Source organism: Salvia splendens, chromosome 13 (assembly GCF_004379255.2).
Source record: "Salvia splendens isolate huo1 chromosome 13, SspV2, whole genome shotgun sequence".
Classification (NCBI taxonomy): domain Eukaryota; kingdom Viridiplantae; phylum Streptophyta; class Magnoliopsida; order Lamiales; family Lamiaceae; genus Salvia; species Salvia splendens.
In genome coordinates, this window is record NC_056044.1 from 24,788,997 (window position 1) to 24,861,085 (window position 72,089).

The 72,089-nt window shown below is 37.9% G+C and overlaps 2 protein-coding genes and 1 long non-coding RNA gene across 5 annotated transcripts in view; 2 read left to right on the forward strand and 1 right to left on the reverse strand.

Moving 5' to 3' along the window:
- Positions 1 to 16,350: 16,350 nt before the first annotated feature.
- Positions 16,351 to 20,494, forward strand: LOC121762651. Of its 2 annotated transcripts, XR_006042265.1 has the most exons (3): positions 16,351 to 17,108; positions 19,738 to 20,045; positions 20,124 to 20,494. It is a non-coding gene; the product is annotated as an uncharacterized LOC121762651 (long non-coding RNA). The 2 variants fall into 2 exon arrangements; XR_006042264.1 differs by having other exon boundaries at positions 19,738 to 20,494.
- Positions 20,495 to 55,915: 35,421 nt separating this feature from the next.
- Positions 55,916 to 58,653, forward strand: LOC121762618 (serine/threonine-protein kinase PCRK1-like). 2 transcript variants are annotated; one of them, XM_042158572.1, is made up of 5 exons: positions 55,916 to 56,127; positions 56,593 to 56,955; positions 57,493 to 57,750; positions 57,823 to 57,945; positions 58,023 to 58,653. In XM_042158572.1, exons 2-5 carry the CDS (start codon positions 56,626 to 56,628, stop codon positions 58,521 to 58,523), a joined length of 1,212 nt encoding a protein of 403 aa, XP_042014506.1. In that variant the 5' UTR covers positions 55,916 to 56,127; positions 56,593 to 56,625; the 3' UTR covers positions 58,524 to 58,653. The 2 variants fall into 2 exon arrangements, with proteins under 2 accessions (XP_042014506.1, XP_042014505.1); XM_042158571.1 differs by having other exon boundaries at positions 55,917 to 56,127; positions 56,620 to 56,955.
- Positions 58,654 to 64,923: 6,270 nt separating this feature from the next.
- The window catches only part of LOC121762612 (actin-related protein 4-like), a 9,108-nt gene continuing 1,942 nt past the window's right edge, over positions 64,924 to 72,089 (reverse strand). Inside the window, exons 7-20 of the mRNA XM_042158562.1 lie at positions 72,062 to 72,089; positions 70,830 to 70,884; positions 69,185 to 69,262; positions 69,019 to 69,072; positions 68,560 to 68,613; positions 68,427 to 68,487; positions 68,234 to 68,285; positions 67,889 to 67,955; positions 67,388 to 67,450; positions 67,252 to 67,314; positions 66,558 to 66,620; positions 66,144 to 66,208; positions 65,307 to 65,375; positions 64,924 to 65,208 (exon numbers count right to left, since the gene is read on the reverse strand). The exon at positions 72,062 to 72,089 is cut by the window's right edge and continues 22 nt beyond it. Coding sequence (XP_042014496.1) covers positions 65,163 to 65,208; positions 65,307 to 65,375; positions 66,144 to 66,208; positions 66,558 to 66,620; positions 67,252 to 67,314; positions 67,388 to 67,450; positions 67,889 to 67,955; positions 68,234 to 68,285; positions 68,427 to 68,487; positions 68,560 to 68,613; positions 69,019 to 69,072; positions 69,185 to 69,262; positions 70,830 to 70,884; positions 72,062 to 72,089 — 818 coding nt within the window. The 3' untranslated portion in view covers positions 64,924 to 65,162. The remainder of the gene's footprint in view (positions 65,209 to 65,306; positions 65,376 to 66,143; positions 66,209 to 66,557; positions 66,621 to 67,251; positions 67,315 to 67,387; positions 67,451 to 67,888; positions 67,956 to 68,233; positions 68,286 to 68,426; positions 68,488 to 68,559; positions 68,614 to 69,018; positions 69,073 to 69,184; positions 69,263 to 70,829; positions 70,885 to 72,061) is intronic.

Sequence of the window (72,089 nt, forward strand, 5' to 3'; positions counted from 1 at the left end):
CGAGATTCAAGGGATTGTTGGATGCATGCCCGAATCACCGAATGATAGAGGCAGAGACCTACTCTCTGTTTTACGAAGGGGCAACTCCTGAGTCAAAGGACTTAATGAACTCCTCGAGTGGGGGGAATTTTACAAGGAAGAGGGGAAGTGAGGCAAGAGAAATCCTGGGGAAGTTGATCGACGCTAAGAAGGCGTACGATAACCCTAGAAATGCAGTGAGGAGAGGATCGGTGCATGTTGTGAGAGAGCAAGAAGATGATAAGGTAGAAGCAAGGGTTGACAGGCTCGAGAAAGCTCTATTGAACGCAATTAAAAAAACAAATCCACCAGTTTCACAAGGGAAGGAGAAATCTCCTGGTCCAGGAGATAATCAAATTCAGCAATATTACGGGACCCAGGAAGGAGATTATCAGGCCCAGGTCAATGCAATGGGAAGTTGGAATCCCGATGGGAGCTGGAATCCAGGGAGACAGAGAGATGCGCCCTGGAGAAACCATCCAAATTTCAGATGGACTGACAATGAGCAGAATCAGCCAGCACCACAACAAAGTCAGCAGTTTGCACCTCAGCCCGAAAGACAAGGTAACTGGTCAGGAAGGAATCAAGAGGGGCAGGGCAGCTGGATCAATCGGAACCAAGGAGACCACTCGAGCTGGGGAAACAGAAATCAGAACAATCAAGGGAACTCTTATGTACCACCACACCAAAGGAATTTTCAGAACAATTACCAGGGTCAAGGAAATCAATACAACAACTCTTCAGGAGGTCAAGGAAACGCTCGTCAGAATTAGATGAGTGGACCGATTCTGAATATAGGGCCAGGACCCAGTCAGCCACCAAAGCCACAAAAGAGTATCGATGATATGGTGCACGATCTCGTCAGTTCTCAGCAACATATGCAAAACAACCTGCAATAAAACAATGACGTAGTGCACAAGCTTCAAGATGCTCAACAGGAGCAAAAGGCGGCCATGGATATGCTGGCCAAGCAATTATCGCAGATAGCCAATTCTTTGAGTGATATGAAGGGAAATGAAGGAAAGATTCCCGCCTCAGTAAGGCCACCAGATAGAGCGAATATAAGTCAGATTACCTTGAGATCCGGGAAGGGATATGAAGGGCCAGTGGTAAGAACGAAGGAAGTGACAGGTTCCAAGGAAGATAAGAAGTACGAGGATACAATTCCTAGATCCAGGAACTTGGAGGGAGAAAATTCCTTGGTCAAGGATGACCTTGAAACAGGAGATTTGGAGAAACCCCTGCCTAAGTCAACTGAACCATTTTTCCTCGATCCAGAGCCGGAGTTGGAGAACGAGGCAGTAAGGGAGGAAACTGGAGAATTCTCAGCTGAAAGCTCTATCGGAGCAGGGAAGTGACTGAAGCCTTTCCCAAGCCGGGGGGAAGCTAAGAAGAAGAAGGAAGAGCCGGTGGATTTCATGGATATTTTTGGGAAATTGGAGATTAATCTACCATTCTTACAGGCTTTGAAATTGCCGGTGTTTAGCAAGTTCATCAAGGAATTTATAGCTAGGAAGGCTAGACCTAGTGGTAAAATTTTGATCGGCGAGAACATCTCTGCAGTGATTCAAAAGCGGAGGATGCCTTCGAAATGCAATGATCCAGGTATGTTTAGTAGGGGTAGGCATGGTGGACACCAAAGTTGTGATCCAATTGGCAGACAGGTCATGCATTTGTCCTGAAGGAGTGCTTGAGAACGTGATAGTAAAGGTACATGACTTCTTGTACCCAACAGATTTCCATGTGATTAGAATGAGTGATAATGAATCTGCAGAGTCTGGTGGAGTACTTTTAGGGAGACCTTTCCTGCGTACCGCTAAGACTATCATTGATGTTTTTGATGGTACCATCTGCCTTGATTATAATGGGGAGAAATATACATTCAGCATAGATGAGGCAATGAAAAAACCTCTTGACGTTGAAAATTTGCATGCTATAGATGTTATTAACCCCTTAGTCCAAGAATATCTTGAGACAGAGTTAATGCAGGAACAGATCGAGAATTCCGAAATAAGTCATGACATTGATAGAGAAGTAGCTAGTTGGTGTCAAGCAATGAACACGAGTGAGTTATCAGATGATGAGCTAGCTGAAGCGATTCTAGAATTCTGTACGAACTCGGAGCTAGCCAGATCAAGGAAGGCACCTTATGTGGCGAGCGTGGACAGTTCTACTGAGTCTAAGCAGGGAATAACAACTGAGTCGACAGAGAAAAATCCCTTGCCCCAGGAAAAAGATGTTCCCAAGAAAGAGTTGAAAACGCTTCCACCTGGGCTCAAGTATGCGTAACTGGAGGAGAATGAAAATTTCCCGGTGATTATTAACAGCAGCTTGACCGAGGGACAAGAAGAGGAATTGCTGAATGTAATCAGGAGAAACAAGAAGGCTATTGGGTGGACACTCTCTAACTTGGTTGGGATCAGTCCAGATCTGTGCATGCATCACATTCGCCTAGAAGAAGGAGCAAAAGCCTGTAGGGACCCACAACGCAAGTTGAATCCGAACATGAGGGAAGAAGTGCTGAAGGAAGTATTGAAGTTGCTATCCCTAGGAATCATATATTCCATACCAGACAGTGAATGGGTTAGTCCAGTACATATGGTACCAAAGAAGTCAGGAATACATGTGGTTAAGAACGATAAAAATGAGTTGGTCTCTACTCGACTTGTTACTGGGTGGAGGATGTGTATTGACTACCGGAAGCTGAACGAGGCTACCAAGAAGGATCACTTCCCATTACCTTTCATTGACCAGATGTTGGAAAGGTTAGCGGGCAAGCAATATTTTTGTTTCCTGGATGGATATAGTGGGTATTTTCAAATCTATGTGGATCCCGAGGATCAGGAGAAGACAAGTTTCACGTGTCCCTTTGGAACGTATGCTTACAGAAGGATGCCGTTTGGCCTGTGCAATGCGCCAGGTACTTTTCAGCGATGTATGATGAGTATCTTCTCGGATCTCCTGGAAGATTGCATCGAGATTTTTATGGACGACTTCACTGTGTACGGAAATTCATTTGACTCGTGTTTGGCAAGTTTGGATATAGTGCTGAGGAGGTGCCAGGAGAAGCATTTGGTTTTGAATTTCGAGAAATGCCACTTTATGGTCCCTGAGGGAATTGTCCTAGGACATGTGGTGTCAGAAATAGGCATACAAGTAGATCAAGCAAAAATTGATGTTATCTCAAAAACTGCCTTACCCGACAAATCAGAAAGAGGTGAGAGGATTCCTAGGCCACGCAGGATTCTATAGGAGGTTTATAAAGGACTTTGCAAGGATCGCTCAACCACTCACTCACTTATTGCATAACGATGTGGAGTTTGTTTTCGATGAGGAGTGCAAAAAAGCTTTTCAGTTGTTGAAGGATAGGTTAGTTTCTGCTCCCATTATTAGAGCGCCCGACTGGAATCTACCTTTTGAAATCATGTGTGACGCAAGCGACTATGCCGTGGGAGCGGTGCTAGGTTAAAGAGTTGATGGGAAAAGCTACGTGATTTTTTATGCATCCAAGACGCTAAATCAAGCCCAGAAGAACTATGACACCACCGAAAAAGAAATGCTGGCGGTCGTATATTCATTTGAGAAATTTCGCCCGTACTTGCTGGGGTCGAAGGTGATCGTTTTCACCGACCATGCGGCCATTAAGTACATGCTGGGTGTTACTTTTACAAGAATTAATCCGATGGGTGCTACTTTTACAAGAATTTGATTGGAAGGTTAAGGATAAGAAAGGAACTGAGAACAAGGTGGCTGACCACCTTAGTCGTATTTTTCAAGGGGAGACCGAGGAAGCAATACCAGATGCATTCCCCTAGGAACATTTGTATTATTTAGGGGAATTTCCTAGACCTATCAATTGGGAAAAAATCATGGCGTTAACAGGTCCATGAGATTCTGAGAAAGGTAAATGTCATCTAAACAATGAGCCATGGTTCGCAGACCTGGCAAATTACTTGGTCACTGGAGAGGTGCCTAGTTCGCAGGAAATCTCCCGGGCCCAGAGAATGAAGCTCAAAAGCGAAGCCAAGTATTATTTCTGGGACGATCCGTATTTGTGGAGAATGAGAGCTGACCAAGTAATCCGAAGGTGTATCCCGGAGTGGGAACAGAGGGATGTACTAAATCATTGCCATGCCCTAGCTTGTGGAGGTCACTTTGGACCTAGGAAGACCGCAAGGAAGGAGTTAGATAGCGGTTTTTACTGGCCTACATTACATAAAGATGGTTTCGAGTTTTATCAGAACTGTGAGAGGTGTCAACAGACCGGGGGAATCTCCAGGAGGGACGAAATGCCACAAGTTCCAGTGATTGTGTGTGAGATCTTCGATGTCTGGGGAATGGACTTCATAGGTCCATTTCCGTCTTCATACGGGAACGCATACATACTTGTGGCAGTTGATTATGTTTCAAAGTGGATAGAGGCCAAGGCGACCACATCTTGTGAAGCCAAAGAGGTAGCGAAATTCCTTAGGGCTAACATTTTTAACAGGTACAGAGTGCCCAGAGCTATAATATCTAACAATGGGACGCATTTCCGTAACCGAACTATTGAAGCTCTAATGAGAAAGTACGAAGTTCACCATCGCCTTTCCACACCATACCACCCTCAATCAAATGGGCAAGCAGAGATCTCCAACAGGGAGATAAAGGCGATACTGGAGAAGACGGTTAATCCGTCTAGGAAGGACTGGAGTAAGAGGCTTGGAGATGCACTATGGGCTTACAGGACAGCGTACAAGACGCTTATTGGGATGTCACCTTATAGGCTTGTGTTCGGAAAAATGTGTCACTTGCCCGTGGGATTAGAACACCGAGCATATTGGGTGGTCAAGGAGATTAACATGAGACCCGAGTCCTGTGAGGAAGAGAGAAAATTGCAGCTGCAGGAGTTGGAGGAGTTAAGGCTGGAGTCATATAAATCGGCAATGTGGTACAAAGAGAAAACAAGATTCTGGCATGACAAGAACCTACGGGTCAAAGAATTGAGAGTAGGTCAAAAAGTTCTCCTATTCCAATCCCGCCTAAAGTTGATGCCTGGTAAGCTGAAGTCCAAATGGACTGGACCATACACTATTGTGAGTCTTCGTGCAAATGGAGCAGTAGAGATCCAGGGAAGTACTTCAAACTCGACTCATTTTCTTGTCAACGGTCATCGTGTGAAGATATTTAGGGATAACTCGGAGATGTGTGTAGTGGACGAAATGCCACTACGCGCACTCCCTGATATCGTCTAATCGGTCTGGGAAGTGAGTGTTCTTAGAGATTTCCTAGGTCCAGTATCCAAGAAGTTTTACCATGACCTGACCTAGGGAATCTTGAGAACACTTGAACACAATTTGTAAATATTTAATTGTTTTCTTTAATTCAAGGAAAAAATCCAAACAAATTAAAAAAAACAATCTTCCAAAAATATTTTCGGAAAACCAGACTCCTTAGGCATGATTTTGATACTGTCATACCCAAGACCCGGGGAGTCTGGCGTTTCATTTTTTTTAGTTTGATGTTTTTTTAAGTGTGACTTTGCAGGAAGTATCTACTAGGGCAGGGAATTGAGGAGTAAATATTGGAGGGAGTTGGCATCCGGTTCGGATTTCAAAAGCCACTTTTATGGGGAGGCGTACGGTCGCTAGCGTCATGCCTGCAAAACCGTCCTCTTCCATACCTATCAGCTAATAACCATGTGATGCTTTTTATTTTTCATTACTCACTCTCTCTCTGCATTCGAAATTCCCCAAATTTTTCTCTAGGTTTTCGTTCTCTAACCCTAATCAAAGAAAATTTCATCCGAGTTTCTGTGAAAATTTTGCAGAATTCTTCATAGACAACAAACAGAGTACCGGAAGCACTTCAAGATCCGCCGATTCTAACGCGGCGGCGTTCATGGCTGACTTACTACAAAAACTTGGGGGGCCAGAAAAAGCGATGGAGGCGTTTGCCATGTTCGCATCTGCGATGGGGGGAACCGTACCGGCTGTTTCAACATCTGCCGTACCATCACCACCGGAAACTTCAGGGGTTTCAACACCCCAACCAGAGTCCGTTGCAGAACCCACCACTGCCGTCCCGAAGACAATCGCCGCAGAAAAACACGAAGAAGAAGCAGATCTGGCGGCAGGGCTGGAACTATTGGCTGAAAGTGAACCCAGGTTAGATTCTGTCGTTGAGGGGGAACCCCCTGTTTTAAATGATGAAATAGTTGGAATCTCTGAGGGGGTGAACCATGTGCTTGCCACTGTGGATTTTGTTGAGAGAGAAACCCTACCTGAATCTGTGGGTGTGGATCTTTCTGCTGTTGCTGATAGTCGTATTGAGGGGGAAACCCCTGTTTTGGAGAAGTTTGGAGAGGGGAAAACCCCTGGTGTTTGTGAGACAGTTTTGAAGGGCAATGAAGCCCAAGAAAGTGTTAGTGAGGGGGTGACCCCTGTAAAAGCAGTGGGTGCTAAAACCCACGACGAGGAAGGTTCGATTGGGGTAGAAACCCTTATTTACATTGCGGGGGCAACCCCATTGTTGATTGAGGAGGGAGAAGCCCTCGTTTCTGGAGATGTACAGGAACCCGTCAGCGACGGGATGAATTTGATGGTGGATCTGACTGATGTCCCTGACGGGACCGATTCACCGGTTGACGCAAGGGACGCAAGGAGGCAAGCTCGTCAGAGTTTACGTGATGACATCGAGGAACACGTCCCGCAGACAGAAGAAGGATCGCTGGGTCTAGAGACCGCAGCCCCTAAGCAGGTAATCTCTCATAGACCTAGCGATGGGGAGAGCGACGAGGAGGAGCGCCGCCACGCGGTTGAGAGGAAGAGGAAAGGAAAACAGATTGCTCCTTCCTCGACCAAGAAAGCAAAAGGGAAGTCCGTTGAACCCTCTCTCCCTCCGCCTGCTAAGGTACCGTACGCTGCTGAGTCCGGAAGCCCTGATGGGTCCAGCGACTCTGAAAAAGAACAACAAGAAGAGCTCAACTTCGAGCCGACGGAAATCTGGATCACCAAGGAGCTGCTGGACAAGATGAGAAAGTTCACAGACCCAAAACGCACAGCAATATATAAGGAAAAGAGTGCCGTGGGGAAGTATGCTAAATCTGGGAAAATGTACGATTCGGCCGAGCTTAAGGAGATCTCGAGCAATGATGAATTCCGAGCGTATATCGACGCAATCGGTTTTGACTGGTTGCTTAAGCACAGCACCTCCGAAGTTCCAATAGATTTTGCACGGGAATTCTTTTCGACCTTCCGTTTTAAGTCCACCACTGACTTGGATGCCGAGTCCATCAACTTCTGCCTCTTCAATGAAGAGCATGTGATGACCATCCGTGAATGGACTCTATGGATGGGTCTGCTGACGCGAACAGAGGACGACGAAGGTTTATGGAACGAGAGAATGGTTGGTCCGCCGAAGTTCACGCCAGGTTTCAAGACACAGAGTGCATGGGAGTTTGTGACTCATCCAAGGGTGGGTCAGTTCAAGACCAGCTTTTCGAAAGCCCACCATATCGAGAACAAGGTCCTGAGGTTTGCCCAGACATTCATTAGCTACAATCTGATGGGCACCGCCAATAACGCTTTGACAACCCCCGACTTGTACTTTACTTGGTGTATGGCCACGGGAGTGCGTGTCCACTTGGGCTACTGGTTAGCCCAAGCTTGCCACCAAGTAACTGTCAACCCTTCCAGGCACCTATACACATGCCATCTTCTGGGGGCTTATTTGCAGCGCAATGTGATCATGAGGATCCACAAGTCTTGCCGGGAAGTGAAGATGTGTCTTCCCCCGGAGGTCTTCAACATGGATTACTTCTTCAACAAGGGGCTGTTAATCACGCAGGGGAAGGAGGTCTGTTTTTACGAAGTTGGCAAGTCAAATGTGCAGGTGAAACAGGAAGCAGCGAGTGTGGAAGCAGGTAGCGGGATTGAAGTGGAGGAAATGAGAACGGAGGTTGGATGGATGAGATTCGAAATTAAAATGACGAGAGAAGAGATCGTGGCCCTACGGGGTAAAGGAAAGGACAATGTTGAGAGTGTGAGAGTACGGAAAGAGGTCGCCGGAATGAGAACGGAGGTAGACGAGATGAAAAGAGAGATCGGGATGAGCAGAGAGGAGGTCTTGGCCTTAAAGGGGCGCATCACTGATCTGGTGGCAGCGTCGTCGAGGCACGCTGATAGGATGGGAGAGGTCGTCTCTTTAATGATGACAATGATGAAGTGGTTGCGTGAGAAATTCCCGGACGTGCCAAAGTCACTTCCTGCACCTAGTGGCGGATCCAAGGCGCTAGGTCCAGGAAATCTATCTATCCAGAAGCCGCCACAAGCCACCAAGCCTCTAACCACCCCGTCCTCCACTAGACCCGTGACCTTGAAGAAGACCGTACCCAGACAGACAGAAGAGATGATAGAGAAGCCGGAGTCGCCGGCAAAAAAGAAAGCTAAAGTAACCCAACAGGCCGTGCCGCCCAAGTCTGGCTCCCGAGGGGGCCAGACCCCGAATTGATTTCGCCCAACCCAAGTAACTTTTACTTTTCATCTTTTATTGGTTTCTGTTTTTGATTATCTATGACAGCATGCTTCGTTCTGTATCTATGTGTTGCACCTTCCCACACTTAGCCCAATCTTTGGTCTAAGTGTGAGAAGGGGTTGTGCTGTTTTTGCATGTTTGGTTTTGGTTGTTGAGCTTTCTCCCACTTAGCCCGGTGTACGGTCTAAGTGTGGAAAGTTTATTTTGTTTTTAGAATGTTGTTTGTTTGTTTTGTGGTCTGTTTTGTGTTGTTTATACTTCCCTATTTCCCCCTTCACTAGGATAGCTTGGGGACAAGCTTGAGTAAAGTGGGAGGAGGGGGGGAATAGGTGCAGTATTTGTTTTGTTTTTCTTTTTCTGTGAATGAGAGTCTTAGAGTCTTTAGTTTTTTTTTATTTCTGTGTGTTGCGTGTTGCATGAGCTAGTGGATACAATAAGGCAAAAATTCCCTTAGTAAGAGCAATTGAAGAAAGGATGCACGTCAACTTTGATGCATTTTTCCTTAATAAACTAAAAGCGGTCTGAATGAAGTAAGGACGATGGAAAATGCCTTAGATAACCTAGCTGTGCAGCCCTACTATAAAAGTGAGTTATAAGCCTAAACGCTTTGAGCTAACATGTGAAAAATGGGCAACCACTTGATGCTTAGGGAGTAGAGTATAAAGGAGAAAAAATGGGTTATGGAGGTATAAGCTGGACGAAGTCCAGGAACTGGTGGTATAAGCTGGACGAAGTCCAGGGGAGAAATAAAATAAAATTCGGAGGTATAAGCTGGACGAAGTCCAGGGGGAAATTGGGAAAAAGAAAAGAAAAAGACGGTTAACTACCTAAGGGCAGGAAGTAAAAAATTGCCTGACCCAGGAATAAAAAAAAGAGGATAGGGAAAAAGGAGATGATAGAAAGGAGAAACTCTCATAACCCAACGCTTCAGTGGTGTAACTTTAACTTTGGAGCGTTTTGATCCTAACATCCCTGGTAAGTAATGAGTGATCGAGCGAACCTAACTGCTAGGAAATCCATAGGTTTCTTGACAAACTGATGGCCCGTTTAGGTCGACGAAGGAAGAAGGAGGATTTGAAGACTGTAGACGATCAGAGAGAACTTAAGCTTGTGGGGACAGTCGCCTAAAAGTTGAAACTAGTGCCAACCCTTCCAGACACCTATACACATGCCATCTTCTGGGGGCTTATTTGCAGCGCACTGTGATCATGAGGATCCACAAGTCTTGCCGGGAAGTGAAGATGTGTCTTCCCCCGGAGGTGTTCAACATGGATTACCTTCAACAAGGGGCTGTTAATCACGCAGGGGAAGGAGGTCTGTTTTTACGAAGTTGGCAAGTCAGATGTGCAGGTGAAACAGGAAGCAGCGAGTGTGGAAGCAGGTAGTGGGATTGAAGTGGAATAAATGAGATTGAGGTTGGATGGATGAGATCCGAAATTAAAATGGTGAGAGAAGAGATCGTGGCCCTACGGGGTAAAGGAACGGACAATGTTGAGATTGTGAGAGTACAGAAAGAGGTCGCCGGAATGAGAACGGAGGTAGATGAGATGAAAAGAGAGATCGGGATGAGCAGAGAGGAGGTCTTGGCCTTAAAGGGGCGCATCACTGATCTGGTGGCAGCGTCGTCGAGGCACGCTGATAGGATGGGAGAGGCCGTCTCTTTAATGATGACAATGATTAAGTGGTTGCGCGAGAAATTCCCGGACGTGCCAAAGTCACTTCCTGCACCTAGTGGCGGATCCAAGGCGCTATGTCCAGGAAATCTATCTATCCAGAAGCCGCCACAAGCCACCAAGCCTCTAACCACCCCGTCCTCCACTAGACCCGTGACCTTGAAGAAGACCGTACCCAGACAGACAGAAGAGATGATAGAGAAGTCGGAGTCGCCGGCCGAAAGAAAGTTAAAGTAACCCAACAGGCCGTGCCGCCCAAGTCTGCCTCCCGAGGGGGCCAGACCACGAATTGATTTCCCCCAACCCAAGTAACTTTTACTTTTCATCTTTTATTGCTTTCTGTTTTTTATTTCTGTACCAGCATGCTTCGTTCTGTTTCTATGTGTTGCACCTTCCCACACTTAGACCAATCTTTGGTCTAAGTGTGAGAAGGGGTTGTGCTGTTTTTGAATGTTTGGTTTTGGTTGTTGAGCTTTCTCCCACTTAGCCCGGTGTACGGTCAAAGTGTGGGAAGTTTGTTTTGTTTTTAGAATGTTGTTTGTTTGTTTTGTGGTCTGTTTTGTGTTGTTTATACTTCCCTATTTCCCCCCTTCACTAGGATAGCTTGGGGACAAGCTTGAGTAAAGTGGGAGGGGGGGAATAGATGCAATATTTGTTTTGTTTTATTTTTCTTTTTCTGTGAATGAGAGTCTTAGAGTCTTTAGTTTTTTTTATTTCTGTGTGTTGCGTGTTGCATGAGCTAGTGGATACAATAAGGCAAAAATTCCCTTAGTAAGAGCAATTGAAGAAAGGATGCACGTCAACTTTGATGCCTTTTTCCTTAATAAACTAAAAGCGGTCTGAATGAAGTAAGGACGATGGAAAATGCCGTAGATAACCTAGCTGTGCAGCCCTACTATAAAAGTGAGTTATAAGCCTAAACGCTTTGAGCTAACATGTGAAAAATGGGCAACCACTTGATGCTTAGGGAGTAGAGTATAAAGGAGAAAAAATTGGTTATGGAGGTATAAGCTGGACGAAGTCCAGGGTGAAATTGTGAAAAAGAAAAGAAAAAGACGGTTAACTACCTAAGGGCAGGAAGTAAAAAATTGCCTGACCCAGGAATAAAAAAAAAGAGGATAGGGAAAAAGGGGATGATAGAAAGGAGAAACTCTCCTAACCCAACGCATCAGTGGTGTAACTTTGCGTGGCAGCAGCCGCTTGTTTCCAGAGTCTCTAAGCACTACTTCACGAATCCATCTTCGTGGGATCGACCCCGCTTCCCTATGCTAATTTATAGTATTCGGGTTGAGGGATTTATTTTTGAAGGGGAGTCGAGTGTGTCCAACGACAAAAACACTCTGTGTTCTCTTGAGTTCCTGGACCTGGTGATCCTGTGGATTTAAGGAGCGTGGTGTCTTGATTGAGCACTTGCATTAGTTTTCTCTGTGCACACTTGCTTACTCCGTATGAAACCACACTACTACCAGATCGTAGCCAGCCCTTCAACAGCAAAAAAATCCATGGTCATCTCCCTCATCCTCACTCTCTCTCTAATAATCTAACCCCATTCAGTCATGTTAAAGGAGTAAAGCTGAAACACACCATCTTATTTCATCATCAAACAATAGAAAGGCGGAGAGAGAGAAGGGAAATCCACTGTGGGCAGTAACCAAACATAGTTGAAGTGTGACTAAGGTACGGTAAATCAACGGCTGGCATCGATGAAAGAAGGAATCTTGACCGTAGAAGGGCAATGTGTCTCTTTTTCTCTAGTTTCGATGTGGGCAATCAGCTCTGCGAATTCCGCCCCCTTCCTCGACACCCTCCTCTCCGACTACGCCGTCCTCATCGGCAAATTCAGCGACGTTCACGTCTCCACGGATCGGGCCTCATCGTCGACGGTGTCCGGGTCGCCCACCCCGATCTCTTCGTCGGATCTAGAATGACGGTTCACGAAATTGACGGAATTCATATAACTAGGGTTTGAGGGGAAGAGGAAGGAAGAAGATGAAAGATGAGAGGAAGGAAGAAGATGAAATTGAAGTGTAGAAATAATTAGGGAGTAAAAAATCAGAATTAAAAGTTTAATTTGGTCAAAATCGGCCGTCGACCGTTAGTTTTTAACGGAAACGTTGACGGAGGACCAAAATGATCAAATTTCCATATGTGCAGGACCAAAAAATTCAAAAGATAATGTTTATGACCAAAAACATAAAATGGCTATATGTTCAGGACCAATTTTAGCCTTTACTCTTTTTTTATATCGCACCGAACTTTGGTAGATACTACTCCCTCCGTTTTTTAAAAAGAGTGAACTACATAAATGGTACCTGATCTTTCACTTTCACACGCAAATGATATCTGATCTTTATTTTATATCATTTTTGGTACCCAGTAACAAAAATAACCCCAGATACCAAATATGTGATATTTTTGTTATAGAGGATATTTTTGGAAATTTCAATTAAATAGTACCATACATGTGCTTATTTTTTTCTTCTTTAGTTTCTTCTTCTTTCTTTTTTCTTCATTTTCTTCTTTCTTTTTAGTATTTTATCTTCCTTTTTTCTTTCTTTTTCTCCTTAGTTTATGTTTCCTCTTTTTTCTTTTCTCTTTTTTTTTCTTTCTTTTTAGTGTTTTGTACATACATCTAATTGCATTCATAATATAAATCAAGAACAAACCATTTAATTAAATTAATTATTTAAAATAATTAAATCAATTGAATATTTTTTTATACTCATTTTAGGCTTGAAAAACCTAACTAAAAATATTCAAACTCTTAATATCATTATCAATAGGATTCACAATTTTAAATTTTTATTAAGTCTATATTGATGAGTTATTAATTTAATGTAAAATAATAATAATTATTATTATAATTATAATAAAAAGTATTATTATATAATATTGTATGATTCATAATTTAAATAATTATATTATAATTATTTATTAATTACAACTAGTTTTTAGTATTATAACAATAATATTATTACAATAATTAAATATAATTATAACTATAATTATAGTTGAGTATATTTGAATGATATTAAAAAATAAATTATTTATTAATTTATAACATCAAAATAATAATATTAATATTGATTAATAATAATAGTATAAATAGTGTGAAGAATGAGAGAAGATATTACAATATCACTTTTGGTACTTAGTTTTGTGTATGCCCAAAATAACCTTAATGACACACAAATGGAAAAAAAATATTTGTTTAGAGAGCATTTTGGGGTGAAAATTGCATCAGGTACCAAAAATGTGATTTATATGTACTGAAAGGACCAGGGGTGCGTAGGTGTCGTTCAAGCAAGGATATATCCTACTGGTCAGGATAGAGATTCTAACTAAGCCTAGACCCTGGTTTCAAAGAATCCTCAACCCTCTTCTACTGGGTAGTATAGTGAAGGTAGGGGTCGAATCCCACAGAGATGGTGACGGTTGGACAGATTGCGGTGATATTTTGGATGGTTTGGTTAGCTACCACGCTTGGGTTGAGTCTCTACCTAGACGGGAAATTAAGATGGTGTCCTACTGACTAGGAAGGGTGAATGGTGGTCGACATGTAGTGGTGTACGTGGAATTATGGTGGATGCGGTGTAACAGAAAAAATATGCGGAAAGTACTAGGTTTCTATAAAAGGCTAAACAGAAAAGCAGAGAATAAGTGGTAGTTGTGGTGACTAGGCTGACAGATCTGCAGGGTGTACTAAAGGTGAAGGACAAAAAGCAAAAAGGGTCTGAAAAGCAAAGTGGTCCCAAACTTGGATATGGACATCATCTTCTTCAACAAACACAAACTAAAATAAGAAAACAAACCAGATTCAGCACCATAAAAACACAGATTAATAACTCACGAACACAGATCTACAATCAAACATTCCAACTCGAAAATCAAACATCGAAACTGAAATCCCGCCTACTGATCAGCATGGAAGAAAACAGGAAACACATAACTGCACCTTGCATGAAACAAACCTCTATGAAATAAAAGTAAACAGATTATGCTAACTCGAAGAAATAAACTACTAACTGGAAACACACGATTCGATACTCAAAACGACCAGAAACTCTAGATCTAAGCTAACTAGGCAAAAGGAAAAGAGATCGGCGAAGTAAACTGAACAGAAAACAACTTCATAGCATAAAACATGTTTGGATCTTCAAACAAAGTACTTCTAGGCGGTGAAATTCAACAGCAAACAAAGATCCAGCGTAAGGAAAAAACAAGCAATTTAACTACGAAAGCGAAATAAAAGTGTTTTGCCACGCCGGGCGATGGAACTTCTAACTACGATCTTGCTGACTGGATGAGAACGTCTGGAACTCTGGGAACTTCTTAATCTTCAAGTGACCATGGCAGTGACGAGGAACGAGACTCTAGACTGGGCTGAAGGACTGAACTACCGAGAGAATTCTACCTAAGAGTGATGATGATGAATGAATGCCTTCCTTTCTCTCTCCAAGTGGCTTCCTTTTATAGGGAGGCTTACCCTTGATTTTAGGGTAAAACCTTGTGGCGAGATGACTTCTTTGCCCTTAATTGTGGTTGATCAGTCCCAGCTATCCTTCTTCTCCATCTCGAGCCATTTTTGCATGTATACTGGTCAGTACGTAATCGTTCTGACGCCCTTTTCACCTGAAGTATCTGAAGCTTTGCCTACTGGCTAGAACACTCAGCCTGCACACTTTGAGCAACTGTTTTGCAGATATAATCAATTATGCACATCATACTGACCAATAACCAAGGCCTAGAATACGACTTATCATGTACCAAAAACGATATAAAATAAAGATCATGTACCATTTATGTGCGAAAGTGAAAGATCAGGTACCATTTATGTAGTTCACTCTTTTAAAAATAGCAACTATTTCCATTTTGGGCCGTTTCTTAAAAATAGAAACTTTAGTAGATCAGATTTAGTAGATCAGATTTATAGACAACGCAAACTATGAGGGAACAGAAAAGATGGTAAAGTTTTATAGACAATGCAAACTATGAAATGCGTAAAGCAAGCAGGTCTTAGTAGAAATTGCTTAGTGTCAACACATGTAACATGCAATTTTATGTAGCCTGTATAGTTTCGAGTTTTATATTACTACTCATAATTGACAGGTTCCAGCCAACCAAATGAACTGATAAATACTAGTTAGTTGAATTAATCAATCTATTTGTATGTGATGCTACTAGGTGCTTGCTTCCTTGTTGCATTCGTTATATGTCTAGTAGGTAGGGTCTTGTAATCCCAAATATACTGCTTTTACGGTGGTGCCTCTAAAGCAAACCGTTTATAGTAGACATATCTATGACCAAACTAATTAGAATACTTAAAATGTATATCAAGTTTGATAGAAAATGTTCTATGCGATATGATCCTAATATGGGAATAGGAGGCATATAATCTGATGTAACAAAGGAGGTGTTTGCATGCTTTTCCGATTTTGTTTTATGTAATACTTTTAACCTGGTACATATGGTCATTTATAGTCCACTTTCTAGTCCTTGTTACTGAAAATTTGACCCGTTCAAAAATGACATTTGTCTGAATTTTCATGATCATGCTACATGTGAATAGGTGGCGGATAATTTGCTTCATGATACTTCCAGCAGCACAGGTACTTCAGTATATGTTCTCAAACTCTTAGAAGCAAGGTAATTAGTTCCTTCTTTTTCTTGTTAGAATCAAGATTCTATTTAGAATTTACTCCTTGTTAATCAGTTCAATGGTATGGCAAGATGATTTATAAGTGTTCTTTTGTGGAAGCAGGTACAGCGTGATTTTGAAGAACTACCATCTGAAGCTTTTCGTCGGCTACAGATTTCTCTAAATGTAAGGATGTAATATTAGCTAGTGCATTTCTGATCATCGTCATTCTTCCACAGAGTATCCCGTGTTAAATTTTCTCTCTTTCCCTGAACTTGTGTGGTTATAGCTTAGAGTTTTAATAGGTACTATCATTCAGTTTTTTATGCAGTCTTTCATTCATTGAATTTGTTATATAAATATTATGTGACGTCCCGGAATTTAGTTCCTTTCTTTCGAGATAAATCGTATTTATTAGCTTAATTAATTTTCGTTTGGAAGACGTGTGATCGTAGAATTTTCGTTGTAATCTCGACCTTTTGAAATTATAAGTGCTCGATCTTGGAGAATAAGGAATAAGAAATTATTCATGCAAAAGAGAATAACTTAGTGCAATACTTTGTGAAGAGGATTTTACATATGTTTTGAGAAGACAAAGTGAAAGAGACTACACTATGTTGCTAACATCACGTGGTACCGCAATTGTGGAATGCAAAAACCTCCACTTTAAATATTCTAACACTAAGAATTGGTTGTTAGGTAAAAACAGTAGTAAGATAGAATAGGATTGGGACAAGTCCCTTCCCTTTTCTTCTTCTCGATCGGTGGCCACATAAGACTCCAAATTTGACAACCATATGCCTCCTCCTTGGCAAATTCTTGCATCAGAATGACAGCAACATAGGCAAGAGTACCTACATTTGTGATACCAAAATAGTTAAAGGAAGAAGATCAAGTATAGTAAGGACAAATATGACATCACAAAAAAAGAAAGGAAATGGGCAGCTAGCATAGGGGCAGCCGAGACACCCCTACAAACTCATGAGATCAGCCAGTTTAGGGTCCCAACACTTGCACAAATTAAGTAAGGAGGCATTGTGCCAAGTCCAAAAAGAGATAGAGCTGTCAGCCCCAAAGTAGAGTTTTTGTCCCCAAGTTTTAGTCACAAACAGCCAAGAAATGTGGCTATATAAACCACCCAAGACCACTCCTCTCCCACACCTCTCAAGCACCCCAAAGTTCGAGTATTATTAAGGAGTATCAAAGGAGAGGCAGTGGCAAGGAGCAAGGAGGGCAGCCAAGAAACAAAGGATTCACCAAGTGAGGTAATTACCTCAACACCATATTTTGCATCATGTAGATCTACCACAAAAGATAGTCAATAACTTAGAATCATAGAAGCTCAATAGAATATCCACAACAATAGCATAAGTAAGCAATACACAGGAAGCCTCACAACAGTAGCAAATTTAAGATGATATTGTCGACTGCCTCTTAGGCTAACAACAAATAGAAACTTAAGGTTATCAAGATCTTCACACAATATCAGCAAGTTAAGTTCCCTTCTCAAAGATCACAACTTTAGAATACTCAATTACCAACACCACTTGATACTGCCATAGCTCAAGGCATGAAAAACAAGTTTAAGGGGAAAAGGGGAAGGTGACTTAGCTTAGGAAGTGGGCTGTCCGGTGACGGCGACCCCGGAGCTTCCACGCACAACGGAGAAGGAGAGCCGGAGAGAGTACGCACAGCGCTAGGAACTCCCCGACGCTTGTTCGGCGGCGACGCTGCGATCTCCGGAGAAAGAGTCTCGGCGGAAAAACAGAGAAGGAGATAAAGGGAGAAAGGCGACGCCTTTTCTCCCGTTGGTAACACCGCTGCTCTCCAAATCGAAGGAGACGAAGGAGACGGACCCGGCGGTAGAGTCCGGAGCGAAGGCGTACTGCCTCCCGGAGAGCTCGACGAAGCAGTGAAACCGCAGAGAGAGAGAGAAGATGATGGAGGCAGTGGCGATGCGTGCCGTGCCCTGCCGGCGACGCAGAGGAGGCGCCGATCGGAGCAGCGGCGAGCGCGAGGAGAAGACGCAGCTGTGCCCCTCTCGGTTTGGAGAAATTCAAATTTGTTGAAGAAGAGAGGCCACTCCAGCGTGGACTCGCCGAAGAGGAGCGAACGGCGGGGTGAATTCGCCGGAGGCGGCGACGAGACGAGGTGGAAGGAGGAACCGCCGCTGCTGCATCCTCAATTCTTAGTGATTTTTTTTGGAGGATTTGAAGAATTTGGGGGAAAATTTTGGAGAAGTACCGATGGGAGTGTAGTAAGTATTGGATTCATTTACTTTAGAGTCGGGCCATGTTGAATTAAAAGAAAAAGAGAGTCCGATGTAAGAATAAACAGATTGGGCTTGTCTCTTTTAATTAAGGAATTGAGTATAAGGATTTGGGCCAGAGGCCTATTTAGTTTAATTTGGGCCGAGAACTGTTAGTTTTTGGGTTGGAATTAATTAAAGGTTTGAGTTGAAGCTCAATAAATTAATTCTCGAATAATTTACTAAGTTCCGAATATGGAAAATTTTAAAGTTGGATAAGTGAGGGCCGACCGGCGTCGCCCCGCGACGCCATGGGCTGCCTTAAGAAGAATTCAAAGAAAGGGAATAGAAGGGATCTTCCAAGAATCCATATTTTATTAAATAAAAGCACAAATAATTGTGTTAGAGAAAATAGAATTTTTCGGAATTAGTAAAGAGAATAATTAAACTCTGCAGAGCAGTGAAGCCCGAGGTAGGATTAAGAAAAATCCTATAAGCCGAGACTAAGATATATGTACTATCCTTTAGGATACATGGATTCTTTTATCAGGAAAAATAGTTCAAGTACTAATTAGCGTGCTATGCTATTTATTTTCAAAGGACAAATTATTCAATGGCAAGTGAGGCCAGACGAGAATTTTTATTTGGAGATAAGCGTATCAGGTGGGCTTTCTTTTAATATCCAGCACATTAGTGTGGATATAAATCAAATACTTGGCGAAATTATGAAGTATCATCTTTTCTCAAAATGAAGCTGTGATTATTTTTCAAGTTGTTGTCATGCCATAAAATGTTTGTTTTTGAGGCCTATCTGTTGGGGCTATATGCCGAGGTTTTGGCGACGCCAAAGCTATGTAACGAATCCGGTTCCCAATAGGACCGCAAATCTTATTCAGAATATTGTGCACAATGGTCGTGAGCCATCCAAGAGGGTTGGTCGGCTATGGTGTCCGTGAAGGTGGCCACCTTCACGGTACACGATTCTCAGATATGGCAAGAGTTATGGAGAACTTAGACTGATCAGTCGGACTTTTAAGATCACAAAAGAATTTAGTAAGCCCGAGCCTTTTTAAGAAAACCCCCGTGTGTTACTGTTGATGGATGACAACTATATAATGTATGTTTTGCTTTTCGGCACGCGTCCACTGAGTACTCCTACTCAGCCCTGCATGTATTTCTAAACATGCAGGTTGAACGTCAAGGAGGAAGAAGTATTGATCGGAGTCGGTGTTATTAATTAATCAAGTGGATCTTTCGACGATTCGTGTCTTCATACATAAAGTCGTTTAGTAAGAACTGATTCCGCTGTACTTTTGTTAAGTGAGAATTTCAAAGTCTCACCATCGAACTATGATTTAGTTGATGAGATGATTATTCTATTTCTGAGATCATGTAATTGAATACTTGGCTTCTATTTTATGGTATCAATCGATTTGGCCTTTTCGGCAAGTTCCTTGAGTTCTACCCTTTTTCTTTCCCCGTTTTTTTTAATCCCTCTTATTAGTCGCGGATTACCCGCTTTCGCTATCCTTAGCAAAATGCGGTTGTGACATATTATGTCTGAGATGCTACATCTATTATTGGAACAACCTTTATCAAAACCATGATATTTTCCAGTGTGTTAATTTTGCATCTACTTTATGCAGAATTTACTGAAATCATTTCACAAGGGATCTCCTAAAGAATGGTGTTTGGGGGCATCTTCTTGAAGAAACATCAGGTATGAAGTTAAAATTAATGGTAGTTTTGTAGGGGATTTTACTGATAATATTTGTCATGAGCTTAGCTTACTCGGTTTGATTTCTAGCTGTGAAATTAACAAGGCAAGTCCTTCACATCCCACTTCCCACTTGCTATGGTCATCCAACTTCTTTAAATGGAAAAGAAAACGCAAGTGATGTTAGTTCTAGAGTTATTGCAGAACATATAGAGAGTTTATGTATATATATGTTTGGTAAGTTTTGGTTAATTACCCTTTAATATCATTGGAAAACACTAGTTTTAATGCTGATGTATATGTGTGTGGCTTCAGGTGGTGGATACTAGAGAGGAAGTTATTTTTTTTAAAATTAACTCCTATATAAGGGAGAAAATTACAAATAAACTCCTATATTATAGATAGAAGGAAATTACAACTGATGTCAAGAGGGCTCGAACTCAGCACCTCATAGAAGATGTGCCCAAAGATGAACAAGATAAGTTTGATCAAAGATTTGAAAGGAAAGAGACGAAGTTCATGAGACTGGGAATGAATAAGATATGTGTAGTTGATAAATTTGCCAACAATAGTCCCACCAAACATGAGACAGAGAAGCTACATGAATCGTTATTTTGTTAATTTGCACTGATGCTCAACATTATTAAATTTTGGTGTTATGAGTAATTAATGAATATTCGTGTATCTATTGTTATTTTTACTATGAAAAATGTATTGATTTGTTGAAAAAATTATCGTAACAGGATAGGTAAATAATAAAATAAATAAAATCAAAATCTGTACAAAATATAGTGCCAGATTCATTCTGGCACTAAATAGCATTCTATGTTAGTGGCGGAATAGTTAGTGGCGGAAACAAATCCGCCAGTAATAATGGCTCCCCAAATTTGCCAGTATTTTAAATTTTTAATGGTGGAATGTCTCTGGCAGAATATTTTCCGTGGGTAATCCGCCAGTACATTTCTGTGGCGGAAAAGTTTCCGCCACTGATATTTTAGCGGCAAATATATAGTCGCGGTTCTGTTCCGCCAGTGAATCCGCCACTAACTTGTTTAGTGGCAGAAATATTAGATTTAGTGGCGGATTAAATAGCAATTTTTTGTAGTGATAATTGAATTGTAGTATTCTTTTTCGGACCGTCCTAAGATAACTACTACCTCCGTCCCACAATAGGAGTTACATTTTGTCATTTCGATCTGTCCCACAATAAGCGTCACATTTCACTTTTACAATAAATGGTAAGTAGGTCTGACATTCTACCAACTCATTTCACTCACATTTTATTATAAAACTAATATATAAGTGAGACTCATAGTCCACTAACTTATTCAACTCATTTTTCTTTACATTTCTTAAAACTTGTGACCACACCAAATATGACTTATATTTTGGTCACTCTTTAGATCCGCCACCGAAAGAGATGAATTCAATAGTGGGCTATAATATATAGTCATTTAAATCTTAAAATTTAATCAAATTCTCTGGTCAATCACATCAAGTTAGAAATCGAAACTAAAGAATGAATTTAAATTTTTTTCACTTGTCCCATCAATATACAATATGTCGTTATCACGTGATATTGTTTTATTAAAATAATTATTTTTCATTTTTTTCTTTTCTTATTTTAATGATATAATATCATTTTAAATTGTTGGGATTTACGCACACAAGGCTTTCACACACTCAATAAGATCACACACACACTTTGAGTATTGAAGATGATAATCTTGGAGAGAAAACTGGAAAACTCTTTATTGATTAAACTCTATTCTAAACTACATACATGGTGAGCTATTTAAAGCTCTATAATCATGTAGCAACTGCTACTAACTAACTACAAGAAGAATCAAGAAAGCAAGAAGAATAACCGCTACATCTCAGCTAACTAACTGCTGCTCCAACGGCTAGTTCGGCTAGGTTGCTTCTACCTTCTCGGTTCAAGACCGAGCTCCTTCCTCGGCTCAATACCGAACTCATTCTCGGCTTACAACCGAACTCTTCCTTCTCGGCTTACAACCGAACTCTTCCTTCTCGGCTCATTCCAGCTCAACGCCGAGCTTCCATACCGAGCTTCCATACCGAGCTTCTTTACCGCTGAGCTTACCGACTTCTGCCTTCTTCTTCTTCTTCTCCTCGGCTAGTACCAGGCTAGTTCCAGCTCGGTAAGCCGAGCTTACCGAACTCCTTTCTAGCCGAGCTTCTTCCAACTGAAATGAGCACTCCATTATTACAATTCTCCACCTGAGGGCTCATCTCAGTTCTTGCACAAACATTGATCCATTTCTTGCAATGATCAAACTTGTCTCTACCTAGAGACTTTGTTAGCATGTCAGCCGGATTGTGCAAGGTGTTAATCTTAATCACCTTCACTCTCCCCTTTTCAACCTCATCTCTAATGAAATGCAACTTTATGTCTATGTGCTTGCTCCTTTCATGAAAACCCGGATGTTTAGCCAAGCACATAGCTGAGCTGCTGTAACAATGAATCACCATTGTCTTTTGGTCAAAAACTCTGACTGTACAGCTGCAGTGAGAGCTATATATTCTGATTCTGTTGTTGAGAGAGCAACAACACTTTGCAACCCTGACTTCCAGCTGACTACAGTTCCAAACATGGTGAAAAGATAACCTGTTTGGGACTTTCTGTTGTCCAGGTTTGCAGCATAGTCTGCATCACAATAGCCCTGCACAACCTCCTCAGATTCACCTTCCCAGCCATTGAACACAATCCCCCAGTCCTTAGTTGACTTCATGTACCTCAATATCCACTTAAGAGCATTCCAATGCTCCTTCCCCGGGTCTGCCATGTATCTGCTAGTCACTGAGATAGCATGAGCCAAATCTGGTCTTGTACAAATCATAGTGTACATAACACTTCCAACCACACTAGCATAAGGGATAGCCTCCATCTCATCAGCCTCTTGCTTAGTTTTAGGGGCTTGTTCCTTTGATAGCTTAAAACTCTGGGACAGAGGAGTTGATGCAGCTTTTGCATTTTCCATTTTGAATCTCTGCAAAACTTTCTCAATATAGTCAGTTTGCAGCATCCACAGCTTCTTGCAGCCTCTATCTCTCTGAATATGTATGCCTAGGATCTTCCTTGACTCTCCTAGATCCTTCATTTCAAAGCTTGACTTCAGATCTTGTTTAACTTTCTGAATTTCTGTCATAGAAGGCCCTGCAAGTAGCATATCATCCACATAGAGTAATAGGTAGGCAATGGGAGTCTTGCCTGCCTTCTTGATGTAGATGCAATCATCATATTCTGACTTGGAGAAGCCAATCTTCTTCATCTGTGCATCAAACTTCTTATTCCACTGTCTAGGACTTTGCTTAAGTCCATAAAGACTTTTCTGTAACAGGCACACCTTGCCTTCTTCTCCAATCTTCACATAGCCCTCTGGCTGTTCCATGAAGATAGTTTCCTCTAGATCTCCATTGAGGAAGGCTGTCTTCACATCAAGCTGTTGTAGCTCCCAGTCAAGCTGATTCACCACAGCCAATAGAATCCTAATCGAAGTGTGCTTCACAACAGGTGCAAACACTTCATTGAAATCGATTCCCTCCTGCTGTGTAAAGCCTCTAGCCACCAGCCTTGCCTTGAACCTGATTCTGTCTTTATCAGTGGTTTCTACCTTCTTTTTAAACAACCACTTGCAACTGATCAGCTTCCTCTCCTTTCCATCTGTATTCAGCTTGGATTTGTCCACCAAAATCCATGTTTTGTTCTTGAGTAAAGACTCTATTTCCTCATTCATGGCTTCAATCCATCTTTCTCTATCTTTACTCTGCATAGCTTCTTTATATGTGAGTGGATCTGCACCATCAATACCTTCAGCCGCACACAGAGCATAATACACAACATCAGAGAACTTTGTTGGTGGCCTTGTTTCTCTTCTAACTCTGTCCCTTGCAAGCTGATAGTTTCTGATGGAGTCTGATATAGACTCACCAGCCTGGTTGCCCTGAGTTGGAGCCTCTTCTTTATCTGAATCAGACTCACTCCCTGAGTCAATAACTCCACCTGCTCTTAGGCCAACCCCCACAGGCTCCACCTTGAAGAAATCACCCTCATCTTCATTGGAGTCCGGCTTATCTTTCAGGAATGGCATCTGATCCTCCAAGAACACCACATCCCTACTCACCAAGACCTTCTGCTTACCGGGCTCAATGCACCAGAGCCTATACCCCTTAACACCTCTCTGATACCCCAGCAAGATACATTTCAGAGCCCTAGCTTCAAGCTTACTTTGCCTAGCATGAGCATAGGCTGCACACCCAAACACCTTGTATTTTGAGTAGTCACTGTGAGCTCCATACCACATGTAATCAGGAGTTTCAGATTTTAGGGCAGTAGATGGGCATTTATTGATGAGATAGGCTGCTATATACACAGCCTCACCCCAGAATCTGCTGCTCAAACCAGACCCAAGAAGTAAGCACCTCACCCTCTCTAGGATTGTCCTATTCATCCTCTCCACAACACCATTTTGCTGAGGATTACCAGGAACAGTCCGGTGCCTCTTCATACCCTTCTCTTTACAGAACAGATCAAACTCAGCAGACAAGAACTCTAGGCCATTGTCTGTCCTTAAGCATTTAACACTTCTACCCTTCTCTAGCTCAACCTCCTTACACCATATCTTGAACTTTGTGAGTGTTTCAGATTTTTCTTTAAGAATATATACCCACAACTTCCTTGTATAGTCATCAATGATAGCTAGATAATACTTTCCTCCACCAATTGAACACACTGGTGAAGGCCCCCAAAGATCACTATGAATGTAGTCTAATGGGGCTGTAGAAGAGTGAATACCTGTAGGATAGGGTGCCTTCTTAGCCTTTCCAAGTATACATTGCTCACAGGGGTCCATCTTGTTGAAATCTCCAGAGATCAGACCCTTCCTGATGAGTTCTTTCAAGCTTCCTTCGGCTGGGTGGCCCAATCTCTTGTGCCATAGCATTATGGAATCATCTGACACTGCATTGCTTTCTCCATCAACAGCCTTAGCCTTCAGATAATAGAGAATATGCTCTCTGTCAGCCTCCATCATCACTGCATCTCCAGATTTCACAAACAATTTTCCTTGACTCATCAATATGGTGAACCCTTTCTGTTCCAGCATTCCCAATGAGATGAGGTTCCTCTTTACTTCTGGAATATACCTCACCCCAGTTAGGATCTTTATAGAGCCATCTTGTAGGCTTAGCTTTACCTTCCCTATTCCTTTGATCTGACAAATGTGGTTATTACCAAGAACAACCGTACCCGATGCTTCTTGAAGATCATGAAACCAGCTTCTATTGGGGCACATATGGAAGCTGCACCCCGAGTCCATTATCCACCTATGACTGACCCCACTGTCACTGATATTCATGAGTTGAGCAGGGGGATCAGCACTCTCCACACAATCAGATTGATTGTGTCCCTCTGAGGCCATCTTTCTCTTCCATGCATGACAATCTTTCTTCAAATGTCCAGGTTTCTTGCACCAATAGCAAGCTCTGGTTTCTTTCTGAGCATCTGAACTTGAGGGTTTAGGGCCCTCAAACTTCTTCTTGAAGTTCTGCTTCTTGAACTTCTTCACATTCAAGGCCTCTGCAGCTTGAACATTGGAGCTTGCAGAGCCTCTGTTGGCTGTCTTCTGGAGTTCTTTGGCCATCAAGGCTGAATAGACTTCTGCATAGGTGATAGGTTTATCTCTTCCATAGATAATTGCATCACTTAGCTGGTCATACGAGCTAGGCAAGGCATTCAATGTGAGAATGGCCTTATCCTCATCTGAGATCTTGACATCAACAGATCCCAGGTCATCAATGATCTTGTTGAACTCCTCTAGCTGCTCAATGATGGACCTATCTCCAGAAAAACTATAGGCATACAGCCTCTTCTTGAGATACAGCCGGTTAGCCAAGGATTTGGCCAAGTAAACTTCATCTAACTTGTCCAAGATCTCCACCGCAGTCTTGGCTTCTTGAACTTCCCTCAAGACCTTATCTCCAAGGCACAGAATCACTGCAGAATGTGCCTTGAGCTGCATCTCCTCCATCTTTGCCTGAGCCTTTTCATCAAGCACTGGAGCCTTTCCTTTCTCATCTGGTTTTGCAAGAACTGCCGCCAAGCCTTGTTGAATTAAAACCGCCTTCATCTTCATCTTCCACAGGCCATAATCATTCTTGCCTGTGAACTTCTCTGCATCAAGCCTTGCTGCCATCTCTGAAACCGTTTGATCCTCTGCAAATCAGCTTCAATATCCCTTTCCCACAGAAGGCGCCACTTGTTGGGATTTACGCACACAAGGCTTTCACACACTCAATAAGATCACACACACACTTTGAGTATTGAAGATGATAATCTTGGAGAGAAAACTGGAAAACTCTTTATTGATTAAACTCTATTCTAAACTACATACATGGTGAGCTATTTAAAGCTCTATAATCATGTAGCAACTGCTACTAACTAACTACAAGAAGAATCAAGAAAGCAAGAAGAATAACCGCTACATCTCAGCTAACTAACTGCTGCTCCAACGGCTAGTTCGGCTAGGTTGCTTCTACCTTCTCGGTTCAAGACCGAGCTCCTTCCTCGGCTCAATACCGAACTCATTCTCGGCTTACAACCGAACTCTTCCTTCTCGGCTTACAACCGAACTCTTCCTTCTCGGCTCATTCCAGCTCAACGCCGAGCTTCCATACCGAGCTTCCATACCGAGCTTCTTTACCGCTGAGCTTACCGACTTCTGCCTTCTTCTTCTTCTTCTCCTCGGCTAGTACCAGGCTAGTTCCAGCTCGGTAAGCCGAGCTTACCGAACTCCTTTCTAGCCGAGCTTCTTCCAACTGAAATGAGCACTCCATTATTACATAAATAAAATTTCATATTATTTAAGGAAATTATCTAGAACACAAGGAAGAATAAATATCTATATTTATATTTATATAAATATAAAAAAAATGTTTTAAAAGTTACTCCCTTAGCCTACAATAGGAGTTATATCTGGTGTAGGCATGTGTTTTAAGAAATGTAAAGAATAGTGAGTTGACAAAGTTGATGGAATATGTGGTCTACTTTTTTATATTGATTTTATAATAAAATGTGATTGGAGTGAGTTAGTGGAATGTGAGACCATAAACCCTACTTACCATTTATAATAAACGTAAATTATGACTCTTATTGTGAAATAGATCTAAATGACAAAATGTTATTCTTATTGTGGACAGATGGAGTACTTTTGCCATTTAAGAGAATTTATAAGGGAAAGATAACTATTGACTAAGTTGAAAGGAATAAACTATTGGGCAAGAGCAATGCCAGGTAGAATTAAAAAATTAACTTCTAAAACGCGTATAAATACCAGTTTATTTGAAGTCGTATATATGATATTCACACTCATCTTTTTTTTATTTTAAGCTATTTAAAACGTTAAATTGCAGTATGTTTCTTCAGTGTGTGCTTCTTATGATTTTTATTCATTCGTAGAGAATGGTGGTAGCATATATCAGGTAATTTTAATTTTTAATCAATTAAAATTCTTCATAATCTACTGCCTTTGACTATAAAAATCCATATTGACAATGCAATTAATCATGCACAAAAAATTTATGTTTGATTTATCATAACTAACATTATGTTAGTTGTTTTTTTATAAACCCAAAAATTCAAACCACGTAGGAGTGTATAGGGAAAGTACAAGTTGTAACAATCCAACAATAACAAAAAGAAAAAAAATAAAAAGAAGCAAACACAAACGGCATTACAACAACCATAGAGCTAACAAGAAAAGAAGACAATAAGAGTCAAAATCATAGGAGAACAAGCCAAATATTAACCGGTAACACTAACGTAACTAGCACCCAAGAACCACTCGATATCAAAGCAGACATCAAACAAGAGAAGAAATAAGCATTCCCCCAACAATATAGTCATCTTCTGCGTGGGCTTGTTCCTGTTGCCCAAGTTTAAATGAATAGTGTAATTAAAGTAAACACTTCTATAGTAGACTTGTAATACTCCATTCATCCCATAATAGATGTCACATTTTCCTTTTTAGTTTGTCCCATAAAAGATACCATATTTCCTTTTTTGGAAAAAGCTCCCTCTTACATTAATACAAATATACTATCTTATCTCTCCACCTAACACACAAAACAACTTCGCCTAAAATCTCGTGTCAATCCCCAAGTGTGCCATCTATTATGAGACGGAGGGAGTATTATTTTTATGTGCGTACTTTACAATTAAATTGATTTGATGGTTTTAGCTGTATTAGTTGTATATTATTATTATATGCATTTAGGATTACAAAACTTCACATAATGATAGTATTTCTAATTTTATTTAGTTATTTAAAATCTTAATATCCGCTTTAAAAATAATATGGATGGTTTATTACTCGGCGGCGTCGGTACTAGTTCAGAAGTATATGTGAGTTCTAAAGTAGAGGTGGTATATCAGTATATGGAAATCTCATGATAATTATTTACTCAATATTAGCATGGCCCACTTTTTTCTCTCATGAGTCATGGCACTCTCAATACTCATTGCATCCATATCTTCGCCCAGTGACGGAACCAGCATAGGCCAAGCCACCGCTCCAGCGGGGGCTTGGCCGGTGCTTGACAACTGTTATCACTGGATTTTTGGGGCGCCGACGCGCTGCACCGATTTGCAGAATCTGCCATATGCTGAGAAAGAAGATGAACGGTACATTCGTTATTGGGCTTTTAATAAAATAATAGACCTATAGCCCATTAGCATTTAGGATCATATTTAATTTATTTGCCTTGAATCACTCGCTATTAATATTATTTGAATTAGTGTTTGTAGACGGTTTTCATTAACTCTCATGTAAAAGTTTAAATTTACTAAAGTAACCAGCCACTAATTGTCTTATTCTCTAACTCTAAATTATGTTTTCATTCATCTTTTTTTCCATTAATTTGCCTATAAATTTATATTAATTCCTAATTTAAATTTTTATGTGTTATATATAATAAATTTAATAGTTCATAGTATAATAAATCTATGTATTTATTATATGTATTGTTAGATCGTGTTTTCTTTGTTTTTAGTATTAATTGCTAATGAGTGCTAGCATATTACATGTATTAGTTCATTGCAACCTTTAAACTCAAAATTTTCATTAATACTTTTATAGGATAAATGTGTAAATAATTTTTATAATTTATACGAATAGTAGTATTAAAAAAAATTAATGCCAAAAAAAGTTTCCTAAAGTTTTGATATATGGTTTCACACGAGAAAATAATTTTATTTCAAACATTTGTTCTGATATTATACATAAAATAGAATATTTTAGACGATTTTTTTTTTAAAAAATCAGCACCGGCTTATTCAAAATCCTGGTTCCGTCACTGTCTTCGCCAGTAAGTAGCATAGTATTCTCCATCCAGAGATACTTCACGGTGGCAACTCCTGTCAAATGTTACTATATTAATAAAATTTGAAAAACAAATATTCCCTCTATCTAGTAGTACTCCATTTAACACCGTAATTTATTATATTAATAAAATTTGAAAAACAAATATTTACTCTATCTACTACTCCATTTACGTAAGTTTTAAAATAACTGAGAACCAATGTTTTAAAAATCAGACCGGACCGGCCGGTTCGACCGGTTCAACCGCAAACCGGTCAGTGGTCCGGTCCGGTTAGCACTCTAAAACCAGTGACATGTTCAACCGCCATGAACCGCCGAAACCGGCCGGCCGGACCGGGAACCGGAAACCGGTTCAAATGCTTTTCAAAATTTTATTCTAAAATTTTGGTCTTGATAGGGGTCGAACTCAAGACCTCCCGGTGAACTTACCAACAATTCTACCACTACACCAAAAGGACTTCTTGGTAGTAATATGAACATAAGTTATTTTCATATGTTAAACACGAAATATTTTATCTATATAAACTAATAATCCGTGTTTAATACGTATATATGTATATTAAGAATATGTGATTGATTATATTAAAAGTTTACTACTATTTGATTATATACTAGGAGTATTTACAAAATATATATTTTTCATTTATGTTTATTCATATATCTTTGTGTATAATATTATTTAGCCGCATTACTTTTTTAAAATAATACTATGAACTTATTTATTTTTATACATAAATATTAAATTTTTTATTTACAATAACTTACTACTAGTATAATTTATATATTTAATTATATTTGTTGATAAAAAGTTAATAAAATTCTATCATTCACTAAAAATATATTCTTTTTAATTTTATATTCTTTTAAGATAATTCATTTTAATTTTATATATTCTTTTAAGAAATTGTTAATTATAATATATTTCTTTTATTTTAATTATACTTTTACAATCACTAATGTTTTATAATATAGGAGTTTATAATTATACATAGAGTTTAATACCAATTTTTAATATTGTGTATTATACTTTATTATTGTATTTAAACTTAACGTCATTAAATATTCTAATATACTAGTACAAGACTTGTTTTCTATAATAATACTATTAAATGTATAATACTATAATATTTTTTATTAAATATTTAATTAAATTTTATTATTTACTACTAAATATATATATATATATATATATATATATATATATATATATATATATATATATATATATATATATATATATATATATATATATATATATATATATAAACAGTATTTCGGTTCAACCAATGGTTCGACCAGTGAACCGGTTGAACCAGTGAACCAGTAATGACGCTGGTTCGCTTGTCGGTCCGGTTTTTAAAACATTGCTGAGAACTTTATGAAGTTCATAAAGTGGAAAAGAAAAATAGAACATGAGTTTCACTTTTATACGCCAGTTTTATACTATAATGATTTAATGGAAGAGTGAACTATGATAACATCTTCAAATTTTTTTTAAAACTATGATAAAATCTTCAATTTGTTAAAAACTACTCCCTCCATTCTATAGCAGTGGAGATATTTCTTTTCGGCACGAAGATTAAGAAAAAGACGTGTAATACTAGTAATATAGAAGAGAGTAAAAAATATAGAGAATAAAATAAGAGAGGAAAAAGTAAGAGTGAGAAAATGTATTTGTACTTTTTACTAGAAAATGAAATGACTCTACCACTATCGAATGTCTAAAATTAGAAAATGACTCTATTACTATGGAACGGAGGGAATACTATTTTCAGTGGTTTTTGTGATTTCAACCTAAGTTATTAAAAATATCAATACAGTGACATGAGTATATCAATACAAGTACACGAAAATATCAACACAATTGTATTAATATTGTACATACGTTATATTGTATATTTTGACACATTTGTTCAAACTGCTTATCAACAAATACAAATCTACAAAAAGTAAAATAAAAATTATTAAATTTATCGTCTGATTATCGTCCGACATATGATATTGAAATCTTGTTAGAATCCTTTCAAAATTACATTTAGTTTGATACCTCATCTGTCCCATAATAGATGCCACACTTGGGTGATAGTACTAGATTTTACGATATTTTGTTTTGTGTGTTAAGTGGAAAGATAAAATATATTTTTATATTGATACTTTTTTTTAAAAAGGAAAAGTGATACTCCATCCATCTCAAACAAGATGTCCACATTCTTGAGTGACACGAGATTTTAGAAAGAGTTGTTAGGTGAAGTAAGTAAAGAAAAAAAATGTAGTTGGATATTTTAATGAGGAGAGAGGAGAAAGAAGAGAGAGATTTATTTACAAATATAAAAAATGGACATCTTAAGGGAGACAAACTAAAAAGGAAAGGTGAACATTTTGAGTGAGACGGAGAGAGTATCTTTTGAGGAATAAAATAAAAAGAAAGTATGACATCTGAGACATAGGGAATATTTTTTGTGAAAAAATAGTTTAAATCGAGAGAATTATGTAAATTTAAAATTTTGAGATAATTTTCGTGGAGAGAAGTAGATGTTAGTTTTACTAACATATAATATAAGAATGGCATTATTACAGTTATTTATTTAATCAATTTTTAAATTTAAAAAATCCACTTGACATTATTTAAATCACTAGATCTCCAACTCTAATGTCAAATAATTAGTTTTGTTATGCATTGGAAATTAGTTATTTTTTTTTATCACATATCTATATATAAAGTCATGTTAGGTTGCTAACTATCTTTAAATTAATAACTGATAACTATGTCAACATGCATGTTATATAGATGTCAACACGAAGTCATTTGTATGACAATTAAATTTTGTTAACATACAAATGTCTTTGTACTGACATGTAAATATGGATGTTAACACAGGACATACGCATGTCATCTACAGTTTGTTGAAATCTACTAACATACGTGTTTACATAGTTATCGTTATCAATTAGCAAATACTCCATTTGTCCTCGAATAGGAGTCTCATTTCATTCCGTCACGGGTTTTAAGAAATGTTAAGAAAAGTAGGTGGAAGAAAATTAGTGTAATATGAATCTCACTTGTTTATATTAGTTTTAAATGGTACGTATGTGAGTGGAATTAGTTAGTGGAATGTGAGACATCTTTACCATTTATAGTAACTAGTGTTACCACCCGTGCTATGCACGGGACAATAAAATTTCAAATAATGATATTCCCTTCGTTTCTTCATAGTTGAGGCAAAAAATTTCAGCATGAAGTTTTAGAAAGGAATGTTTATGTTGGTGTGTCAAATAAATAGATAGGTAAAAACGTAAGAGAGAGGAAAAGGTAGAGAGAATAAAGTATAAAGTGAATAATGTAGAGAGAATAAAGTAAAAAATGGGAATAAAGTATAAAGTGAATAAAGTAGAGAGAATAAAGTAAAAAATGGTAATGTAAGAAAGAGGAAAAAGTTAACATATATGGAAATGACTCAACTATAAAGGAACTTCCCGAAATGATATAATGACTCAACTATGAAGAAACGGAGAGAGTATATATTAACAAATATGCATCAAAATGATAGTATTCAATATATCTTTTAGTATATTTTTTGATGACTTAATATGTGATATTTCATGTCTTTTTACTTTGAAAAATCACAAAGTAAAAAGAGAATAATATAAATTCAAAATATACGTTCACAATATTTTAAAAAAATCTGTTTACTAAACTTCTAAGATGAAAATTGTCAAAAATGAAACAAAATAAGTAAAAAGAAAATAGAAATTTGTTTACTAAACTTCTAAGATGAAAATTGTCAAAAATGAAACAACATAAGTAAAAAGAAAATAGAAATCTGTTTACTAAACTTCTAAGATGAAAATTGTCAAAAATGAAACAAAATAAGTAAAAAGAAAATAGAAGAGGGATCGTCTCTAAAACAGTATCATCAATAATAAAAATAGGGCAACTTATAACTTTCAGCATCACCATCTAACACCAAAATAGAATTTATAATAAAACAAATTCATAACAAAAATATACTCCCTCTGTTCCACATCTTATAAATTTGTCCCATTTTACTATTTTAATCGGTCAGACAAAATTTATCCCACTTAAATATATACCTAAAATATGTATTAAATACACCATTCCACTATACACCTTTGTTTAATTAAAAGTAACAATTTCTTAAATATCACGCCATATCAATTTGAAACAAATTTTATGGGATGAAAAGAGTAATAAATAGTTGAAACTAAATTATAGTCAAAATAAACAATTCCAGATTTAAATAAATAAAATGGGCAGGTAATACTGATTAAATAAAATGGGCAATTAATACTGATTATTAACCGAAAACACACCACTACAAAATTGATAACTAAACTAAAATGGTTTTTAATAAAATAACACACCACTACACCACACCACACCACACCATCTCCTTCTCCAACTTCACCACTACACCCAGGCCGTCAATCCATCCCTCAGCTTCTACAGAAATTAAAATTGAGGAAACACCATAGTCGACTACAAAAGGGGCTAAAAATTTACAACCTCACTATCCACATATTACCTTGAAATATCAGCGCCACCTAATCACCATTACAATCCTTTTTCGATATGTTAGGCAGAACGGAATGTATCTAGAAGAATACATACATTTGGAAAAGTTTATAAACAAAAATGAATACAACAAATATTTCACTCCCTCCTCGCCTATTTGCCTCTCTCTCTCTCTACGACCCCCCACTTCTAGTAGCCGATTGAGAAACTTGAAATGGATCGGATGGGGCGTAATTAAAGAGCGACGCGCTTCAAAACCTCGCTTCAAAACCTCATTTTGTAGAGAGCAAATTGATCAACATCCTCTTCTTCTCCGGGGCGACAGCGATTTCCCGGCAAGGTGAGGGAAAATCAGTCCGGGAGAGGGGGAGACTCGATCGCCACTGCCCACTTCTCCGCACAGCAAATCCCCTCCATCGCCTTCCTTGCCTCGCCGTCAGTCGACTACGGGTAGCCACCGCATCGAAGCCAGATTTCACCCAGTTCATGCTGCCCGATTTCCTCTCCAGTGACGGAACCAGCATAGGCCAAGCCACCGCTCCAGCGGGGGCTTGGCCGGTGCTTGACAACTGTTATCACTGGATTTTTGGGGCGCTGACGCGCTGCACCGATTTGCAGAATCTGCCATATGCTGAGAAAGAAGATGAACGGTACATTCGTTATTGGGCTTTTAATAAAATAATAGACCTATAGCCCATTAGCATTTAGGATCATATTTAATTTATTTGCCTTGAATCACTCGCTATTAATATTATTTGAATTAGTGTTTGTAGACGGTTTTCATTAACTCTCATGTAAAAGTTTAAATTTACTAAAGTAACCAGCCACTAATTGTCTTATTCTCTAACTCTAAATTATGTTTTCATTCATCTTTTTTTCCATTAATTTGCCTATAAATTTATATTAATTCCTAATTTAAATTTTTTATGTGTTATATATAATAAATTTAATAGTTCATAGTATAATAAATCTATGTATTTATTATATGTATTGTTAGATTGTGTTTTCTTTGTTTTTAGTATTAATTGCTAATGAGTGCTAGCATATTACATGTATTAGTTCATTGCAACCTTTAAACTCAAAATTTTCATTAATACTTTTATAGGATAAATGTGTAAATAATTTTTATAATTTATACGAATAGTAGTATTAAAAAAAATTAATGCCAAAAAAAGTTTCCTAAAGTTTTGATATATGGTTTCACACGAGAAAATAATTTTATTTCAAACATTTGTTCTGATATTATACATAAAATAGAATATTTTAGACGATTTTTTTTTTAAAAAATCAGCACCGACTTATTCAAAATCCTGGTTCCGTCACTGTTCCTCTCTGCTTTCCCTCCGAATCTTCCAAAGCTCAATCTCTTCCACCATTCTCTGCTGTGTCGCCGTCTTTCGTCGTTTAAACCAAATAACACTCAAATTCCAGCTCGTTGCATGTTCCTCGTTCTCTGCTATTAGCATAGATATCTTTCACATATTCACTCTCTAGTATTTATTGAAGAATTTTAAGATGGAGTACTTGATACTCTATAGGAACTTACTACGGAGTATAATTTATTTAGTCTATAAAGAAGTCTGATGAATCTGCTAGTATTAACAATTCTCTAGACTACTTTTTGCATTGCTCAAGATGACAGCTATTTTGTTGCAGGGATAGACTAATAGCTATTGCTCTAGAATACCTTTCGCATTGCTCAAGACTGATAGCTACTCCTACTATTCTGCAGTAGCAATTAAACATGCCCACCGGTTCCGGTTCCGGCGGTTAACCGCCGAACCGGAACCGCCGGTTCCGGTTCCAAACCGTGGACTTTTTCCCGAACCGGAACCGTCGGAATTCGGGTTGCGGTCCGGTTCCGGTTCAAGATATTTCGAACCGGAACCGTGACCGAACCGGCGGTTCTGGACGGTTCGGAACCGGCAGTTAACCGTCCGAACCACCGGTTCGGGCGCTAATTTCGAGGCATTTTGATGGGGGAACCGGCGGCAGCTTTTCAGCTGAAAAACCGGCCGGTTCCGGCGGTTAACCGGCGGTTAACCGTGAAAACCGGCGGTTAACCGCCGGTTCAGGGCTTCCGGATGCGGCGCGAGAAACGAGGCGACATGACGCAGCTTTTGCAGACGGTTTCGTTGACTGAACCGGCGGTTCCGGCCCGGGAACCGGCGGTTTTGGCCGGAAAACCGGCGGTTCCGGCGGTTTTCCGCCAAAAACCGCCGGTTTTTGCGAAAATTGAATTTTTTTTTTTTCAAATTTCAAATTCGAAATCCTTCCATTTTCCCCAATTTTTATGTATAAATACCCCCTCTATCCTCATTTACATTCACCCCACTCTTGTGTTAATAAGAGTTTCTCTCTTCAATCTCCCAATTCTCTCTCTTTGTCTCCAATTTCTCATTTGTGCTATTGTGCTTCCATTTAATTACGCAAGTGCTACTCTTATTACGCATTGTTATACACTTATACTTGTTCCCGTAGTTCTATCTATAAGTTGTCTTCCTTTCTCAATTGCTAAAACAAAAAAAATATTATTCCATATTTCTACATTTCTACTTCTACATAGCAATATGTCTTCATCCCGAGAAGGTCGTGTTGATAAGGGAAAGGGAAAGGCCAAGAGGCCATCTCGGAGATCCGTTATTGATGAAATTTCTCAAATGAACATGGATGAGTAGCAGGTTAATATTTATTATCTACTAATTTAATTAATTTTGAATTACATTACATTATTGTTCATAATTTTATTTTGTATTTACAATACAAATATTATTTTGTAGGCTCGAGAAGAGCAAGATGTGGCACATGCTATTGCTCTCTCTCGCTCTCAATACCAAGGCGATGCTTATGTTGGTACCGGTAGTGGTGCTCCCGGTCGCGGTGCCTATTCCCAACAAAGTCCAACCCCTGTGAATGTTGATGAAGACGATGATGATGATGACGACGAGGAGGGGGGGAGGAGGTAGAAGAGGTTCAAGAAATGCCACTCCCACCACCACCAAGGAGTCGGCGTGGTCGTGGACAACCTCGTCCTCCTCAACCTCCTAGACCAGCTGACAGGTCTTTAACCTCCAACATCATGGTGAAACACTTCAAGAAGGTACAAGATAGTAACGATCCTAACACTTATAATGTGTATTGCAACTATTGCGAAAACGTATACACATTCCGAAGGGGTGGAGGATACGGTACATTTACCCGTCACATGGAGAAAGCGCATCCGGTCGAGTTTGGTATCGCTCCAACCCAAACTCAACTCAACTTTCAACATGGAGTCGGGACCGGTAGTGGGACGGGTTCATCCCAAACATCAGGTACGTGTAGCAATACTCTTTTGAAATATGATCACAAAAATGCTCTTAATGTGATGTCTAGATTTGCCGTTATGAAACATCTTCCATTCAATGCTTTTGATAACGATGCTTTTGAGTCGAGTATGCGGCAAGTTTATAATGCCGCTGCAAAAAAATTGAGTCGAACTTCAATGACTCGGGCCGTTGTTCGACAATGCATGGAAAAGAAGGCGCAATTAGGTACGTTTATTATTAACTTAGGGCATAAAGTTTCTATTTGTTCTGATGTGTGGACTGATTGTTTTTGTAAAAATTCGTATATGGGCATCACTGTGCATTTCGTTGATCACAGTTGGACTTTAAACAAACGTTTGATTGCATTTCGGGAATTTCCCGCACCACACACTGCACAAGCAATTGCTCAATTGATCATTCAAGTTTTGAATGAATTTCAATTGATCAATAAAATTTTTTCTATTGGTTTTGACAATGCTAGCGCTAACACTGCTAGCATAGATGAACTAATCAGTGCATGTTCTCCTGTTATTGATGGTAAATATTTTCATGTGCGATGTATTGCCCATATTTTGAATTTGTGTTTTCAAGATGCGATCGATTTGTGGCAAAAGTATGTTGATCCTATTAGAACTGCTGTGAAGTTGATTCATAACAAAGCTCCTATTGGTAGAGCTTGGAAGAGATATTGTCATGGTAAGCAATGCAGGTACACCAACTTTCGTTTGGATGTTTCAACTCGTTGGAACTCGACATATGATATGTTGGAGTCGACTTTGAACCACATTGAGTATTTATGTGATTTTTTTAGAAGTTGTCCTCATGTTCCTTCTGATTTGATTTTGATACCCGCTTGTTGGGACCACAGCATGGATTTATTTCGATTATTCCGCGCTTTCAAAAATGCCACTGTTGAGTTATCCGGAGTTTATTATCCTACTTCTGTGCGCGTTTTGGAGCATTGCATGTATGTGGCAATTGGTTTTAAAACTTGTGTGAAAAATACTCAATTCATTGAGTTGAAGGCTATTTTGTTTTACATGGTTGAAAAATGGTTAAAATATTTTTCACGTATTCCAAATGTGTTTTTGATTGCAAAATGCTTGGATCCAAAGTGGAAGTTGCATGGTGTTTATAAAATTTTAGATATGTACTATGGTTGTTTGCACGCTTTGGATTTTTCTCAACTCCGCGAAATGGGCTTGACAAGAGGAGAATGCTTCGAACTAAGTATTCCGGATGTTGATGAAATCAAACTAAGGTTAGATAGTGCACTTCGTTCTCTCTACGCGGAATATGAAATGCGGTATAACACCGCTCACCAGGTACGTGCTCCTCCTAGTCCGTCTACATTTGATTTTGGTGGAGGGGATTTTACCAATATCATGATTGATCCCGACGTAGTATCACAATTGCAAGATCTATACGGTACTACAACCAATAGGACTAGAGCGACTAGTGAATTAGATATATATTTGGAATCGCGCTCTATTTTTCAAGATGCAGGTCCTCCTACTCAACAAATTGACGTCCTTAATTGGTGGGGAACACATGACAAAGAGTTTCCGATACTCTCCATCATGGCTAAGGAGATATTCGCCGTTCCCGCTTCCACCGTCGCCGTTGAACAAGCTTTTAGTGTCGGCGGTTGTGTCCTAGACGACAGAAGGAGCAATCTCTCCGCTAAGAACATGGAAGCCACTATGTTACTTGACGATTGGGCAAAGGCGGACATGAGAGCACAAGAGCCGGATTTCGACTTCCGTGTAGAGAGTGATGGTGAAGAATTTTCTTCCGATGGCGATGACGAGGTCAGAAGCGAGAGCACTCAACATTAGCAATGAGTCGACGGGGGGCGGTGAACGGCGAGCACAGCCGACCAAAAAGGTAAGCAAGGTAAGAGAACTACGTGGGCTTTGATTCCTCAATAAAATTGTGGATACGTAGGCACCTCAACTTAAATTTGAAAAGTTTAACTTCGAAAGTTTAAGTTGAGCTCAAGCCCTTTTCAATTTCCCCCCCCCCCCCCCCCATTTCATGTTTTTTTATTTGTAATTGTAATGTATCATTAAAATATATTCCCCATTTGATATGTATATTATTGGTGAAAAAGTGGATATCTTTGGGGCAAATGGTACTGGAACACAAATTTATATATGATCTTGAAGTATCATCTAGATTCCATATATAAATTTGTGTTCCAGTACCATCTGCCTCAAAGATACCCACTTTTTCACCAATAAGATATTTATCAAATGGGGAATATATTTTAATGATCTTCAAGTACAATTTACCTTAGGATCAACCATTTGTTCTTGCAAAATGTTGCCCATTTTCTAAGCAAACACGTATCAGCACGCCATATACACATTGCTGCATTTCTAATAGGGGCAATTTGATCTTCCAAAGCAATCAATGTGTTCGAGATGCATTGATTGCTTTGGAAGATCAAATTGCCCCTATTAGAAATGCAGCAATGTGTATATGGCGTGCTGATATGTGTTTGCTTAGAAAATGGGCAACATTTTGCAAGAAAAATGGTTGATCCTAAGGTAAGAGAACTACGTGGGCTTTGATTCCTCAATAAAATTGTGGATACGTAGGCAACTCAACTTAAATTTGAAAAGTTTAACTTTGAAAGTTTAAGTTGATCCCAAGCCCTTTTCAATTTTTCCTTTTCCCCCCCCATTTCATGTTTTTTTTATTTACCTTCCGAGTCCCACGAGGCGACGACACTTGTAAATTATATTATATTGTTGTATGTTGTTGTATTGTATACTTATGTATTGTAAATTGTAATGTATCGTTGTCCGTTACAACTCAAAATCAATAAAATTTATTTCATTTTCTCCTTATTCGTCATATTTGTGCTTGAATTATGCATTGTCTTGTTCCGATTTATTGTATAAAGCCAAATTTCAAATTTAAAAAAAAAAAAAATTGAACCGGCGGTTCCGCCGGTTCGAAAACCGGAACCGCCAAAACCGCCGGAAAACCGGCGGTTCCGAACCGGAACCGGAACCGGAACCGCCGGTTTTCGAACCGGAACCGGAACCGTGAAATAGCCTCACGGTTCGGTTCCGGTTCCGAAGACGACCGAACCGGAACCGCCGGTTCGTGAACCGTGGGCATGTTTAGTAGCAATAGTAGTTTCCCGCCAAAATGGTGCCACGGTGGCATCATGAAAACTGCTCTTTTATACTCCCTCCGTCCCGGGCTACTCGCCCTTTTCCTTTTCGGCACGGAGATTAAAGAATGAGTGTATAGGAAAGTCAAAAATTACGGCTGTAGGTGAAATTTTTTACTAAAAATGAAAAGAGTGCAAGTAACTTGGGACGCCCAAAAAGGAAATAAGTGCGAGTAGTGTGGGACGGAGGGAGTATATTGATAGATTATGAACTGAGACTCTTATTCGCGGACGAACCAAAATGAAAAAATGGAACTCCTATTCGCGACGGAGGGAGTATTTGTCAATTGGTCATATATATATATGGGAATATATTCATATCCTAACGCTAAATATATGTAAAATACAAAATACTTGTCAGTTCATTGGATCTCTATGAAATATGTCTATTCCACGCACTTGTTAGTACATAAGTATCACTCGCAACTCGCAGTACAGTGAATTCCATCAAATGCTTTTGTGAAATATGTCTATCCCACACACTTATTTACTAATTAGTACCTTTAAAGAAGTTTGAGTACCTAGAATGATATTTTATCATAGTTTGGGATACCTATGATATTACCTCATAACTTGAGGTTCAATGAAAAATATTTAAATGCAGTTGAGTGGCATATTGGTTAAAAGCAATGTTTTAAAAACCGGACCGGACCGGCCGGTTCGACCGGTTCAACCGCGAACCGGTAGGCAGTCCGGTCCGGTTCACCCCTAAAAACCACAAGCACATTGAACCGTCGCGAACCGGTGGAACCGGCCGGTCGGACCGGTCCAACCGCGAACCGGAAACCGGTTTTTCAATTTTTCAAATTTTTTTTTAAAATTTTGTTCAATTTTTCAAAATTTTTTTTTAAAATTTGTTGTTGCTAAGACTTGAACACATGACCTCATCTCTAAATATCAACTTCTTTACCACTCCACCACATGATCATTTTGAAATATTATGAACATTAATTATCCTTATACATTAAATCTGAAATTCTTTTTCCACCAAAACTAATAATTCATATTAGTTTTGTATTCTTTTAAGATAATTCATTTTAATTTTATATTCTTTTAAGATAATTCATTTTAATTCTATATTCTTTTAAGAAATTGTTAATTATAATATATTTCTTATATTTTAATTATATTTTTACAATCACTATATTTTACAATATAGGAGTTTATAATTATACATAGACTTTAATACTAGTTTTTAATATTGTGTATTATAGTTTATTATTGTATTCAAACTTAACGTCATTAAATATTCTAATATACTAATATAAGACTTGTTTTCTATAATAATACAATTAAAAGTATAATACTATAATATTTATTGATAAAACATGTAATTAAATTTTATTATTTATAACTAAATAAATAAATATATATGTATAAACAGTATTACGGTTCAACCAATGGTTCGACCAGTGAACCGGTTGAACCAGTGAACCAGTAACGACACCGGTTCGCTGGCCGGTCCGGTTTTTAAAACATTGGTTAAAAGAGATGGAAAGATCCGAAATAGTGAAAATACACTTAAAATGTGACTATACCTGTACATAGGTCCCTATCATGATATTTTTTTAACTCAGGTACATGTGGCGTTCTAAATCCTTAATTTGTAGTTTACTATTAATGGTAATAAGTCATTATTTTATGGACGAAAAGAGCATATTGTACTATATTTATATAACAATATCTATCTTTTGTTAATGCTAAGAGAAATACTATTTTCTCATTAAAATTAAAGACGTGCTACTCACAATTGGTACTAGTAAATAGTGAAATTGATTAAAACCTTTTGCAATAGCAATGGCTCTTTGTACATATTCGTCCCTATAAAATTTAAAATATTCCGGTTGCTCGCCAAACACCTTCTTCGCATCCAAAGTCACTTTAATTTCAAGTTTCTACATGAAAAAATGAAGAGAGTCCCTAGCAGAAAAATCACACAAAAAAAACCGACAATTTTTTTGAGTAGATTATGTACGTTACCTGTGTCATTGTAGTTTTTAGTAGAGCAAATATATTTGCAAATTATGCTCTTATTTATAGTTTTCCTAGAACACTTTCGTGTATTTTATTTTTTTATTGACTCTAAATGTACTAATTTCATTTTATAAATTTACGTTGTAGTAATAGTAAATCTAAGATAAATTACAGTTATTATACACTATAATTATTGTAATTTGAATTATATTGAGTCATTATATATTTTGTATTATCATACACTATTTGAGTTATACTCCATACAACAAAAATTAACACCTTAATTTATGGTATTCGCCATTCTTGTTTAATTTTAATTATATATCTTATTTATTTTTTCTCTTTTACTTGTTTATTTTATTTATTACACATATACTTCACTAAACATATTTTCTTAAATTATGTGCCTAAAAGAAATGATGCAAATAAGACATTTACAAAAATTATTGACGTACGATTATTATGGAAATTTGTAATTGTATCATATACATATTTGTATGCACCTACATTAATTGTTAAGAAAATTTGTAACTGTATCGCATACATATGTATGCACCTAAAATCATTAAGACAATTTTCTTTTGATGATTGAATATTCGTAAATGAATGTGGAAAATCTAGGTTAAATTAAATAACAATGTACCATTTTTTCATTTGTAATATAGTTTATTTTATTATGAAATTAGCGTCAATAAAAATGAGGTTGGCATTATAATATAAGACTTATAAGTTATAATGTTATAAATTGTGAAATAGTTACATGGCAATATAAGCCCTCGTGTTTCATTATATTTTTTGATAAGATTGCTACATACTTATTATAACGTGAAAAAATACCGCATCGCCTGTAAACAGAATTTAATTTGGATCCTTAGTGTGATTTAATTTTAATATTCTATTAGTATATTAAATAAATATAAAAGTATATAAAATTGTGATTTTCTAATTAACTTTAATTGGAAGTTATATAATTAAAAAAAAGCGAACATAAAAAATTTACTTATAAAAGTATAACATGAATGAAATACGCCAAAAAATAGCATTGCATAAAAGAGAAATCGATGTTCGTGGCGTATATGATTGATTTTTTTTTCTCTCTCTCCCTTTTATGATCAAAAAACATAAATATGCAAACAAAAAGACTTATAAACAATCATCAACTATACAAACTAAATTTTGGGAGTGATCAATTGTTAACTCATCATTTAATTGTTAACTATAACTAATTTAAGATCATAGGATTTTAGAAATCTTGTGGTCTAAAATTTGCCATGTGTAATTTTTGTTTTTATTAATTAAATCGAAAAAGCTAAAAAAATTATCAAATTAGGGTTTTGGATGAAAATGTCAATATAATGTTTCGAAAATATCAACGCAATGCTTTGAGAATGTCAATACAATGCTTTGAGAATGTTAACACATTACTTATATTGACATTCTACATGTATTATATTGACATATTTTATATACTAGGTTGACATTTGTTGTTGTACGAAAAAATTGAAAATTTTTGAATTTTTTTTAAAATTTTGACATCAGAACATATGCAAGTGAAATCTCGTTAGAACCCTTATGAAATTATCTTTAATTTGATATATGTTGTGCGAAAATATAATTTAAATCGAGAAAGTTATATGCGTTTTAAAGTTATGAGATATTTTTCAAAATTTAGATATAACTAATTTGTTGTAAATTGACCTTAATACCCTTATTTTGTTGATCGTTTTGACATTCCGAGGCTGATGATCTAGGCCCTTGATTTGAATATCTAATGACTATTATTTAATTGTAGTTAGCAATTAAGTATTTAGTTAGCAATATAACACTCCCCTTAAATTTTACTATGTAAAATTATGTAATTGATATAAAATCAATTAATTTACTTTGTGGCAAACATTTAGGGAAATTAAGTTTTCTAGTCACGCATTTATTGTAAAAATTTAAACTAGCATGAGGGAAAATACTTTCTTTTATTCCAAATATTTCTCGGCTACATACTTTAAAAAAAAATCAACCCATACAATATGGTTACACAATTTAACGATGTTGTCAATTTTAACTATACTAATTTTTAATTATAATAAAATCATTTAACCTTAGAATTTAAAATAACTTGTACATATAAAAATAATAGTAATAAAATACTTTGCTATAAAAAGTAATTTAGTAATTTTTTTAAAATAATAGTATTTCCATATTAAAAGTATATACATAATTTATATTAATGGTAAACAAATTTTAAAATTGACAGTCAAAGGTCAAATTAATTGAATAAGCTTTTCTTGCTAAGCCCACTCTTAGTAAATAAGATATTAATTAATTAAGTCCATAGCAGATACTAATTAATTAAGTCTATAGCAGACATTAATTAATTAATGACATTTAAATCTTAAGCTTGAGAAATAATTGTTTAAATTGGGGTTCAATTTAATAACTATTAATAGAGATTTAAATCTTAAGCGCGGGAAATCCGGATTACTTATAATTTAATTAATTTGGATAGGTGAATCAATATTATAACTGTAGTTGCTGATAGTAATATTCCAATTCGAGCTTGAATTAAATTGGGGTTTAATTTAATTAATTAAAAGCTAATTGGGGGTGGCCTGCATCCAAGCCTTTATAGATCCCTGATTACGCCCAACATGTAACTTAATATAAATAGGATAATAAAGGAGACACAGAGAAGACTTAATACTAATAATTTCCGTCCCTCTCTCTAGCGTGGGACGTCGATTTTCCCTTTCCTACTTTATGTGAGATTTCTATCTCTTCTTTATTGTCATGCATATTTTGGTAAGATCAGTCTACCCTGATATCAAAATATAGTTCGGGAATTAGTTAAAAGATCCATGGTCTAGTATTGAAGATCATCACGTGGAAAAGTAGCAAGTAATATGCGATTCTTTGGAGAATCAATAAGGTAATCAATTCTCTCCGTAGAAAAGCATGCTTTAGGCCTTGATTAATCAAAAGCATAATTTAATTCAAGTTTTGAGAATGATACGTGTGATAATTGCACGAATAGAATTTGTCTAAATAATCTGCTCAATAGATCTAAATTCTGATTTATTTGTTCTTCCGCTGCCAACCTCATCATAAGGTTGATCCGAACTTCAGAACCAACAAGTACAATGTCTCAGACATGGAGCTATCTTCTCCCTATGAGGATTCTACTTCCCCAGTGCGCAAAACGAGGAAGGGAAAGGGGAAGGCCACAACTCGAGATGACTGCCCGTGCCCGAGGGAAGAAGAAGTAGAACTACACCCCCGAGGAGTTAATGGATTTGGCGAGGTGTTGGGTCAACGTTTCCGAGGACCCGATGTTCTCCAACAACCAGAAGGTGAAAAGGTTTTGGGGGCGGATTTCAAAGAAGTATGAGGCAATGAAGCTTGCTAGGGCAAAAGTCTGCAACAATGACCAACTCTGCAAGCACTAAGAATAAATGAAGGCGGAGATTGGAAATTTTAACTCCGTCAACCAAAACACAGTGAGGATGTGGGGTAGCGGCCAGAGTCAGGAAGACACCCGCGAGATGGCCATGAAGACGTACTTGTAAAATGGTATACTTTCTGCGTTCAAGCACTGTGACGCCATACTCATTTTTAAGGATATATCCAAATTCCAAGCGGAGTTGGAGCCGAATGCTCTGAAGTTGACGAAGCTCAACATCAGCGGCAGCTAAAGCAGCAACAGAGAGGTGATCAGGTCGACTTAAAATTTCCTATGAAGGAGAGTTTTGGCACACAAGAGCAAACACAAAGTCGTCCCATTGGTATTAATGCAGCTAAGAGGAAGGTGAAGGCAACCACAACCGGGTCACAGGCCATATCACCTCAGTCCGAAGATCCGACCCTCTCTAACTTGGCTATTGCGTCGATGCAGAGAACGATATTGGACACCATCAGGTCCATCTCTATGTGCGAGGATGAGGCCATGAAAACCGATCTGCAGAGACTCCTCGACAACATCAAGACACGATTGGGGTTGAGTCCAAATTAAGCAACTAGTTTTTTTCCCATGTTTTATTGCGCTGTAACTTTTTTAAATATCAAGTATGTTTTGATTTGCCTTTAATTTATTTTATTTTAGTATTTTGTTTAATTTGATAACATAAAAATTTTAAAAAGATAAAAATAGTAATGAAATAGAAAACTGAGGATGAGCAGATTTATAGGGCGAACTATTATATGTGTATGGGCTGGAAACTAAAATGCTAATGTGACAGAAAAAAATTAGTAATGTGCAGATTTATAGACAGGTTTTATCCTCCACCACCGTGAATACTATAAAGAGTCAACGGTTAAAGGCAAAGTAACTTGTTCAGTGGTTATTAGCAAATTAAACAGTGATACTACGTTGGATTAATATATCAAATATTTACTTTTTGTGATTTTTAACGGGGATAAATATGCAATCAATTGTTATAGATAAAAGCGATTAACTAATTAATTTATCACTGCTAACATTTAATGCGTTAGATAATTCATCAATAAAAATATAAATATTCATGGGTTTAACTTTTAAGTAAGTCAAAGTTCTTAATTAAAAAAAGTAGTATCGTAGTACTTTCTAAAATAAATAGATATTTTACGATCTGAAAATTAAAAGTGTGCGTAATTAAAACAAAGCCAATACACTTTATTTTACACATACATGTTTTATTATTATGGTCTATGGAGTATATATTTAGATATAATATTAATCTAGACATATACTATCAAGTATTTGGTCTTCTCACAAGACTTGGTAAAAACACTAAAGGCACAACTGCACCGGCTCAAAATATTTTGAAAGTCTTGATTTGATTTATTATTGAATTAATATTAGGCGCAATATTTTTAATAAAAAAATACCGCTCTCTTGTTCAAATGGTTCTGAAGGTGAATAACAAAAAATTCTTATGGAAGAAGATTATCGTCTCCAACCATAATACTCCTAACAAGTATTTAGGGCCAGCTAGCAAGCTTTAAGAACTTCAATAAAGCTATTCAAGAAGTGGCAATGATAGGAATGCATGTAAAGGTAGGCGATGATGCTCAAACACGATTCTGGCATGACCTTTGAGCGAGTGAGGAAAGCCTAAAGATTTTTTTCCCTAGACTCTTCTCGCTATCCAATCAGAAATATGACTATATTAAGAATATGAGAGAGTATGAAAACGAATCTTGGAGATGGAGATTTAGATGGAGGAGGAATCTGTTTGCTTGGGAGAGGATGCGGTTGGGGATCTCTACATAGCCATGGGCCATTTTACCATAGGAAAAAACACAAGTAATGTGAGGATTTGATTTTTTGATAAATCAAACATCTTTTCGGTTTCTTGCTTCGTTTTGCAGGTTAATAAACTCATGGGGATCGAGGATGCTGACTTTGAAACAGAAAGGAATGTGTGGACCCTTGCTCCACCTCGAGCACAACTCCTTTTTTGGTTTATACTTCAAGGAAGACTCAATACCAAAGAAAGACTCTTTAGAATGAGCGTTAAAGGAGTCGAAGATGATCTCTGTTCACTTTGCGAGGAAGAAATTGAGTCGAAAATATCTTTTAGAGTTGCAAGGTCTCCAATATCCTCTGGTATTTGGTGTGACTTATGATCTCCTTCTGTCTTCCCAAAGGTCCGTTGGCTTGCTTTCTAAGTTGGCTTGTAACCCCATTTCGAAAGCTTGACAAAAAAATTTAGATCTCTATGTTTTACATCATTCTTTGGTTTATTTGGGACATCCACAACAAGGTAATATTTCAAAAGTTTCACCCAAATTGGGAGCTGGAAAACAGAAAACTTTTATGCCGTCTTGAGTATTGGGAAAAAGGAAGGTGTTCAAGATTCTCATTGCCAACGAGCCGAATGACTAATATTATTTAGTCAAGTCTCCACAAGTGGTTGATCTTCCTTAAATAGTTGGTTTTACTTTCTTATTTTAGTGTCTTGTTAATTGGTTTTCATGTTGAGTTGGGGTTGCTTGTGACTTTGTTGTGGGTCACCTAGCTCTTGTGCGTTATTTGTTGTTTGTTGTCGGCTTTGGCTCTGTGTAGTACTATCCTGCTCGTTGCTTTATGTTGTGCCTTTGAACATTTTTTCTCAATAAAAAAATGAATACTACATCGTTACCATGTCAACTAAACCTAAAACAATGACAATTTCATCTGAAAGATTAATTATCAATATGTACATAGGGGTGTGTTATATTGCTAACTTTCTCTTAAATTGCTAACTACAACTCATTGATAGGCAATTAGGCATTGAATCATTAAATCAAGGTACACGATCATTCATCCACGAATATCAATGCCGTCTAAAAAAATATAAATTAAAGATATTAATGTCAATTAATAAAAAGTTAGGTATAACTAACTTTTAAAAATTATCTTAAAATTTTAAATGATTATAATTATCTCAATTTAAATTATTTTTTACACAACACATACCAAATTAAAGATAATTTTATAAGGAATCTAACTAGATCTAACTTGCATATGTTCCGATGTCAAAATTTGAAAAAAAATTGAATTTTCGTATTTTTATTGTAGGAGGTTAATATCAATATACATATGATAATATATCAATACAATACATATAAAATGTCAATGCGAAATTGTGTTGACATATTCAATTAATCATATTGAAATATTTAATACAATATATAGACATTTTTATCAAAAATCCTAATTTTAGTAGTTTTCTTATCTTTTTAAATTTAATTAATAATAAAATGAAATTACACATGACAATTTATAAAACACTAGATTTCTACAAATCTTATAGTTTTAAATTAGTTGTAGTTAGCAATTAAAGATTGAGTTAGTAAGTGATCACTCTTCTATGTACATAATAAATATGCTTGTGATTAAAAGTAAACCCTATCTAATCCAAGGGGTATAGTCGAATGTCATGGACTCATCCATCTTTAACTAAATGGCAAGAAGATCGATCCCTGCATATTCCCTTGATAATTACGAAGATAAAATAAAATAAACCGTATCTTTATTAATTATACAACTATATCAAATACTCCGTATCAACTTTAAGAGATTATAATATCAAACGGCTATAATTGATGACACGCGGCAACTAAATTTAATTACTTATGACGATCAATAGTAACTATGTTCGTCAATATAACAATCATAAAGCCTTGATTTTGGTGAGATTATATCAAATTCACATAATTTGTTTATAATGATATATATTTAATGTTACTGTAGTGGGAGGATTGATCTGTTCGCCGACAAATATACGTGCTTCGTGAGCGATCAGTCACGTGGCAACGTCATTATCAATTTTCTGTCTTCATTTTTAATTCCCTCTCTCCTCTCTCATGTATCTCCTCCTCTCTCCTTCTCTCTCTCCTCCTCGCCCCTTTTCTCCTCCTATGTCCATCTTCATTTTCTGATCTGTGATCTGCCATCAATTTTGTTGTGCAATTTTAGAGTCATATGAAAATTCCTTCATTTGATATGCTTTATCGTCCCGGCAAAATCTCGCCGTCATCTTCCCTATTCCCCTATTCCTTCTTGTAACTTACTTTTTCTATCTGCAACTTTTTTTATCTTGAAAACAATTTCTTAGTCTTTTGTTTAGACTAACAAGGGATTGCTATTGTAGTGGATGTAATTGCAAAATCTAATCTTCGTGTTTTAGTGAAAGAAAATATATCAATACGAGTTTAAATGCAGAGCAAAAAAAATTTTCCTTACAGAGATCTACATAGATCTATTAAATGAAAACATATGTAAAAGCTTGTATACTTGATTTCACAAAATCTGAGGAAAAATTGGAAGAAACCCATTTTGATGAAAACATTAAGTGCATAAATTCTTTGACAGATGCAAAAATAAGTCCATGGAATTGTAGGAATGATTTGTATATATTAAATAGTTAGAAGTATTGATTCTATGGTGAAAAGCTCCTTGATAGAGTTAGGAGAATTTGGTGAGAAAGAAAAATTACAGACGAGAGAGAATGAAGCCATGGTTCAAAAATTTTACTTTTTAAAAATTATAGATATGAATGAGATGATTTAGAAGTCGGTTGAATAAAAAATAGAGATTGCCATAATTGAGTATACATGAAATTCAAAAAATAGATTTAAAGAAGAATTTTGATTTTGCTGAATCGTAGTGAGAGAGGGGGATAGAGAATGAGCAGAAACGATGAAGGAGGGGAGGGGAGAGGAAAGGAGATAGGAGAGATGAAATTAGAGAAAAGAGAGGAAATTGCTGATGACAATTGCCACATCATTTGTCGCTCACCAAGCGCCCACATAAGGGCGCCCAGCAGAACAATCCTCATAGTAGTCGTATATGTTAGGATGATATATATTTTGAATATATAATGAAACAATGTTCTTTTAAATAACAATTGATACTTGTAAAATATATTTAAATTTATATAACTCATATAATGACACGTGTTCATTTTAAATTTTGTTTGCATACCACATACTCCCTCCGTCCATAATAGGAGTCACATTTTATGTGAGCACGGGTTTTAGAAAATATGAAGAATAATGGATCAGAAAAATTAGTGGAATATGAGGTTTTTTTATATTAATTTTATAATAAAATATGAGTAAAGTGAGTTAGTGGAATGTGAGACCTACTTACTGGTAAAAGTGAAATGTGACTCTTATTATGGAACAAACCGAAATGACTAAATATGACTCTTATTGTAGGACGGAGTGAATATCAAATTAAAGATAAATTTATGACAAATCTATCAAAATCCTAATTACGTACATAAAAAAATTGCATAAAAAATGTAATGTGCTAATATCTTTGTCACTATCATAACAGTGAAAATAAATTTAGGAAAATTTAATGTTATAATGATATAAATCTAATGTTATGACATGATGGAGTAAATTTAGTGTTATTACAAAATGTTTTTCAAATTTTATAATGGTGCGAATGATAATGGTCAACAATCTTTAATTATCGTGAGATTAATATGCTTAAATTGTTATGAGATTTGTTAACGTAAATTTAATGTCACGACAAAACGTATATTTGAATTTATTAGTCAATTAGTCTTAGTTATCGCATGCTATTACTTCATTTTGTCCATAAAAAATAATATTATTTTACCATTTTTAGATATTCACAAAAAATAAATTCATTTCAAAATTTGTAACTCTCTCAATCCTTTATTCATTTTTTCTACTCTTTCCTAGTATTACTATTTTATCTTTTCCTATCCTACAATATCTATTTTCTCTCTGTCTCTTTGATTTCGTATTGTTCACAAATGAGGGTAATTTTGTTGATAGTGGGAGTGTAAGTTTTGGAAAATTTTATTCATACAGTAATGTTCTAATGAAACTTACTGACATACGGAGTAGTATTTTCTTAAATTTCGGTATTTTATATTTGTACTTACCATGTAATTCTATACTCACTATGTCCATTAAAAATGAAACGTTTTCCTTTTATTTTTGTCCTATTAAAAATAAAACATTTCATAAAATAAAAACAATTACATCTCTACTTTTTCATCTCTCACTCTACTCTTTCTTCATTAAATCACAAAACAACACTACATAAAATTACGTGCCGAAAATCAAATGTTTAATTTTTATTGAGATGGATGGATAACTATATTTTGATATATTCCCTCAATTTGTTCAACACCAAAAAGAACCCTTTTTTGGAAAAATTCTATTTTTGGTAATGCATGTTAATGAAATTCCATTTTAATGAAGGGTTTTAATTGTATTCCGACTCAGGGAGTGACGTATAACCATTATGCGTCGTTAATAGAGAGACGCATAACCATCATGCGTTTTTATTTAGTGACGCATAAGCATTATGAGTCTTTAAAGACGCAACACAGTTGTGGGTCTTTCTTAAATGACGCATAACACTTATGCGTCTTTTCCTAGCGACGCATAACACTTATGCGTCTTCCGTCGGGTTTTAAACAGGCAGAAGCCTTCGCAGAACAGAGCAGAAGCAGCGAACCAAGTAAGATTGGGAAGGCTATGCACAATGTATTCATGGGATTTTCAACAAGGAAGAACAAAAGGAAAGCTCCAACAAAGTTCACGCCTTCGGAGAAATAGGTTTTGGTCATATGTTGGTATTTGTTTATATTGAAACAGGTTTTGGTCATATGTTGATATTTGAACATTGTTGATGGGTTGAAACAGGTTTCGGGCATATGTTGATATTTGTTTATATTGACACAGGTTTTGGTCACATATTTAAGGTGAAACAATATTCATCTGACATAACAACCGTCAACAAAAGTCAATAAAAATCATAATAACTGTCATAATACAAATCATAATAACTTTTGACAACATCTCACAAATGTTGGATTTGTGATACATAAACATAGTAACTGTCAAATAAGATCCATCAAATATGCCCCAAACACAAATATCAACATCATACATCCTCGAAGCCATGCCCTCTGTTGTCAGCAGTTCCTGCAATTCAACAAAAATGTCAATACAAAACATAACAGATCTCCAATACACAACTCAATAGCAAATATATACCACGAAGTTACTGAACAACACCGGCTGAGCAATTTCTTCGGTCATGCCCCTCTATCCCTCAATTTCTGCAACGACGGGGAGCTCTCGGTTCATCTTCCTCGCGGACATCCATTTGATTAAGTATCCTCATTCTTCTAACTCGGCCACACGTTCTAGGAATCAACTGCTGAGGGGTGATGCGCAATTTCCATGAAGGTTCAACCCAATAATCTTCGTGTCTTGGTGCATCAAATGAAATTTGACCATAGTACTGTGATCTCCATGTACCTAGGTAGTAGCACTCATCTATGAGGTCAATCATAACGTGACCTCTGTCTCTAGCAACCGCACAAGCATGAGAACAAGGAATTCTCCACATCTGCCACTTACCACAACTGCAACTCGAATCCAAATACTAGACTATTTGAACATTGTTGCCCTTTGACACTCGTTTTTCTATTCTTCCTCGAGTTCGGACATGGTACTTCCCTGTATCTCGGTCAATGACAGTAATGTAATGTTTTCATCCCTTTAAGTCATTCTTAGCAAGTCTGTCCCTAGCCCATGGGGTTAACTCACCTTCGGTGTGTTCTATTGTTGTCTTCTTCTGCACCCACCATTGTACCGTCCTCCAAAATGTCAAATCAACCAACGCTCTAATAGGCAACTCTCTCACACCCCTCAACACGTTGTTGTAGCACTCCAACATGTTTGTTGTGGACATTCCCACCCAAGTCCACCATCGTAGCACAGTGACCAACATTCTTTTGTAATCCTATTGAGCATTCGAACCGCACCACTGTTAACATCATATAGTGCCCGACGTCTTCTGCCAAATTTACGTTCCTGAGTACTGACCCCCAACTTCCATATCATGGCCTTCACATTAGGGCCCTTGTGTTTCTTCAACACATTTGCCCTCACATGGAGCAAACAAAATTTGTGGTGTATCTGCGGGGGCCCTTGTCATGATTTCAGACTCCATTGCATTCAAGATTCCTTTATGCCTATCTGATATAATGCACACCTCCCTCTCGTATTTCACCACATGAGTTATTACATGATCCAAAAACCACGACCAACTGTCGTTGGTTTCTTCATCCACCACAGCATATGCAATAGGCAAGCATGTTTTGTTAGCATCAAAACCACAAGCAACAAGCAACTTACCTTTAAATCTTCCTCGGAGGTGAGTCCTGTCTACTGTTAACACCGGTGCGGCCTTCTGGAACGCATGTATTGCAGGCCCAAATGCCCAGAAAACATAGTTGAACACCATTGTACGCCTCTGACTCAACAGCTCGTTGTGCTTCCACTCAACAATTGTGCCCAGATTCTGTTACAGGAGTTCAAACATGTAGCTTGGCAACTGCCTAAATGATTCCTCCCATCCACCATATACAAACTCTATAGCCTTTCTCTTTGCATACCATGCCTTCTTATAACTGATTAACACACTAAATCTGTCTTGAACATCAGCTATTATTGAGAAGACCTTGAAATCGGCACGTTGTCGCACATGATGTCGAATCATCAGAGCAATCATTGCCGATGAAAAGTTAGCATGATCTCTGTTAGCATGATGGCCTACACAAGTATGTCGATTCTTCCACTTCCTAACTTCCCACATATCGTCATGCGACCTTTGTGTAACTGAAACCTCTCACTTACATTCCCTCGCCTTTTCAACGTCGGTGGTGCTAATGATGCCTGCCCTTGTTGCTGTCGTTCCTGCTGGAAATTTGCATACGGCATGCCACCTTCTTAATTTGCTCTCGACGACCTTAAACTGTTTTTCATTCCACAAACTCCACATAGTTATAGCAGTCTTCACATGTAGCTTGGAATCAAATTTTGTTCCCAACACAATCCGATGCGGCTCTTTCTCATCCCAATACAAAAGGCTGTGTTCATTATTAACAACATCATCAGATACTCCAGATGGACGACTTGGTAATTCACGAAAGAATCGAAACCCCCTAGGATTGTATTCCGGAAGTGGTTGTTCACCTTGCATAATAGGTTTACATGCTACTATCTCATCATCAGAACTACCATCAACATCATCAGCACCATCACCATCACTGAGATCGGGGTCTAGCTCTGTCTCAGATAGTGGCGCTGGCTCATCAAGATCATCTGCAACATGTACCTCATCATTCAATCCACCACCAACATCAGCAACATCTACAACATCTCTCTACTCATTCGTACTACGATAAAAGCTCATATGCTCCACCCTCGCAGATGATCCAATACCACAGTCAAAGCTCATTTGTTCAACCCTCGCAGATGATCCAATACCATAATCAACTACTGGTGGGATTCTGAACTCCTCACTGGTGAATTCTCAACAAATAATTCAATACACCCACTTGAATTTTGAGCATTGTTGAACATAAACATCACACTTTCATCATTGCAAATCACAGAACATGTATAACTCATACCGGAAGCAAAGACTATACATTGTCTCCATAATAATTCAATTGTTTGTTGGTTCATGTCTATTCTCATCGCATCACAGATCATTGCTACCAATTCAGAATAAGAAACACATGAATTTAATATGATAGAGCTCCTCGCACGAGGTGGTTCATAACCAATACCCATATGTGGTAGTTGAACTACTCTACCACCCCAATTCAAACTCACAAATACTTGAATGATTTCTGCATCAAAAACATTTCAAAAAACAACAATTATGGACATTTTTCCTACAAACCCTAATTTAATAATTTGGGTAAAACTAACAAACGAAAGCAAAATAAACATGAATAATGATGAATGTACCTAAATTGAAGAACAATTACCGGATCTTATGGAGAAAACGTTGGAAATCGCCGGAAATTGCCTACACCCGAGAGAGGAATTGAAAATGTATTCTGTGCGCTGTTTCTGCCTTCCGTGGTCTGTTAAACCCGACTGAAAGACGCATAAGGGTTATGCGTCATTACACTAAGACGCATAATGGTTATGCGTCTTTATCGACGCATATGGTTGTGCGTCATTATCCAAAGACGCATAAGGGTTATGCGTTTCATTAATAAAGACGCATAACGGTTATGCGTCACTCCCTAAATCGGAAGACAACTACACTCTTTCATTAAAATGGAATTTTATTACTAAGCCTAGAACAAAAATAGAAAGAAATCCCCTTTTTCTCTCAAAAATGGTTGCAGACTGTAGTAGTAGTAATAGATTAATAGCTATCCCTCCCTCCGTACAGAACTAGATTCTGTGTGTCTCTCTTTCAGTCACCGACCCACACATGTCCAAACACAGTCAGATTCATTTAGGTTTCGTAGATCGACTTCTCTCTTCAAAGTCATGCAGTCAACACGTAGGATTTATTTCTTCCAACAGTCTTTCTCCTCCCCTTCAATACTTGAATTTTCTCCGCCCCATCGTCTAATTTCTGCAACAAACAAAAGAGGTACTCTTTCTTTCTATATTTAATCGCATGTTTAAAATTGAGATTTTGATTTTGGGTTTCTTCAATTCTTGTCAATTTTAATCATTTATTCAGCTATCATAAATTGGTAGGCCTTTCTTCTTGTAAATTATGGAACCTTGCTTCCGATTATGTTCCATTTGATCTGCTTTAGATATAGAGATCCTCTGTTAAGAATAAACTGAGTTGCTTAAATATTACTATTACTAGGTATTTTTATGCATTGCTATGTTTGTGATATGTAAATAAAAAACAAATGAGATCAAATTGCTGGAAATTAGGTCGATCAAGCTTGCTTTTTGTTTGTGGGATTGAATGATTGCTGGTTCTATTATAATGCGTATAAAAATCTACTGAAATCAGAAAATTGTTGGTGCTATTTGATTATCTTGATTAATTTCAGATTTGATTCAATGGTACTATGTGTTTATTTCTACATAACTGCAGCTACACTGATATGCATTATTGAATTAGGAGGCAATGAGGTGGTGTTTCTATTTATTCGGTGGAGAGGAAGAGGAAGAGCCAAACACCCGAAACCCTAACTCGGCACGTACCTCAGTTGAGCCAAGGAAATCTGGTCTTCAGTCGAGAGGACTAAACCGACCCCCAAATTTGCAAAAGAGACCTAGTAATCTCAAGGTTTTTACCCTCTTGGAGCTGAAGCAAATAACTAGGAATTTTAGCAATAGTGCTAAGCTTGGGGAGGGTGGATTCGGATGTGTTTTTAAGGGTGTTATCAAGAGCTCGGAAGATCCGGATAAGAAGATCGCCGTGGCTATTAAACAACTCGGTAAACAAGGACAACAGGTGCATTCCCTGTTCCTCATTTAGCATTTCTTTCTTCATCTTTTACAATTGATGGTTAATTATGATTTGAGAGTGTCTTACTTAATGTGGTGTGATTGGTTTATGTGACGTTATTATGCTGTTTCGAGCTCCTCTATTGACCAAGGACTTGTTTTGGCTCATTTTTACCTAAATACATCTCTCACAAGTCACAAGATTACAATGCCTATAATGTCCGAGAATCTAGTAATTTACTTAATAGCACTAGATCTGTTTTTACGTGTGTATGTGGTGATTATACGTGTAGGAGGTCGAGACGAAATTAAAATGGATGGTTTCATCTGCACTAGATATGTTCACATGTGAAAAAACAATTTCCGCAGATGACTGAGGATACATGTGATGATATAAAATATAGTACTAGGAAATAGTATGCTGTAATATAATATGCAAATGATTCCATTTTCTGGAGAATCTTACTCTTTCTCGACTACAACGACTGTTGCACTTGCACGAGCTTCTTGTTCCTATAATACGAAAATGATTCCACCACTGCAGGGTCACAAAGAGTGGATCACGGAGGTCGACCTTCTTGGCGTTGTTGACCATCCGAATCTGGTGAAACTGATTGGATACTGCGCCGAGGATGATGAGAGGGGAATCCAACGGCTTCTCATGTACGAGTATATGCCTAATGGAAGCGTGTTCGACCATCTATCAAGATCCACTGACTCCCTCCCCTGGGCTAAGAGGCTGCGGGTTGCCCTAGATGCTGCTCGTGGCCTCGCCTACTTGCACGAGGAAATGGATTTTCAGGTCAGTTTCTTTACTCAAATACTACTATGTCATTTGCATTAAGCTTATATTATTGGTATCTGCAATGCTCAGATCATCTTCAGGGACTTCAAGTCATCGAACATCCTCCTAGACGAGCAGTGGAACGCTAAGCTGTCGGACTTCGGATTAGCCCGGTTGGGCCCCCAAGAAGGACGAACACATGTCTCCACCGCGGTATGATCAATAAGTTAGCTTCTTCAAGCCTTATCTTAATTAATAGAGAATTTATTGTTTAACTGAAATGTGACTAGGTGGTGGGAACTATGGGGTACGCTGCACCTGAATACGTGAGAACCGGGCATCTAACATCAATGAGCGACGTGTGGAGCTACGGTGTGTTCCTATACGAGCTCATCACGGGGAGGCGGCCGTTGGAACGGAACCGCCCGAAAAAGGAGCAGAAGCTATTGGAGTGGATAAAGCCACACCTATCAGATGCAAGGAAATTCGAGCAGATATTGGATCCAAGGCTTAAAGCTGAAGGGAATCACATCCTTAAATCAGCTATGAAACTATCGATAGTCGCTAATCGCTGCTTGGTCCGTGCTGCCAAAACACGGCCCAAGATGAGCGAGCTGGCCGTAATGGTCAATGAAGTCGTCGATGCATGCTCAGACTCAGGCTTGGGCCGCGTTGCACCACCTTTCAAGCGTAACGAGCCAACAAGAAGGGACAGTACCGGGACCGCCACTCGTCCCACTGGTCCAACCCGTCCCACCCGTCCTCGCACACGGAAGCTAGTCAACACTTAGTAATCAAACACTCACTAAATTTGAATAATAATTTTTTAAAATTAAATCTATAATAATTTTTCCTAAATTGTAAAGGACAAGTGGTCCTCTGATAGGATTCTATCCTTGAATAGCCATATCAAGTTTCACCTGAGCTGGTCCCACACTCTTCAACTGAAACATCAATCATTGTGACATGGTAAATAAGTAAAAGCAAATTTTCATTTTAATATATGATCATCCATTTCATTTTCCATTTTTAGGGCATCAGTAACCCCGTCCCCATTTCCGGCCCCAAGTCCCCTCCACGTCATCATTCCTCTACAGTTGCGGCCCAGGCCACAACTGCTGTAACCCTGCAGGTTGCGGCCCGGGCCGCAACTAATAAATGACACTATTCACAACTCCAACCTATTTTGAAATTAAAATAAAAAACGCTGTAAATTTATAACACGGAAAATTTAATTTCATCGAATACTGCAAAATTACAACATATAAATTTTCAAACTGAAAATAAAATACATGAAAACATAACGTCAATGCTGGAAAACATAACGTCAATGCTGCCCGACAGAATCTAGCGAGGGACTCCCGTCCAGTAGGCTCGCTTACATGGAGATACTCATCGAACATATCTGATGTAGTTCCGTAAGCGAGTTGACGAATGGCAGACGTGCATTTCTGCAACGTCGATATACTTTCCCGGCCCACAGCATCGGTAGTTTGGCAGAAATACGGGTCACGAGCTACAACGGCGTTGACAATGCGTATGAACAAAGGCCTCCGCATCCGGAACCGGCGACGGAACATCTGATCACTCCATCGCGGATCTCTAGAGAAATAATCCGTGAAAAGCCGCAAGGCAGCTTGTTCACGGTCTCGGTGAATATACATCCGGGTACGTGGTACCCGGGTTCGTTGTTCGTTCCGAGCTTGAATAGCAGCTTGGAAGCGTTCAACTTCGTTGTTCATTTCTTCTTGGATTGCCGGTACCGCCTCTCCTAACACTCGGGTCAATTGATCTTCGAATATTCTTTGACGAGGAGGCATTTTTTCGAATTTTAGGAAGAGATTTGAAGTTGAATGTGAAGTTGAATGTGTATGAAAATGGTGTAGTATTTATAGAAAAAATTTGGAATTTAAAATTAAAAAAAAAAATATTTGGTTGCGGCCCGGCCCGTCACCGTGCAACGCTGGGCCGGGACGCGGGACTTGCGGCCCGTCTCCGTGCAACCCCGTCCCGGGCCGGGACGCGGGACGCTCCCCAGGCCGGTCACGCGTCACCGGGACGGTCCTGAGCCGTGCCGCACTTCCGTGTAATGCATGGGACGGGCCGGGACTCGCAATTTGCGGCCCGGCCCCAAGCGTTACGCATGCTCTTAGTGTCACAGCTGCTAAAACAGTACCCCTGTTTCATATTTCTCGGTAACATTATTTTGGAAAAAAAGGAGACTGATATAAACATACTCTAGTAATTAATTATAGGATGGGTTAATTTAATTACTAAGATCTAGTAGGTGGATAAAATGAAATTGATTGTACAAAATCTAGTGACTATCTCCGGCCAAGCCGTCGGTGGGCTGCAGCAGCAATGCCACGAACGGCATGTGGCGGAAGCTGTTCATCGGGAACTCCAACGGCGATGGCTGCGCGGCCAGAGTGACCTGGTGGAGCGGCATCTGGAGGGCGGCGGAGGGGCAGGACGGGGGGAGGGCGCGGCGCCGGAGGATCTGGAGACGGACTCCGCGGGCACGGTGCCGGTGCTGGTGGCGGCGATGATCGACGGCTCGGCGTGGCGGAGGAGCCACTCGATCGTCTCGCCGTCGGAGCGGTGGCCGAGCTGGCGCGTCAGCTGGAAAATGCGCGCCGCGCTCAGCGCCGGGATCCTGACGCGGCGGCCGCTGCCGTTGACCTTCGTGTGGCGGTCCTTCAGCTAGGTCCGGGCGTCGGCGCCGCCTCTCTTCGTCGAATTGTCGGAGGGAGGAGGGGATGCGAGGTGGTAAGCGTCGTCTTCTCCGGAGAATTTGGTGAGGATCATATCGGAGGAGGACATCTTTTTTTTAGACGACGGCGATGGGCGGTGTGTCGCGGCGGTGGAGACTGTGACTGTGACTGTGAGAGTGGAAGGAAATTGACCTCACCTTTTATAATAGAAAAACGGGCCAGTCCTCGCTGGGTCCCACTCATAGACGAATATTGACGGGTGAAAAGTAAACAAAATATTTACAATTACTAGCCATGCGGTTTAATTCAACCACAAATAGTTTAGGGGCGGGGAAAATATTGAAATACCACATTTTAACGTATCGAAAAAATACTACAAATATTAATTTTTCGATATGCCGTAATTTTCGGTATAGTATGATACCATATTGAAGATTTCTGTACGATAATGGTATCAACTTTCTTATACCGCGGTATACCATGGCATACCAAATTTTCAGTATACACTATATATTCGGTATATCCTTTATACTGAAAACCGGTATATAATGAAAAATTTTAGTACTTATATATTATACTTAAATATATTTATATACAAAATAGAATTAAAAAGAAAAAGTTCTCCAAAACGCAACTTTTAAATATTTTGGGTATAAAATAGGTTTTGTTAGTATAACGGTATTACGATATACCGTACCGCATTTTAGTATATACTCCCTCCGTCCCCAAAGAGTGTGAACTTTGGGTTCGACACCAGTTTTAATGCATTATTGGTAAAATAAGAGAAAGATAGATAGAGAAAGTGTTTTAAGTATTATTAGTGGAGAATGGGTTTCACCTCATTAGAGAGTTTCCAAAATTGAAAGTGCGGTATACTGCAATAACGGTAAGGTAACGGTATCAAAAATTAATCATACCGAGTTTTCGATATACCGAAAATTTGGTATGGTATCAGTATGATATTTTGTTATATTGCAGTTTTCGATACAGTATACGTTATAACGTTCTCGGTATGGTATACCGCACCAACCTACCCTTAAGATAATCTTACATAAGCATTTATGTATAATTTTTTTTAAATATGATGAAAATACAAGAAAAATACAAATAATTTACATACACATCAATTATTTTATATATTCTAATAAAAGGAATTGCATTTACTGATTGATTGAATTTCATGGTCATATGCATAACGAATGCCACAATCAATTTTTAACCACACGTACATTTATAGTTATGGGGAGTGATCAATTGCTAACTATAACTAATTTAAGATCATAAGATTTTAGAAATCTTGTGGTCTACAATTTGTCATGTGTAATTTCATTTTTCATTTTTTAATATCAAATTTAGGGTTTAGAAACACAATGTCAATACAATGTATTAAATACATCAACACAAAGACATGACAATGTCACTGCAATTTCATATTGACATTGTACAAACATTGTATTGACATATTATGTGTCGTGTATTGATATAAAACTGTTAACGAAATTTATGAATATTTATGAAAATTTTATCAAATTTTGACATCGAAACATATGCAAATTAGATCTCGTTAGAATCCTTATAAAATTATCTTTAATTTGATATATGTTATGTGGAAAAATAATTTAAATCGAGATAGTTATATGCATTTAAAGTTTTGAGATATTTTTCAAAAGTTAGTTATAACTAATTTGTTGTAAATTGACTTTAAGAGTGTCCACTATAGTATAGGCGCGCCAGTCGCCCCGGCGGGGCGAAGGCGGAGCGGTCTATAGAGGGCGGGACGTCCGCCCCGAAGCGGACAAAAAAAAGGGGGCGGAAGGCCTTCCGCCGAGAAATGTGCGAGGACGCGCTGGTCGCCGGGCGGCGGGGCGGGGCGGACGATTTTTTATTTTTTGTTTTTTTAAATTCAATTTGTGGATTCCATTGGTATTTAAAATGGACGATTTGTGGAACGAGGCGTGAAATTTTCTGATTCAAGGGGTGCAGAACGATGCCGGCGTGGAGGATACGGCGCGCGCGGCGGAGATCGCGGAGGCCGCGATCCCTCGTGCGATTACTCGTCGTCAGACCATCCAACGAGACCATAGCAGAGCGCATCAGCGTCTAATGGCGGACTACTTTGTGGATAAGCCCCGTTATCCACCCGAGATTTTCCGTCGGCGATTCAGAATGTCGCAACGGCTCTTCAACCATATAGCGACGAATTTGGCGGAGCGGTACCGGTGCTTCACCCTCCGAAGTGATTGCACTGGCCGGATCGGGTTGTCTATTCTTCAGAAGTGCACCGCTGCAATCCGACAGCTTGCCTACGCCGGACCGGCTGATATGTTCGACGAATACCTACAGATGGGTGAGACGACTAGCCAAACGGTGCTCAGGAAGTTTTGTATGGGGATCTGGGAAATATTTGGTTGGGAGTTCCTACGAAAGCCCAGCTCTGATGAGTGCCAGAGACTGCTAGATATGCACGGTGCGGTTCACGGTTTCCCAGGAATGTTAGGAAACATCGATTGCATGCATTGGGAGTGGAGAAACTGCCCGGTGGCGTGGAAAGGCCAGTTCACTACTGGTTTTAAAGGCAGACATCCCTCGATGATCCTGGAAGCCGTTGCTGACTACCGTTTGCGAATCTGGCATGCGTATTTCGGTGTTGCAGGTTCAAACAACGACATCAATGTTCTTTAGTCATCGCCTCTATTCAATGATGAGTGCTGGGGGGAGGGTCCCGAAATCAGCTTCGTAGCCAACGATACGCAGTACAGTAGCGGATACTATTTGGCAGATGGGATATATCCTCGGTCCGTATTTGTCAAGACAGTTCACCAACCGATTGGACCGAAGAAACAATATTTTGCGCGAAAACAAGAGGCTGCTAGGAAGGATATTGAGCGAGCTTTTGGTGTCCTCCAAGCGCGATGGGTCATTATACAGTGCCCGGCACGAGTTTGGCACGAAGAAGATGTTGCGAATATTATATTAACATGTATCATATTGCATAATATGATAATAGAAGATGAAGGATTTGCTGCAGAGCGCTGGACACCGGAAGATGGCGCAAGTACAAATAACGGTGTTGCCTCCGCGCCGATCTAGATGGGCGTACCACAGAGCAATGAATATTTGATCCAACGTTTCACTGATATGTGCAGGAGCACAACACATACAACACTCCATGCCGATTTGATTGAAGAAGTTTGGGCACGTAGGGGAGGTGGCGGCGCAGTGTGAACACCATCGTGATGTTCAATAGATTAATATTTCGTTGTATAATTTTTCCAGTACTTTAATATGACGAAAATGTAGTGTTTAATTTTAATTTTTTCACTTATAGCCGTTTTTTCTAATTACGTATAGTCCGATAATTTTAATTATAATTGAATTAAAATAAACGAAAAAAAATTTGGGCTATTGAAAGTGTCCGCCTATAGTGGCAGAAACCTTTTTTTTGGGCACGGACAAAAAAACTGGGGCTGTGAATAAAAAATGGGGTGGGGCTATTGGAGTTGTCCGCCTTATAGTGGACAATCTAATATTCTTATTGACGTTTTTTGTTGATCGTATTATGTGCCTGATGATCTAGGCCCTTGATTTGAATATCTAATAACTACTCCCTCCGTCCCGGATAATTTGTCCCATTTTTCCATTTCGGTCCGTCCCACATAATTTGTCCCATTTCACTTTTACCATTTTTGGTAGTAGACCCCTTATTCCATTAACTCATTTCTACTCACATTTTATTATAAAACTAATATATAAAAGTAGGACTCACATTCCACTAACTTTTTCAACTCACTTTTCATTACATTTCTTAAAAAACCCGTCCCCGATCAAAGTGAGACGAATTATCCAGGACGAAGGGAGTATTATTTAATTGTAGTTAGTAATTAAGTATTGAGTTAATAATATAACACTCCCCTATAGCTATAATTATCCATACATATTCTACTTGTAAATGTGTCAAACTAAATTAACTGTCATGAAACAATTACTAGTATGAATATCGACAGTAATTCATGAATTACTATATCTTACTGTACTATCACATACAACGTCAATTCAACCTGAAAATGGAGAATAAAAATGTTGCAGATCTGCCACCAACTCCTTTGTCTTTTCCAATATTGTGTTTTCAGTTACGAAAGTGACAAATACAAAAAAATCAGTGATAAATCAGTTGAAATTCTCAATTTTCAAGAAATTATATTTCAGTGTGACTCTGTAACCCATCCAATCTCATTTGTTCTGTTGTTCTTGGGATAATTCATTTTTCGATATTGAATGTCACGAAAAAAATTAAGATATGGTAAAATAAGAGAAAACAAAGCACAAACTCAAGTACTATTACTTTACATTCGGAGATCTTATCAAATTTCAGTATAATTTTATAGCCTTTTCTTAAATTTTTAATATATATTGCTTTAGTTTAAATACTCCTAATAAATACACCTAATAAAAAAAATAAAGGGCAGAATTCAAACGCTACTCAAACACAAACTTCAAATAAACATGAATTGCAAGGTCATACACATCTCTACAACTAACCGTGAGTTGCGAAGGAGAAATGATGCAGAAACTCGGATACATACATACAAATCTCTCGGTGTTACATAGGGTACTATTCTTGTAGCACAAAGTACTAGCAAATAATGCAGAACTTGGATCCAGTCAAGTGCTAATTAATTAAGAAACAATGACTGAATAGCCAAAAGCATTGCATATTCAAGGGCATTTCCGTTGAATATATGAAGCTCCGTGCTCTTCAAACCTGTCATTGGAGAGGAGGCAGTGTAGTTGACATGAGAACAATAATAGAAATAATATGAAGCATGAAGTTTGTGGTGTTAGTGAAGAATGAGAGCTTACTCAGATTTAGAGAACCACATCTGTTGAAAGGATCCAAGTGATGCCAATATACTGCCTCCTATCCAAACACTGTAACACTCTGGTCAGTAAATGGTGTCGGCTTGTTTCTATATGTAGTCATTCAACTAAACTGTCTATTGCCTAGAAATCGTGTCCTAAGTTAAATGGCAGGCCAATAATTCATCACTAGTAAAGGTATCATCTAGCCTTCCTACTTCAATACAGTTGAACATATAACAGAATTATGGTTTATAGGTGTATGAACGGAGCATGAAACATTGAAGACCATGGTACTTAATTTGTGCATGAATATTGGTTTATGTCCTTGGCATTACCAAGTTAAAGAACATAATTGTGCTTCTTATTCATTTCACTCTGACATATACCTCAAATAGATAGCACTATAAAGATAACATCTTGTCAATTTTCTAAATTCAGATATTTGGTTCAGTGTTGGTACTTGTGTATGATAATCTGGTTTTGAAGCTAACCATGAATTCATTTCTGATTTGTTTGTTCCAAATTCAGATAATTGTTCACTATTCAGAAATGCTGTTTCTCACTTTCAATGAGTTATTCTATTCAGATGAGTCCGAGATGAGGTGAGCAATCAGCAAAGCTTAAACTACACTCAATTTCCTGTGAAATTATAAGAGCTACCCTTGAGGTTTATCCTACTCACCAAAAACCCAATAAAATTTATAAATTGAAAATATAATGCAAAATATTTGTTTCTTATTTCCAACAAAGATCGCTAACTCCTGGATCATGCATAAAACCATAAGTATGGGATACATTCAAAACCAATTAGAAATTAAATAAGCAAATAAATCCAACCTGAATCTCCTTTCAGTTGCATTTCCACTTGCTAGAACTTTCACCCTAGCTGCTTGAGGAGATTCCTAGGAACAATATCAGTTATTGTCAGGATGAGGATAATCAATAACAAAAAGCAAATGCACTTATATGACCACATAATTAAGAAACATGCAAGGACTATTCAAACATCTCTAATCTGGCAATTTCACCAAATATCAATCTGAAATGTAGAAATGGCTTAGCAAAAAATTGTAATCTCAGCCACGATGGAATGGATATCTCCCCAAATCTTATTTTTCTATATTTCCCACTCCCTTTCCCATTTCTCTTTTTGACAAGACAGGGAGTTCAAAATCTATTCTGCTAGAACAAGACAAAATTACATAAAAATTGATATTTTCATCCCAATAAGAATGTAACATAATGGACAACCTCCAGTAGATCTTTCTCAAGACGTTCTTTCAGCTGTTGCATTGATGCCGTTCCACCAGAAAGCTGAAAATAGACAAGCAACATGGTATAAGGACTCTAAAACGTTGAGTACCATGCGATCTAATAATGGAAACACGGAAGAATGGTATTTACTGATACATGTTAATTAGTAATGATTGTTACAAAATATTTTCAGCATGTTATTCAATTTATACAAGACATTTCAGAGGACAACCGCTATAAAGTAGAAAGATGTGAAGTTTTAGAAATATGGTGACATGGTGACAACACCACACATTATATTTCTAGAACAAACAAATTTGTGTTGAAGTTACCAAATGGATGATCTAGGTAATATTCATAAACTTATTCAACTTTAAAGAACTATGGTGACTTTATTTGAAAAAATTGCTAAAAAGGGAGGAACAAAGTACTAACCTACATACAAGCAAAAGAGATTTCAAATACAATTCCTTATCAGATCACTGAAATGACTGATGTAACCTAATAACTAAGTAGATTAGTTCACATACTGACTGCATAACCACCTGGAACAATCATGTAGTTTACAACATATAGACAGGATATCATCCCCACGAATCCCTTGGCTGGGGTGAATAAGACACGTGACAGAATATGCTAATGGGAGAAGGAATGTTTGTTCAGAGAAGATATAATGTAGCAGTCATCTTACCAATATGCTGCTATAAAGTTCTCTTCGGATGTCAACATCACACTTGCTTATGCTCTCAATAACCTGGAGAGATTGAACAAAAGTGTAACTATAAAATCAGCTAAGAACAGAGCCTACTTGAATGTAATCTACACACCATTTGCGGCAGGCCATGGGCAGATGAAGTTGTCTCTATAGAATTTTCCATACCAGGTATAGTCTGTGATGAAGATCAAATTGTGGATAAATTAGCTTATGACATCAATTTAAACCTATATAATGTTGAGCAAGGGAAGACACCAAAAATGATCTTCACAGACATAACTCCATCAAAAGTATCTGGATAAAAAAAGGGGTCGCAAACACAACAAACAATAGGTTCTTCTGCACTTTGAGATGCGAATTAAGAATATATACTCATAAAAGAACTGGTTTAAATCAGTCAGGGACAAAGTTCAGAGACAAATTCCAAATAAAACTAGGCACTAACCATAGAGTCTCTAGTGACTTCCAACATCAATAAAGGAATGAAATTGTGCACAATTTCATTTCATTATTGATATTGGAAGTCATATACATACAGATTCATAGCATTATGAAATAGCACATGATGAATCAAAGAAAAATAGTACTGAAATTGATCAGAAATGACACGCACCAGAGCTAAAGATGGATTAAACAATATATCAGGAATCTTGAATCTGTCAGCACCGATCTCAATTGTTCTACACCATTACAATAAAAAAAAGAGATCAAATTAGAAAGATCGTACTTGGATAAATTCTAATGATGGTCAATGACAAGTAATGTCTAGCTGGCCCAGCAGATATATATACACAGTTATAAGTATTAAAGTTAACTTGGGTTCAACTGGGTACACCTTCGAAAAGGGTAAATACTGGGCAAACAGATATCAGTCACAAAAGTTGAACAAACTTTGGATGTATCAAAGATAGTTTTAGAAATATTGATGAAGAAAAGGAACACTTGACAATAAACTTACTGTCCATCAGGAAGCTCATAAGGTGTCATTGGAATATTGGAGAATGATGTATCTGACCAGTGGATACAATGTTAGCATATATGGGTCAATAGCATTATCCCGAGAATAAAACAAATGAAAGATAGAATTCTAAATCAAAACACGGCTAGTGGAATTAATTGATGACTTTAAGTTGTCTATACAGTGTACAAACCATCATATGGAGTGTCTGGTGCTCGACACACGCATTCTTTAATATCACTAACAATCACCCGCTGCAAGAAAGAATGAAGTCTAAGTAACAGAATAGGAGCCAACAACTAATGAATTCTGACAAATGAAATTACCTGAGAATAAAGTTTGTAACTTTCTGTAGTATTGGGGAGGTCAAGGTCCACAATCTGTTGTAACCAAGAACAAAGGTTATTATGATGTTATCAGGAAAAAAAAACACAAATTTCAATCAAGCTGTAGACCTTAGATTTTCTAAGAAATATATCAGGAATTAGCAGCCTGAAGTAACATTAAGTTAAAAAATGATCTCATATACACCATCATGAGAAGAAGGAGGTGCAATGCTTTCAGCCACATAACAAAGATTTTGATTTCACTGGTGGAAATAGGAGTATATTTGCAAAACAATGATAGTGCAGACTATACATTTTACTGGTTACCATAGATTCTCCTATAACTCATAAGAAAGTAGGCTGGCTAATCAAGCATACACTAAGATCAAATGGCATGCCACATTTTCTACATAATAAATGAAATACTTGGTTCGTAAACATTATATGAGGATCAACGACCTGAAACTCTCCAGGACGAACTTCCTTTCTTTTGAATGCATAACGAGGCTTTATCTGCAATTTTGGATATAAATAAGGGAAAATGAGAGAAACCAGATTAAAACTTATGCAGAATACAAGTTCAAACTTTGCTGAAAACAAATTCTAGAGAAAATTATGAACTCACAGAAAGTCCTTTGCTTTCCAGGCTTTTTAACAAGCAATCGCTAAGGAAATCACCTCCAATAGGAGATGTTGATACGGCCTATATTAACAGAAAAATTTAAACAGTAATTAAGATGGGAAATTGAAAGAATAGGTATCTTTTATTATTGAAATCATGATTTTGACAATGGTATGAATGGAACAGGGCATGACATTAGCCAATCAGAGAATCTCTACCTTCAATATTTGCATCACAAAAAATAGATGTATGATGGCTTTCCAGAAAAAAGCTACTACTCCCTCCGTCCCATTACATGTGAGACATTTCTTTGGGGCACAAGTTTTTAGGAATGAAAAAAAATAAAGAGAAAAAGTAGGAGAGAAGTTAAAGTAAGAGAGAGATGAGTGTTGCTTTTTGCCATAAAAGTAAATGTCTCAAGTAAATGTCTCACTTATAGTGGGACGGCCTAAAAAGGAATACGCCTCACTTGTAATGGGATGGAGGGAGTATTATTCTGGAAGAGAGTAAAATCATAATCCATATAAAGCCATGGCGTGTTGAATAGATTAATGCAGGTCTCCTTTAAATTTACTTGGGCAATTAATCATTGATAGCTTTTCGCAGAAAAGAACGTCTGTGTTATTTGATTTTTTAAAAAGACATCAAAATTATATCAAGATCCTATACCTGAAAATCAGGCTAAGTAGATGCCGTTTGAGCATGCTTATATGCCTTACTGTATAAAGTGTCATCCTAGATGGCAGGAATGAAGAACTATGTTTCCAAACTGTTAGGATCGTCGACTGCAACATTAGTTTGATATTGTCCGCTTTGGGTCAAGCCCGTACGGATTTGTTTTTAGGTCATTCCCAAAAAGCTCAAACTAATTGGGGTTGGACAGGAATTACATTCGCCTTCCAACTTCCCTCACTTATCCGATGTGGGATGGGTTTGTACCCAACAAACATCCCCTCAAACTGAGACCACATCGGGAACGCAGTCGACATGAACATGGGTCGTTCCAGCCCTGGCTCGGGCCCAACTCTAACTCTAAGTTCTTCAGGGCCCGACCCTAACTGGGGCTCATCCAGGCCCGACCCATAGCCACCTGGGCCTGATACCACTTGTTAGGATCGTCAACTGCAACATTACTTTGATATTGTCGGCTTTGGGTCAAGCCCGCACGGATTTTTTTTTGGGTCACTCCCAAAAGGCCTCATACTAATTGGGGTTGGACAAGAATTATATACACCTTCCAACTTCCCTCACTCATCCGATGTGGGATGAGTTTGTAACCCAACACAAACATTATTTATACAGGTAAAAATCAAGGATAACAGAGTTACACATTTACTTGCTTTTTTGTTTTTTTCCCACGAGACTAAATTTTAGATGAAGCAGAACGAGGAACAGGGACAGAAAGAAAGACACCAGAAAACAGGCTGAACTAAAACACCAACATGAACTAAGAGTATCTAGCATGTGAAGAGAAGTAACCATAGTAGTACGAAAAATACAAAGTACTGTAAAAAGATGATAGGATATCTTGCAAAGAGAAAGAAGTACATGCACTTATGTCGAACAGTGGAATTAAATACTAATACATCTATGTGTTGACGGACTGAGAATATCTCAAAACAAAATTTTCTCATTAAACCATGAGTACCTTCTGAAGAACATAACCATCATGTACTGGAGCTACAGTAGTTGATCCTCCACCACTGAATCAAGGAGCCAATGAACTAATTAAGCTTATAAGTATTCATTTTCAACAGTCAGATAAACAAAAAACAAGTGCAAAGGGAAAGTATTATAAGGGAGTACTAGACTTCATGTTCTTGATTGTGTTATAGCTTACAGAGTTATCAAATATCATAAGAAAAAGGTTTAATGGCCAAACAACTTCAACCTTTGCAAAATTTTATGTTTCAGGAAATTCTTTAGAAATTGTCAATTTGCCACATATTTGGCAATGAATTGCTGTTTTGGCCAATCTGTCATTTTTAGGGTTGTGCAGCAATGTAAAGAAGATGTTTTTGCAAGATAAATACAGAATATTAAAATCAGTAACCTAAAGTATACTCCCTCCGTTTTTTAAAAATAGCAACTATTTCCATTTTGGGCCGTTCCTTTAAAATAGAAACTTTAGAATCTTTCTATTTTAGGACATGGACCCCACAATCCACTAACTCTACTTTCACTACTTTTTCTCTTCCTCTCTCTTACTTTACTCATTTTTCTTTTCATCTCTTACTTTACCAATTGTTCTCACTTACTTTACCACTTGTGCATTAAAACCCGTGCCGTTTCAAATGTTTCTATTTTTTAAATACGGAGGGAGTATCATATACTCATAGCCACAAGACTTGGTCAGGAAAGTTAGGTTGACCAATTCACAAATTAAATAACAGTGACTAGCCAAACATGTGATAATGGGAATAGAGAAACACATTTCACAAACTTATCAGAGATTGCTGGGGAAGAAAAGGAACACTACAGTCTACTTGGTCCCAATTCACAAAAATATAAAACGAAAAGAATGTAAACTGACTTAGGATCATTATATGATTTGGATAATTGGGATGTACAGTACGATGATATCACATTTTAAAAAACTTTTAACCTCATAATGCACAAAAACTAAAAAAAGTTGCTGTCTGTTGGACGAAAAGATATCATATGACTATATGAGTAAGAAGAACAATTGTCTTACACTCCCATAACAAGGGAAACTTTTTCATTCCCAAATCCCAATACATGTGCAGGCAAGTGAAAGAGTTTGAAGTACAGAAACGAAAATGTTGAGTGCCAAAAATGGAGGGTTGAAATTCATGTAAAACTTAAGTTTAAAGCAGAAGTATTGTGATGGCACAGTATATAAGCCCCTAGGGCCCCTACCAGTCAACAACTAAAGAGGTGGCACGTC

Coding starts and splice junctions, on each gene's coding strand:
- LOC121762618 (XM_042158572.1), top strand. CDS start 56,626: ATGAGGTGGTGTTTCTATTTATTCGGTGGAGAGGAAGAGGAAGAGCCA. Junction 56,956..57,492: donor TCGGTAAACAAGGACAACAG/GTGCATTCCCTG, acceptor CCACCACTGCAG/GGTCACAAAGAGTGGATCAC. Junction 57,946..58,022: donor GAACACATGTCTCCACCGCG/GTATGATCAATA, acceptor AAATGTGACTAG/GTGGTGGGAACTATGGGGTA.